Here is a 72089-nt window from a genome sequence, read left to right as displayed (position 1 = left end):
AGCTTGGTGCCGGGTGTGGAGTGGTGACGTAGTTTCTAGGCACGGAGGGGGTGGGCGTGTCCGAGCTCCCGGAGAGGGAGGAGGGGGGTGTCCGAGCTCCCGGCGAGGGAGGGGGTGTGTCTGAGCTCCCAGCGAGGGTAGGGGTGTGTCCGAGCTCCCAGCGAGGCAACCAGCCTTACATTCCAGGCTTTTTGATGATATAGGATGCCACTCTTTCTGGCTACTTCCTGCTGAGTAGGGACAGAATGAGGGGGACAGGTCAGTTGGCTGGTGCCTTGGTTGGGAGCTGGACATAGGGGCAAAGCAGCATTTGGTTAACAGCCACTCATCCAATTTCTCGCATAGGAGCTTGCAGGAACCTGAGAAGAAAAGGGGCTATTAGTAGTAGTAAGCAGATTATGATGATGGGAGTGATGATAGGGGTTAGCCAGGTAAGCATGGGAGATTACCACCAGCTTAGAGGTGAGACTGCTGTATTCTGCTTTTTACGGAGGTTTTCCTGGAGGCAGTGGAGAGTGTTGATGTTCTCTTCTACCAGGCCTGATTCATTGATATAGTAGCACTGTTCCTGGAGAAACAGACAGATACCTCCTTTTTCAGCCATTAGTAGGTCAAGGGCCCATCGGTTTTGGAGAGTTACCTGGGCCAGTGACGTAATTTGTCGCTGGAGGGAGGCCAGGGAGGTGGCTGACGCTTCAATGGCTACACGGAGCTTGTCTTTCAGTTGAGCGGCTGAAGTGACACTGTAGCCCATCACTCCGCCTCCTATTCCAGCAGCCGCCATTAGGGTGGCGTCAGGCCCTGTAGATGATCATGACAGGTTGAACCTGGTCCAGAGGGGAACTGTGGCTAAGGGGGGTTTGTTAAGGGAGGCACATAAAAAGGAATTAGTGAAGTTTATGGCTTTGACTAGCATTAACCAAGAGAAAGGTTGGGGGTTGTTGCACCTTCATTATCACCCTTATTATCATCATTGTCATCATCACAACCTTTATCATCACCACCTTCAGCATCATCACCTTCACCATTATCACTATTACCATAACCTTCATTATGATCATCACCACTTTTACCATCACCACCATCGCCTCCATTATCACCTACAACATAATCATCACTACCATCACCTTCATTATCAACTTCATCATCACCTTCATCATTACCTTCATCACCACCTTCATCACCTTCATCATCACCTTCATCACCTTCATCATCACTTTCATCATCACCTTCATCATTACCTTCATCATCACCTTCATCATCATTACCATCAGCATCATCATCTTAATTACTTTCATTACCACCACCATTATCAACAGTCACCTTCATCTCGAGGGATAGGGGGTTGAGACCGGGCATAGGGTCGGTTAGGAGGGGCAGTAGGAGGTGAGTGGGTGATGGGTTTGAGCATGGGGGGCCAGTAAGTTGGAGAGTGGCCCCCACAGTCTGGAGAATATCTCATCCTAACAGGGGAACTGGGCATGAGGGTATGATTAGAAAAGAGTGAGAAAAGGGGTGTCCTTCGAGGATACAGGCTAAGGGGTGGGTTTGATTAGGACAGGAAGGCTTTCCATTAATTCCCATAACTGAGACCTGGGAAGGTATGCTAGGCCCTGAGTAGGAAGGCAATACAGAATAGGCAGCCCCCATGTCCACTAAGAAGGAAATGGACTTACCCGCTACTTGCAGTGTTACCCTGGGCTCGGCAAGGGTGATGGGGGTCCTCGAGTCCAGGCTGTGTCAGTCGTCCAGAAGGCCGAGGAGTTCAAGCACTTCCTGCAGACTGGCCTGCCTCTCACATAGAGGTGTGGGGGGGTGAGTCCATAGTCCGGGATGGGCACTCATTGCGCCAATGTCCCAGCCGCTTGCAGTCCAGGCAGGGCTTGGTCGGGGACATGGAGAAAGACCCTAGGGACTTTTTAATAGCTGATGGATCAGACAGAGAAAATGGAACATGCACTTGTACAACTCCCTCAGCCCCGGCTACCTCACACAAAGGGCAGAGGAGTGGGGGGTCATGAGAGCGAGTACGAGCACTGATGGGGGAAGTCATATTAGGGCTTTGGGGAGGAGAAGGAGAAGAGGGAAGAGGGAGTTGAGCCCTCGCATAAGGAGGAGGTTTGGTAAAGCAGGTGGGGCAGGGCAGGTCTTCCAGGTTTACGGAGAGTGCAGAGTTGGGCAGGGCTGAGGACAAAGGTGGGGTTTTGGCTAACAGAACTTGGGCGGAGGAAAAAGAAGAGCAGAGGGCGGGTTGGGATTGCAGATACCAGAAATCCTGGACATAGGGGACTTCCGACCACTTGCCATTTCTCTGGCCACAATTATCTAGATCTGTTAGAACTTTGAAGTCGAGTGTGCCCTCTGGAGGCCACTTAGACTGGTTGTCCAGAGAGTACTGTGGCCAGGCTACGGTGGAAAGGAAAAGCAGCCTTTTCTTTTTTATGGAGAGGCCCAGTTTGGGTAGCTTTTGGACCAGACATCCCAATGGTTACTTGGGATCTAGGCAGGACTCCTGATTCCCCATAGTTGGCTTTTGTGGGGCAGTTGGGGGCGAGGAAGGGATAGGAACAGATATTACACCCAACGCTGGCAGAAGTGTTCCTTTCCCAGAGGAGGTGGCTGAGAGAACTTACAGGCTGCAATGATTATAATAAGGAAGTAAATAAAAAGAGACAGGACTAGGGCTGTCTCCACATGGGAGAATTTGAGGAAGAGAGAATAAGACAGGGCTAGGGAGTGAGACCTCAGTGGTAGAAGAAGAGTAGAAGGAAAAAAGAGAACAGAGTTATCTCTAGGGGCCTGAATTCCGCAAAGGTTCCCTGCAGCCAGTGGTCTGTTACCCACTGTAGAATATCTGCTGCTTTAAGGGAAGCAGGTCTAAACCACTGTACATCGGCTAACAGGAGTTTAACAAAACCGGTGAATCTACAATAAAGACAGAACCACATATAGGATTGATGGACAAAGGGTGGGTGCCCCCCAGATGGGAGACCAGTCTGATGCCTTCCTGGCCACATCCCTGAAGGGATGTTTCAGGGCATCTTGGCTAAGGTGTACCTGTATAACCCCTGGGCCTGGTCACCTCAGAACTTTGAGTCCAGAGGTGAATCACCGTTATGCCTTATGACGTCCCTGTGGAACCGTGGGTTGAGGCCCACACAAGCCCCGTAGCTGTTAGGCCGTGGGACTACACATAAACTCACTCACTTACTCGCGTCAGGGTTAGGAAGAGAAACTGAAGGTGCAGTTACTCCATAAAGCAGGAAATGGCCGTTATCTAGAGAGAGAGAGAGAGAGAGAGGGAGATAGAGAGTTAGAAGCAGGAAACAGCTGCCATCTTAGAGAGAGAGAGAGAGAGAGAGAGAGAGAGAGAGAGAGAGAGAGAGAGAGAGAGTTAGTTAAGAGATAGGAGCAGAAACAGGAGCCGAGAATACAGCCAAATCTGAATTTACTGTTTAATTATCCACTTACTTGTGCCGAGGTTAGGAAGAGAAACTGAAAGTGCAGTTACTCAATTAATGGGAGTTTATATTCCAAAGGGCAAGTTTGAGATAGATGTTTTGGTGGTGTAAGCTGGGGGTTTGGTTCCGCTGTGGGGTAGGGCTTGGGTTTACAAACGGGGCTTCTATTTACCCACACCTCAGTCGCTGCTGCAGAGGTGGTCGGAAGAGCGGCTCAGCATCCCAGGCTGCGCTACCGAACACTGGAGTATATCGGAGGGTTCAGGAAGGCGGAGACATCTCCCTCAGAATCCTGACCCTGACGAGGCTGGGGTCCTGGACCCACGGCAAGAAACAAGACAAGGCCGGGGTCCCGGTCCCATGGCGAAAAATGAGATGAGACCGGGGTCCCGGACCCACGGCGAGTGAGAGGGTTCAGGAAAGTGGGGATGTCTCCCTCAAAATCCTGACCCTGAGAAACCCCTCACGGGGAGAAGACAAGAATGTAGGGACATCTCCTCTACACTCAGGTCCTCGAGACGAGGCCAGGGCCCTGGGCCCTCGGTGGGAAGCTGGAGTCCCAGACTCACGGCAGGAAGCCGGGATCCCGGACCCATGGTGAGAGATGAGAAGGTGTCCCTGATGTGGCTGCGATTGCAAGCAGGGAGTCCACGAGGCAAGCAGCGGGAGAGGTTATGGGCAACAGAAGTCGTACCTTGCAGCAGAGCAGCTTCCTGGTCCGGTTTTGGATGGAGGAGTCAGTTTCCCCCAGGAGGGGTCTTACAACTCCTCCTGGGTTTTGGCACCACTTGTAAGGTTTAAATGAGAGGCAACAGAGGCCAGTTATTGAAACGAAGAAATTTAATCGTCTCCTGGGCAAGGTTCTGCAGTCCGACAGGAGGGGCCAGAGAAGTTGCGTGGACTCCTCTCAGACGTGGGGTTTTATAGGGAGTGGAGGCGTTCCAATTGGCTGTGGGGAAACTGGACGTGGATGGGGCCAGCTGCCACTGGCAGGTAGGTGAGATTTCCGGTGAGCGGGCCGCCCAGGGGGAGTGGGGCCTGGATGGGACAAAATGCTATTGGGCAGGTCCTGGTGGGGCTTCTTTTGAATTTTGGCAGGATTCTTTAATGGCGAGCTAGGTGCTGAGTGCAGAGCTTGGTGCCGGGTGTGGAGTGGTGACGTAGTTTCTAGGCGTGGAGGGGGTGGGTGTGTCCGAGCTCCCGGCGAGGGAGGGGGGGTGTGTCTGAGCTGCCGGCGAGGCGACCGGCCTTACAGGTAGTGTGCCAGGTGCAGGGCCAGCTTTCTAGGCCACACTGGACAGAACGCATACCTCTTCTGCCCCTGGTCCTTGGTACAGAACTCATCACAGGGCAGCTCCTAACTGCAAGCAAGGCTGGGAAATGGAGGCCAGTAGTGTGCTCAGAAAGACAAAGGAAATGGCTGGTGAACAACTAGTTACTGCCAAAGCAAGAAAGTTAGGTCAACCAATTTTTATATTATGAAACATTTCTCAGATACAATACATGCACATATGTGGAAGATAGAAGAATGGTAACATGACTACTCAGTTTGATAGATAATATATTACCAGTGCAGTTGATGTCTTCTATTACACATGCCTCTATGCCTCTGCTTGCATTTCTTTCTGTGTTGCTCAGCAGCAAGCACTATTTTATTAGCTTTTCTGTTATCATCTCCTGACAGATATATATATGCCCATAGGTTAACACTTCTTGTTATTTTGGGTCTTTATACAAATGGTATCTATTGTATGTATTCTTTGGTGAGTTTTTCACTCATTTTTACAATTCTGAAATTCATTCATGTTGATGTGTGTAGCTGTAATTGATCCATTTTTACTGCTGTATGGTATTCCATTTGTTGGAATCACCACAATAGAGTTATTCTGTTTCCTGGACATTTGGGTTTTTTTCTTTCTGCAAGCAATGCTGCTATGAATCTTCCTGTACCTATCTCTTCATATACATTTGTAAATTGCTCTAAGGTATGCATCTTGCTCCTATACCAGAATACCACTCTATTAAAATTGTATGCAGTAATATGTCTGTTTTAAGGAAAAGTTAAATAATTTAGATTTCCATTTACTCTTCCTAGGCTGGTGTGAGTGTGTTGTTATTGAGTGCTGGCTTCATGGAGTGTGAACTAAGTTAGATTAGAATATTTTAACCCATAGATCCATTATACTCCTTTGTTTTTTGAAGAAAATTTAAAAAATAAATCCCTGAAGTCGTAGTTGTACTTCTATTAGCTATCTCACTTTGTGCAGTGTGGCTAAGTTATTTTGAGGGGTTCTATATTATGTTCATGGCATATAACTTTTCTGACATATGGAGTTCTGTGTGACAGCTAGGTTTATTTCTAAGATAAGAGCGTCCCCCAAATTATTTTTTCTCCCCTTTGACTAATTAAGTGAATTTCCAACTTCCTAGCCTCATTCTTGTGACTTAAGGCTTTACTTTCTTTTAGAAAGCAAATTGTCCTTCTGACAATACATAAATTACAAGCAGACTAATCATTTGAGAAAAGCAGGAATCATCTGAATTCCAGAATCAGAAAAAATTGTGTCCAAGACTCAGAAATGGAGACAATTTGATGGGAAAAATAATGTTTTTAGTGGCATCATCATAGCAAAATGACAGGGTGACTTTCACAGGCCTGTTTGTGATAGTGCTGTCTACCCAGGCAGATGGCACCACCCGATGTGACATTGAGTCACAGCTGTCTCTCAGTGGGATAATCTATGAGTTTCACATTAGAATAACCTTGCTATAGCCCAGAAGAAGGGCAGTGTTTTTCATAATAAGAAAAAGAAACATTGAAAAATTAGACTCCTAAATAAGAGTCATGGAGGAAAAATACCTATTATTGTAACGCAGCCTGATGAAGTTTTGGCACACGGCTCATTCTTCCATCACTGATCTTGTCATTCAATATAGATTTCTGGTTGCTTGCTCACATGACTCAGAGTTGCATATACCTAGAATTTGCCTTTGTGGGGAAATCTTTTCAAGCCTTACAGCCTTAACATATCTGGAGTGGGTGGAGGGGAAGACTGACATTTTAAACCTCATGTTTATTAGATTATATGTTTGAAAAAAACTCCTGCAATTTTAAACCACATGATAGTGGAGCAATTTATTTTTCATTTATGAAATTGTGTTATTGTAACAGTTTTTCTTTGAAAGCAGATGAGACAGAGTGAATAGAGAATTTCTCAACTCCTTTTTTGCAATTTGCTCCCTAGCTGTGAATAGTTACTCAGTCCTCTGGGTCTTCAGAATGTATTTGTAGCTTGATATCCTAGTGGCCTAAAAGGCGAAGTGCCAGCACCCAGCAGTCAATAGCTAAGGCTTTAAGGCGCAAATGCCTAATTTGAGTCCTAACTGTGTCAACTCCAGCGTGGTCCCAAATCTGTCTGTGCCTTCAGTTTTCTAATTTGTAAAATAGGGATGTTCATACTAATATTTAATTTTTAGTGTTTCAGTAAGGCATAAATATAGTTCAACAAACTAATAAACCCTATTAAATTATTTTCCTCCTCAACAAATAATAGCAAGCTTTCTCTCTGACAGACACCATACTAAGTGCTGGTAATATAAAGATCACATTATTGCCTTGCGAAGGAGCATCTTAGTTCAGTGGAGAGGTAGGCATTTTCTGTAGAGTAAAAAAAATGCATTCGTATTTCAGGAGGTGCCATTCTTGTGTCGGTACACTATTTACTTTCTTCACATCACCCTAAATCCTCCATAATTGTTTTTTGTCTTACTCTGTCTAGGCTGCTCTAACAAAATACCAAAGACTGAGTGACTTACAAACAACAGAAATTTATTTCTCACAGTTCTGGAGGCTGAGAAGTCCAAAAATCAATGCACTGGCAGATTCTATGTGTGGTGAGAGCTGCTTTCTGATTCATGCATGGTGCCTTCCAGCTGTGCCGTCACATGTTAGACGGGGCAAGGAGTCTCTCTGGGGGCTCTTTGATAAGGGCACTAATCCCATTTATGAGTGCTCCACCTTCATGACCTACTCACCTCCCAAAGACCTTACCTCCTAATACCATCACGTTGAGGATTAGGATTTTGGTGGAAGGGACACAACCATTCAGACAATAGCAATTTTAAACAGTGTTACATATTTTTTGTTACTACAAACATCCTTTCTGTAAATTAAGGTAAAGAGAAATAAATTCATCTTCGTCATCAGATTCTTTCACTTCATTTAGGCTCTCTGAGGCCCAGCTGAATTGTGACAGAGGCAGGTGAAGACTGAAAGCCCAGAAGGGACGCGAGTCAGATGTGTAGAGGGCCCTTGGTCTCCTTGGCAAGTTCTTGCGGCCAATAAAAGAGGAATTTTCCAACATTCCTGCCGCTTCGTTCAAGCAATGGGGAAGAACATACTTCTGCCTCATGTGTTCCCCCTGGGGGAAATGACTTATGTTTCCCATTTGAGTGACATTAATATGTTGAGGTGTGGCCTGTGACCATTTACCCCCTGGGAGCTCCTGCTTAGAGACCATAGGCATTTGCCTCTCCTCTGAGCCTCCCTGGGAAAGCTCTGTTCTGCAAAGAGGACAGACAGAGGGGATGTACCTGGAGTTATTAAGCTGCTGTGTTGGTGACCAACTCAGGGAAGTAGGATGAAGACACCAAATTCGACCTCAAGTCCAATCTATCCTCTGTAATACAGCTTTTCAACTTGGATGCCTAACCAAATTGGATGTCTATTTCTCCATTGACACAAAATCTGGTGGTGAATTGGCCCCTCCAATCCCTAGGCTGTACTCTCTATTTTGCCATTTACCAGCTCTGTTATCGTAGGTCACTTATTTACTCTCTAGATTGTGAGAATGACAGAGTATTCATTTCCTGCTGCTGCCATCACAGATTGCCGTGGACTTAGTGGCTTACAACAGCACATATTTATTGCCTTACAGTTCTGGGGATCAGAAGTTCAACACGCATCTTATTGGGATAAAAGCAAAGTTTGGCAGGACTGTATTCTTTTTCTGGGAGGCTCTAGGGGAGGATCTGTTTCTTTGCCTTCTCTAGCTTCTTCTAGAGGTCACCTGCATTCCTTGGTTTGTGGTCCCTTCCCCTATCTTTGAAGCCAGCAGCATAGCTTCTCCAAACCTCGTTCCTACTCTGACACTTTTGCCTCCCTCTTAGAAGGACCCATTTGGTTATACTGAGATCACCTCAGTAATCTAGGATAATCTTTCTATCTCAAGACTCTTAACTTAATCATACCTACAAAGTATAGTCTCTTTTACCACATAAAGTAACATTTTTACAAGTTCAGGGATTAGGACAGGGACATCTTTGGTGGGGAGAGCATTATTCTGTCTTCTACAGATAGTTTGACTAGATAATGTCTAAATTATTTTCTACTCACATATATTTTGACTATAAATTAGGTTTGCAGATCTAATAATTTTTCACACTCTCGTATCCTCATAAAAATATAGGTTACTTCAGACCGAAATCCTTACATTACCCTCTCCATCTTAGCCCTTATTTTACGTTCTCTTTAATCCTGCAGAATCCATTAATAATTACTTTCCTCTATACAGATCTTTGATTCACTATTTAAACTCAATAGTAGAAACAAACTCATCTTCTAATTTCCTCACATTCCTTCTGTTGTTTAAATGATACTTATTTAGTCTGATATGCTCTTCGCAGTTCAAATATTATTCTTTGCTGATATTTTATCTCATCAAAACTGCTTGTTCATAATTGATGGAAAAAATGACATAGCCACCCTGCCCATCCACCTTTCTCTGTACAGTAAGGGTAGTTTGATTTGGGGAATCTTAAGGATTAAAGAAATATGCATTTTGTTTAGAATACTCAACTGGGTTTTAGGACCAGAAATATGAAGTAGCATGTACCCTGCTATCTAGCTAAATACTTGCAAAATATTATAGTAGAGCCTCGCTGTTCTGAAGACATTTGCAGAGTGCTTCTGGAATTGGCGAATTAGCAAGAGCTTGTTTCCTTCTTACTACTCCTCATTGCATTGTTTGTCTTACCATAAAATCGTCGAATGGTATTTCAAAAACATCAACATATGTTTTATTTTTTTCTGACTCTTCTCATCAGGAGAGAACCTCATTTTTAAACAGCTGTTTTCCTTATTTTATCTTGGTTGATGCAATGCTCTTTTAACTGTGGATGAAATAAGGGGATGGAAAGTGTCAGGAATGCTGATATTTTATCAGACTCTTATTTAGGCATTTATGAAGAAGACAGTGATTACTTATTCATTCCCAAATTCTCTACCTCCCATTTAAATAAGCGTCTGCCTGCTTCTGCTAATTGTTAAATAATGAAAAGACCTACCCCTCCAAAGATTCTTTGAAAATGTAGCAGCTATGGTGATGACTTAGTTTCTTCAAGTGACACCTGGAAAAAGAAAGTATTCTGTTTCTCTTTGCTGTGAGAACACAATTTTCAGACCTTCTCAATAGGGCTTGAATTTCACTACAGCTCTTCAAAGAGCTGCTATTATTTTGGGCTACTTCTGGCAATTGTCATGAAAATGATAAAGTGCTAAGGCCTGAAGACTTGACACAAACTGTCACTAGCTGTGTGCGTGTATGGCTATCAGCTTTGATGTGCTAATTACATGTTACTCCTTGCTCCTTAGTCCTTTTCCTTAAAATTTATATAAAATTAAGATAAAAAGCATGCCTTATTGGGATCTTCGCATCTTTGCAAGAAATCATCTTGAAAGAAAGAAGGATTCTTCCAACTGTTTTTTTCTTAATCAGGGCCACCCCTTAGGTGTGCAAAGCCCAAGGCAAATATTTTTTTTTTTTTGCAGGACCTGTGTCTATATCAACACTATTAAAAATTATTACAACATTCATGAGGTCATGCATAGTGCCTTATATGAAGACTTGGAATAAAAAGTAGAGAATAGGTACTTATGCATTTGTTTATTATCCAACCAGAGCCTGTGAGGATTCTTTGCAGTGGTCGGGTACCATCTCTTCATGTTCTTAATTGCTAAATGTAATAAGGTACATTTATTACCTTATACTAAGATAGCAATAGAGCCATTGTTCACAATTCCATGGCACTCTGGACCCTATTTGTACTAAAATAATGTTGGCCTTTTTGCCTTTGAAACTTCTCGGTACCACTTATTACATTTACTTCATGTTGGTTGCATCATCACTCATGACCTGTATTATTCATCCCACTGTCCACAAATCCTGGCTTCCAGATGTTCTCTTAAAGGTAGTTAAGTGGCTTCATTGAGAGACACAAATACAAATCTTGTTCAGAGTACAGAGAAAATAATGAGAACAATAGTCCACGTTCCAGTCATCTTCAATTTATTGTGTGGAATTCTGTAGCGTAAACATAGCACAAATACATCTTCCAACCATGTCTCCTCTTGAACTCTTTAGGCCATAATACCGCATTCCTAGATTGTAAAACTTTTTAATGTTGATCAGCAATGTGGTCTCACACATGGCTACCATAAAGGGCCGTAAGTGGAGAGCAAGGTGGAATAGGTAGAGAGAGAAAAGTGATTTTTGAAAGCAAAGTGTATTCCTTATCCAACATGGCTTGAGATTAAACCAGAGAGCACCTTGTTACCATATGGGTGGGAAGAGCCCATTGGCACTGGGAGCAATGAATGTCCCAGGAAGAGACAGGCACAGCCACCTGGAGGAATACTTGCCACATGGTGCAGAGCTGGAAAAGGGTGGGGTGACTCTCCTGAGTGCAAGTATGGGGATGGAGAAGGGTCTACCTATTAAAGGATGCCTACCCCACCCTGCCAACCTAAGGTGCTCTAGACCCACATGCAAAGGCCCACAACACGCACTGCTCAAGCATCAGGGTTGTCCCAAAGCATGACTTGTCCTCTAGTTGTTGAGAATGAAAGTCTGTCCAGGCTGGGCACGGTGGCTCATGCCTGTAATCCCAGCACTTTGGGAGGCTGAGGTGAGTGGATCATGACGTCAGGAGATCGAGATCATCTTGGCTAACATGGGGAAACCCTGTCTCTACTAAAAATACAAAAAATTAGGCAGGCGTGATGGCACGCGCCTGTAGTCTCAGCTACTTGGGAGGCTGAGACAGGAGAATCTCTTGAATCTGGGAGGCGGGGGTTGCAGTGAGTTGAAATCACGCCACTGCACTCCAGCCTGGGTGACAGAGCCCGTCTCAAAAAAAAAAAAAATGTCTGTCTAAATCAGCACATCAGCAGTACTCTTCTGGTAGTTCAGTTACTATACGGGATGATGAAAATGGTCCACTTGCTTACAAGTGTCCCAACCATGGAACTGCAAGAACACTGCACAGGTACAACTCAGGGCATCTGGTCAACTTCACTTTTAGGAGTGCTGGATTATTGGGTTTAGAAGTTTGGAGAGCAACTCAAAGGAAAGGAACAGAAATGGGGCCCTGACCAAGACTCTTGGTTCTTGACCCAGGCTTGGGGCATGTGGCTCCTGCTGGTTCCAGGTAGAAGATGGGGACTGGGATGAAAATATTGATGATGGTAATTTAAAGGACAGGACCCATTTTGAAATGCAGCAGCAGTCCTAATTCCTTGAATCTAATGGCTTTAAGTGATAACGGAAGTGTGTAGTTGGAGGTTAGACTGATTATATGGGAGTGAATTTTTATTTATTTTAGTACTAGCTGGCTGGTTGCATTCTCCTTCCCTCTGTCACCTGTCATCCACTCATCAAGTAGTAACTGACCGCCTTTGATGTGCCCAGCAGGCTCAACTTATCCACTAAGAACTAAGGCCAACAATACTCTTAGGGGCCCAGAAAAATGTTCTAATTGCTTTTATGAACAAAAGAAGAAAATGAACTTTTAAGTCCAAGAACATGTTTAAATATATAATAAACTATTCATCTTTATGCCAACAGCCACAAGGTATATATATATATATTTTTTTTATTGCATTTTAGGTTTTGGGGTACATGTGAAAAACATGCAAGGTTGTTGCATAGGTGCATACGTGGCAGTGTGATTTGTTGCCTTCCTCCCCTTCACCTATATCTGGCATTTCTCCCCATGCTATCTCTCCCTAACTCCCCACTCCCCGCTGTCCCCCCTCCCCCCAACAGACCCCAGTGTATAGTGCTCCCCTCCCTGTGTCCATGTGTTCCCATTGTTCAATACCCATCTATAAGTGAGAACATGCGATGTTTGATTTTGTGTTCTTGTGTCAGTTTGCTGAGAATGATGGTTTCCAGATTCATCCATGACCCTACAAAGGACGCGAACTCATCGTTTTTGATGGCTGCATAATATTCCATGGTGTATATGTGCCACGTTTTTCCTGTCCAGTCTATCATTGATTGGGCATTTGGGTTGGTTCCAGGTCTTTGCTATTGTAAACTGTGCTGCAATGAACATTCGTGTGCAGGTGTCCTTATAGTAGAATGATTTATAATCCTTTGGATATATACCCAGTAATGGGATTGCTGGGTCAAATGGAATTTCTATTTCTAGGTCCTTGAGGAATCGCCACACTGTCTTCCACAATTGTTGAACTAATTTACACTCCCACCAACAGTGTAAAAGTGTTCCTATTTCTCCACATCCTCTCCAGCATCTGTTGTCTCCAGATTTTTTAATGATCGCCATTCTAACTGACGTGAGATGGTATCTCAATGTAGTTTTGATTTGCATTTCTCTAATGACCAGTGATGATGAGCATTTTTTCATATGCTTGTTGGCTTCATGTATATCTTCTTTTGTAAAGTATCTGTTCATATCCTTCGACCATTTTTGAATGGGCTTGTTTGTTTTTTCTTGTAAATCTGTTTTAGTTCGTTATAAATTCTGGATATCAGCCCTTTGTCAGACGGGTAGGCTGCAAAAATTTTTTCCCATTCTGTTGGTTGCCGATTCACTCTATTGACTGTTTCTTTCGCTGTGCAGAAGCTGTGGAGTTTGATCAGGTCCCATTTGTCTATTTTGGCTTTTGTTGCCAATGCTTTTGGTGTTTTGGTCATAAAGTCCTTGCCTATGCCTATGTCCTGAATGGTTTTGCCTAGGTTTCCTTCTAGTGTTTTTATGGTGTTAGGTCTTATGTTTAAGTCTTTAATCCATCTGGAGTCAATTTTAGTGTAAGGTGTCAGGAAGGGGTCGAGTTTCTGCTTTCTGCACAAGGTATATTTTAAAATATTTTTTATGGAGATAGAGACCCACCAAGGCTAAAATGCCCAAAGCCTAGGGAGATCATAATGCAGCCTTGGTGATCAGCCCCATCCTAGAGGCTGGGGCTGCAGCAGTGAGCAGAAAGCAGTCCACGAGAGCTGCAGGAAGATGGAAAAGAACACAGGAGGCTACAAAGAAGGGAGCACCAGGTTTTCTTATCAGCTTGTCCAGATATTTGGCACCAGGAAATGAGAAAGAGTGAGGCTTAAGGGCTTTCAGCGTCAAACACCAAAAATACAGAGTCAGTCTCCTCTTTACAAATGCAATGTGATCAGAAGTTCTGTAAGGGAAGTTTGCAAAGGTGCTTACCTCACATGGGCATTTAGCTCAGTCTTAGAGGGTTCAAATACTGTCCCTGAGATAAATGCTTGAGCTGCATCACAAAGGGTGATAGGAAGAATGAGAGGACGTTCATCATGAAAATTAACTCAAGACAGGACATTCGAGGTGGAAGTGTGCTGTATTTGAAGCATCAAAGGGTGAAAGTGTAGAGTACCTGAGGTTGGAGTGAATTTATAGGATAGGTAACATGTAGAGTTACAGCAGTAGATGCACCTAAATGGTTTGACGTTTGAGCTTCATTCTGAGGATGAAGGAGAATCATTGTAGAGTATTCATCAGATTTGCATTTTGGAAGGTGACTATTCTATTTAGAAGGCTACCTGAGGTTAAATGAGAAGGGAAGACATAAAATCTATGAACTGAGAAATATACGACTTGATTAGTTAACCTTCTCTTGGTAATTGCAGTCTTAGTTTAAGCAGTTATCCTCAACAAAGTCTTATTGTCTTTCTAGTAAAGGTGCATAGTGAGGGAGAAGGAAGGAGATGGGGTAAAAATGTTTTTGGTCAATCTTTTCAAGCTACAGATATCTCTGTGCTCTCTCAAATCATCCTATACAACCCATAGGGGAAGGAATTCTCTGTGTTTTGAAAAAACAAAAACCTGCTGGGGTGATTTGGGTATATGTCAACCTCGTCCTAGCAAAGAATTACTGAGTTTATAAAGTAAAGCTCTGAGAGTGAATTTCAGGCTTGGGTCTGGTGGGGACAGGGTGTTGAGCTAGAGGATGGAAGGGGACAATGAATAACTGTAATACTGTAATGCTTTCCTGGAGTATTGCAGCCACAGAAAAGCAGGGTCTAGAGTGGTTATAAAAAATAAGAGACTTAGCCCCACTTCTTTAGAAATGTTCAATTTAGTGGAGGAGGACAGAAAAAAACACCACAGAAAATAGAAGTAGAAAGAAAATGAGAACGGAAATTGTCAAGAGGGGCTGGAACCTGAAGAGAAACTAAGGAAGGCAAAGTTCTGATATGTTCTTGTCACTAGACTCCCTTCCTCCTATTTTTGACATGAAAAGTAAAAAAGGCTTCAAGATGTTTGAGAATGGGAGAGAAATACTAATCAGATAAACATCCAATGTAGCCACAGTTTCCTAACCAGATTCCCCTGAAACGTTCTCAGCCAGTGGTCTTTGTTTTCTGCGCACATTTCAGGTAGTTCTGGAAATCTTCGTGCAGTGCTGGTATTAGCTGCCATTGAACCATAGGCTCTGTAGTGTTGGAGCCAAGAGAAAAAAGTAATAAGAGTTGGAACTGGTCTGCTGAGCAAAGACTCCTTTTTTCAAAGCAGGAGGTTGTGGAGTTGGGGGAGGGGAGTTTCATTAAAGGAAGAAAACCTTCTGTGACCAAGGCAACCAGAAGGCCCCCAAAAGCCTGTGGGAGCTTGGGAGGAAGAGGCATGAAGAAGTCCTGTAGATTTGTTACATCAAGATGTTAATGTTTTTAATCAAGGTTCCTAGGTGACCCTTAGGCAATTAACTCACGGTCCAGTTGTCCTATTATGTATCTTCAGCTGATTTTTCTCTTTGTACCTTCTCTTCTCTTTTCCTGGCCAGCACCACTAAATTTGAGAAGTGGTTATGAGCTGCTACATCAGCACTAATTTAATCCTAGTACTTAATTCATTTCTTTGTCTTTTGTAGCTGATTGTAAAAAGGAGGAATTTATTTCAATCAAGGTTTTGTCTTTTTGAGAGAAGGATAATTTAAATATGTGAAACATGGTATTTCTAAAACCAGGGAAAGTAGCCTCATGAAATAATTCTGACCATATGAATGCGTCCACATTTCATTGTCATTGCCAGGTGCACACAACAAGAGCTGAGCTAACTTTCTAGATCAGTGTTCATTCAAGTGATTATAGGAAAATGCTTATAAAAGTACTGATTTAAAAAATTAAAATTTTGAGAGCATAATTGCAAATATATGCCTTAGTAATAGTAGACATTAATTTTTGGGATTACATGAATTTAAGAACAAGGCAAATTGACAGCTTGTATTTAACCATACAGGCTGATATCAAAGTTTGAATTGAAAATAAAAGTACAGAAAAACATAGGTAAGAAAGTATTTGACAAAATGGTATATAAACAGAAGAAACATATTTTTTTAACTCAACTTGCTGTTTAATATTATTTTTGAAATATTTTACATTGCATTCTCTCACCCTCATCCAGTACTATTTAAATTTTGCTCATCAATTGGTTTGTGGGATATTAGTTCATTAGGAGACATGTGCATATGATTAATTGGATATTATTAATGATTCATCGGGCAAATGTGTTTTATTAATAGAAGACAGTATTATGAAGATGGCCAGTACAAAAAGTACTCAAATGTTCACAGAAAATTAAAAATATTTATTTTAAATAGGACTGCCAAGAGAACAGCCTTGACCCACTAGGGAGGATTTACAGTGTCAAGTCTAACATTTACAGTGTTAGACTTTCGTCTAAATTTCTAGGAGTTAAGTTTTCAAGAGGAGATGATACCCAGGCACTGTGGCAATATGCTTAAAATTAGAAAGAAGGAATAGGAGGCCACTCATTGCTGCTGCCTCCAGCATTTCTACGGAACATGGTGGCTCACCTGCTGCCTTCCAGGTGAATTTCAGAAGATAGTTCACTTTATTGCTCTGATTTTGTCAACTACTAGTAATAGTAGACATTATTTTTAGGATTACATGAATTTAAGAACAAGGCAAATTGACAGCTTGTATTTAGCCATACAGGTTTATATCAAAGTTTGAACTAAAAATAAAAGTACAGAAAAATATAGGTAAGAAAGTATTTAATAAAATGATATTTAAACAGAAGAAACATATTTTATAACTCAACTTGCTGAGTTGAACAAAATGGGAAGGAGAAGTGAATAACAGGTTCTTCTTGGTGATAAGCGTTCTTTTTTTTTCATGACATTACTCACTGTTTTGGATACTTTTCTAGGAACAGTGATAGATTTGCACAGGTGTAGCTATATTCCTTCAACTTTCTGGCTTATTGCTAATTGGGATTTATGAATTAGCTTTTCTGAGTTTTGAGAAGGCATCTGTGCCACATCTTAGAGTGGGCCTAAGGATCCAGGCCTATTTATTATCTGACTGTGATCTATTCCTCTATGTGCTCTTTTCCTTGATGGAAAAAAAAAAGCTGGTATAAAGTATCCACCATTTTTTCACTGTTAGATATATATATATATATATATATATATATATCAGATTTAAAATTTCTTTGTCCAACAAAGAAATTTTGTTGTAATCCCAGAGTTGGGTCTGATGAAAAGCCAGGTCTATGAAAACAATAAGACGTGGACTCTAAAAGAAATAAGATCTGACAAATTGTGACCATCCACTGAATTATTTCAAACACATTAATGCCAGGTAATCGTAAATAGATTATTGAAATAATCAGATTGGTCTGATCATGCCAAATCAAAAAACTGGGAATCTCAACTATCTGAAACTCAGGTGTCTGAAATATAGTTATAAAACATAAAAATAATGAAGTCAATGAGATTTATTGAAAATATTAAACTTCAGTCATAAAAATTACCTTTAATTATAATAAAATATATTGCATTTTGGCCTGTAGCCTGAATAGGGTTTTTTGTTTTAGTTTATTAAGTTTGAAATATGCTATATAAATTGGAGCTCAATTAATATTCAATGAAATAGACAGTGCACACCTAGTAATAAATGTAATGTACTTTGGATGCATTTACAGAATAGTTGAATCAGTACTATCTTTAGTAAGTTGTCTTATTTTATTAGCCTTGCTATGCCTTTTTCTTGCTTTTAACCCTTTCTTTATTCTCACTCTAAACACTATTCCTTCAATATTTGAAAAGTGTGACTATTCTGAGAATCTCTAGCCTATGTCTTCAGGTAAAAAATATTTTTTGACCTAGCTGGCATTATCCTATGCTAATATAACAGTGTTGCTAACATTCTTGCTATTTCATTAACAAACATTTCACCACTTCTCTCTATTAATCAGGTGTTCATGGAAAGGGATTGTGACATCTGATCTCTTGAGATGGTCTGTAAGCCAGAGTTGGTGCTTGTTTCATTCCACTTCAGGTCATGTCAGTTGTGAGTGAGGAGGCTAGTATTTTTTTCAGTTTCCTCAGCATAGGACCTTTCTCTATCTTCCTGTTCTGATAAAGAAGAAACAAGGAGTACAAGCTTGACCACTGGACACAATTTTGTATGTCTGTAGTTTAGCAAAATTCACGGGCTACCTATCATAAACCATATCCTAGGTGTTTATTCTTCTGATGATGGATGTAATTTAATATTTGTCATTGAATCACAAAAATGGGATAATTTGATAGATAATGAAATAAAATAGTCTTAATGGCTCTGTCTTCTCAATCTTCCACAAAAACAGAAGGAGAAAGGAGGAGTCAAGCAACATTTTATTTTGTTTATGTATTTTGTGGGTTAGGAATTCAGAAAGAACACAGCAGAGATAGCTTGTTACTGCTTCACCTGTCAGAAACTTAATTTAGGGAAGATTTGAATTACAGGACATAAATTAAAGAAGCCTCCAGAGGCTACATTCATCTGGAGGCTTCTTCACTTATATGTCTAATACCTGGGCTGACATGACCTAAAGGCTGGACTCAGATAGTTTTATCAGCCAGAGCTCTGACACATGTACTATCCATGTAGCTTAAGCTTACTCTCAGCATGGTAGCCTGTGGGTAGCTGATGTTATGAATGTGCATTCCTGCAAAAAAAGATGGCAGCTATGTGGCCTTTTGTGATCTGACCTTGGAAATCAATTCTGCTATATTGGTCAACCCTGCCACAAGGCCACTCAGATGCAAGGGGAGAAGAATGAACTTCATTTCTTGATGGGAGGAATGTCATGGAATTCTGGTCTTGCCTTGAAAGCATCAGAAGGCATAGCTTTCCTCTGAATCAGCTTCATTCAAGTACTGTGGCTAGCACTCAGATTGTTTTCTCCTTGATTCCTTGGTGTCTCTATTTCAATGTGCATAGACTCTTTTCATTCTATGTGAGATGAACACTTTACTGATGCAAGAGAGATAGTGAAAGACTAAATTTTACTGAGTGCTGACTGATTATGTGTGTCATACTTATTCTCACTAAACTCATATTAGCATTACATACACCTTATCTATTCTGGGACTAATGGCTTCTTTGAACCCCTTGGACATATATTTCATTTCAGGGTCACTGAGCTTTTGAAGAATGCATTAGTCTGTTCTCACATTACTATAAAGGAATACCTGTGACAGCATAATTTATAAAGAAGAGGTTTAATCAGCTTATGGTTCTGTGGCTGCACAGGTAGCATGATGCTGGCATCTGCTCAGCTCCTAGGGAGGCCTCAGGAAACTTACAATCATCGTGGAAGACAAAGAGGGAGCAGTCACGGCACAGGGCCAGAGCAGGAGACAGTGAGAGGGGAGGGTCTACACACTTTTAAACAACTGAATCTCATGAGAACTCATTCACTATCACAAGGACAGCAACAAGGGGATGGTACTAAACCATTCATGAGAAGTCTGCCCCCATGATCCAGACACTTCCCACCAGGTCCCATCTTCAACACTGGGGATTACATTTCAATATGAGATTTGAGCAGGGACACACATCGAAACTATATCATAGAGGATCTGACTTGATTGGCTCAGTTTCCTCAAAGACTATTTATCTCCAACCAGGTAATTGTGTCAGACCACCATCCATGAGGAAAGATTCTCAGAGATTCTCTCACAGAGCCCTTGTCCATTATTGAGAACAAAAAAATTAGGATCCAGAGGATGAAAAAGAACTCAGATTTCTGCTTCTGTAATAAATGCGTATTAACATAAGAATAGCAGATTTATGAATGCCTGAAGTGTCAAATGCTTTATGAGATAATGTGGTACCTTCTAAGGAAGAGGATAGAGTTATTGTCCTTAAAGGAATTTACCATCTCTTGCAAAAGGTGGGCAAGAACACGCATCTTCTCAAAACTGTACAGCCACTGCAGAAATATGTAAAATCATACTATGTAAACATAACTAGATATAACCATTCTTAGTAGGCAGCTGAGCTGGAATGCATGAATGATTAACATGAGGTGGTATTAACAAAAGGAGTGCTCAGCAGTGAGGGTGATCTTAGGACCACCCTGTGGTTATCTTATTATTATTAACATTATTGTAGTTTTTTAGACAGGGTCTCACTTTGTCACCCAGGCTAGAGTGCAGTGTTGCGATCTCAGCTCACTGCAACCTCCACCTCTTGAGTTCAAGCAATTCTTGTGCCTCAGCCTCCCAAGTATCTGGAACTACAGGCATGCACCACCATGCCCACGAATTTTGTATTTTTAGTAGGGATGAGTTTTCACCATGTTGGCCAGGCTAGTCTCAAATTCCTAAACTCAAGTGAGCTGCCCACCTCGGCCTCCCAAAATGCTTGGATTACAGGCATGAACCACTGTGCCTTGTTGCTCAGGGATTATTCTTACATCTGCTTTATAATGTGAACTCTTTCCATAAAATGATGCTATTCCTTTGGCACCCTACACAGCTGATTTTATTGAGCAGTCATATTATGCTAGTTATGCTCTATTATTCTTTTGGACATACCAGCTTTTGTTGAATAAGTTCAGAGCCTAAGCCAAATGTGAACTGTGTGTGTGTATATATATATTTGCATGCATGTATGTGTGTATAAATATGTAGATATCTACTTTCAAATACTTCTTGAAATAGAAAGGCCCCATCTGGATTTCATAATTATTTCTCCCTCTCCATACTTAACACATTTTTGTTTTTAGCATTTCCTTTTCTCATTTCCTGTGGACATAGTTCTAGATTTCCAGGCTTATTTATTCTCCTTGTGAATGTACATTTCATACATTTCTAATCTGAAAGCTTCTGTCATTCTCAAGAAGGCAAAGCTAATGAAAACTCACATCATCATGGTGCACAGGCAGAACTAGCCCACAGAAGCCCCACTGGTTGGTCAAGGCTGGTCCAAGACTCTTTTTGCCAAGATATTGCTGCTACTCATCCCCTCCTAGCTCCTTGGAGTACAGCCCAGAAAGGACAGGTTAGTTTGGGCCCTGACAAGGTTATCAGAAAAGCCCCAACACCAAAGACTGAAAATCTGACACTCACAATCCTCACAATGGAGTCAACACAAAACAGAAAGTGATCCGGTTCTTGTAATCTTAGCTCTGCCCAGGTCACCATCGTGCCTGGCTGGTTTTGTTGATGCCAGCATAATGTGACACAGATTCCAAAGGCACAGCCATTTCTAGGACCAGAGGGTGGTAGATTATATAACCAAGCTGGGTAGTGTCAGGTTTATCAAAGGCTGATAACCAGCAACTTGTAGCTACTTGCCTTGGCCAAAAACAGAGGTGGAGTGAAACAGCTCAAAATTCTGCAGTCAAATTGGACACATAGTTTATTGTGACTTATTTTCTATGCAAAATCAATAGTTTATTTAAAATTCATTCCTTAATACTCTTTATCAGCTGTGCCTCTCATATATATATCCTATATATGAATAGTATAGGAAACAAATGTGTAATAAGACCCCTAAAATGATGTGAATGTTTGAGTAGATAAAAGGGCCAGCAGTTGGTGAATTAGCCACCTGAATTCGAATTTTAAATTATGTAACCTCAGTATATATAGGTGATAGAAGACAAAGCACCAAATATTTGAACAGGAAAAAGTAATTGTTACATTTCGATCAGTAATGCAATCATTTATTTAAGATGCAGAGAGTCATCAACTCAGCCCCCAATACTTAGAACTGAGAGTGCTGAGTTCTATGACTCACCATGGGAAGAATCTGGGTTTCAAGTTGTGTCTAAAAGGGAACATTTATTTAAAAAATTTCCCATTCTTTACCCCATATTGGCCTGATTATCTGTATTGTGGCTTACAGAATCTTACAAAGTTGAAGTGAGGGAGAAGGAAAAGAATGGATACATAAAAGGGAATTTTCCCAGATCTAGTCCTGAAAGACCTAGCAGATCCTGCATATTTTCAGGTTTTTTACTAATTTGAAAGACTCTGAGAAGTCTTAATCTAGATCCAGGCTCAAGTAAAAATCTAAAATGATCAAAGTCTGAGCATGTGCCCTTGGTCTCAATTTCCACATACTCTCCTCTTGGCACTGGCCAGAGCTAGCCTATCTTTTTCAGAAGGTACTGGCAGAAGATGATTGGGTTATAAACTATGGGAATTATTTTGACCTTAAACAAAAACTTGTATCATATTAACTATTATTAAGAATAATGATATATTACATATATAGAAAGTCTCATCACTTTTTAAGTTATTGTCATGTCTATTGAACAACTTTGCTAAGCAGATCAAGAAAACATTAACCTCATTCCATAGAGCAATTTACTGTTGCTCTAAAAGGAAAATAGTTTACTCAAGAAAATTAGAAAGTGCACTTTCTAGTTTTTCCAATGCACTTTCCATCAAAAGACTTTTCTGAGTCTCTCCAAAGTGTGTTCCTTGAAACACTAGTTGTATCAGACAGAATAATGGCTGCTTCGAAGTAGCCCACCTCCTAATCCCTGGATCCCGTGACTCTATTACTTGACATTGCAAAGGGTAGTTATGATTGCAGGTGGAATTAAGGTTGCTAATCAACTGACCTGAAAATAAAGAGTTTATCCTGGATTATTTGGGTAAGCCCATCACAGGATCCTTAAAAGTTGAAGAGGGATGTAGAAGAGGTACTGCCCTGTGAGAAGGGACCGGTTTGCTGTTGTTGGCTTTAAAGATAAAGAAAGGGGACCCCGAGCCAAGGAATACAGATGGCTCTGAAAGTGGGAAAAGGTAAGGAAATGAACTCTCCTCTAGAACCTTCAGAAAGGAATGCAGACACCTTGACTGCAGCCCAGTGAGACCTGTGTCAGACTTCTACCTAAGAATGGTAACATAATATATTTGTGTTGCTATAAGTTATTCAATTTGTGGTAATTTTTACAACAGCAGTAGAATACTAACGCACTAGTCTTGTGATATGTTTTATTAACAAGTGTTTTCTAAGACGATGATACGGAGGTAAAGAAACCCTGTTAGTAACTGTCAATTTCTATGGCGTAGCTACTCCTACCATGGCCAATTTCAAACTACCACAGTGATATCACTGAACTCAGAGTTGGGAAGAGATGCCCACAACCTCTCTTGAGCTGGTATGGGCCAGCTGCAGCATACCACTGGAATAAGTTCGGGAAACTGCATACTTAGTGCTGTTGGAATTTCACTACACATATTAGGTTTATTAGAGGTAGCCCTTCAAATAAGACATCTGCTTAACTTGACTCAGCATTCCAAACTTATTTGGCATTTTTCCCCTAAATAATACACATTGTGTGGAAACTTGGAAAGTCAGTGACAAAATTGTTACCAGCTGCTCTGTCTACTGTCTCCCAACTCAGATTTTTTTCCCAGTCTGCCAAGACATGCCCCCAGTTTGTGAACAGATTTTACTTTTCATTGTTATCTACCTCATAATACTTGGGGATGATGGGTCTAGGGTCCATAACATAGGAGGAGCAGAACTAGGGAGAAGTAGCTGTGACTAGCCCTTGTCCCTGACCGCCCACTTTGCAGAGCAAAGCAAGTAGCAGCAAGCAGCTGATTAAAAAGTGATCTCTATTGACATCAAGATCTACTGACTGAGGAGCACTTCTTTTCCAACACAATGAGTCCAAATTGTCAACTGAATGAAGGCCACCTTGCTTCAAAGGAACCAGCTTTTGACTGCTAGGTGTAATAGGATAAATGTAATAGGATAAATGACATTTGCCCTGTGAATACTACTCCATGTAATTCCCTCTCTAGGCTTTTCAGAGGCTTGAGGGAATCTTTTGATAATGATTTAATTTTTCTCCTGAGCTTGTTAACTCTGCTTGTTAAGGGCATAGGGTTGGGGGTTAGGGTGTTTTAATCTTGCTAATTAACTGCATTTCTGTCTCTTCCTGTTTAGATAATTTCTTTTGGATGACTCATCCTCTTTAGGGTAAATGTTCAGTCTGTCAGATTTTCCAACCGTTTCCCTCTTCTTCCCCGAGATGGTGCCATGGGGGTTTGAGGCCAGGGGGTGATCTTACAATCCTGAGGCAGCAGGGTCAACCTTCTATGAACACAGGTTCCTTGTTTGGTGCATTGTTCTTGGGCTCTGTGGTGAGGAAGTCAGTCTGTGCCAACCCATGGAGGTCTGCTGATACGTGGCTGTCTCCTCATGGCCATGTGGCTGAGACATGTGTGGCTTCGGCCATTGCCTGAAGGCTCCAGTCTCCACATTGTGCTGCCCTTGCTTCTGGCCAGACTTCTACCAGCTCTCCCAACACTTCTGTCTTGCTGTCATTAGAGTTTACAGGATCCAAGTGTGTCCCACATGGGGGAGTACTACCTTAGGCTATCGAGGGTCATCTCTCTTGATGCTGCATTGTATACTGGTGGCATGTTGAATGAGACACAGAGAAAAATGTAGAGCTTCTCCATCCCCTAGATTACACCAGGGACAGTGGGCCATTAGCTCCAGTGTTCTTGGATTTCCCAATAGGTTAGCGAGCAGCAGGGATTGGACACTTAATAATCGGGCTCTATCACCACTTTACTTTTCTTCACATTGTACTGTGTTCGAAGAGGTGGCTTCCTGTTGTATCTTCTTACCTTCTTTGTGGTTGAAACACTTCTTAAGTCACATCTGTTTCAATAAACTTCATGGCTTAGCTTTCACTGGTGGCAGAGATAATTTCTAGATACAAAGGAATCTAAAATATGAGGTATCCAGGTTTGGGTTTTGTATAAAGAATAATTGAAAAACTAGAAGGTAAGAATTACCTAGGATGAAAATACATTGATTTCATATCCTGGCTATTCCCATTATACCTACTGATAGAATTGTGCTAATGGGGATGTAAAGCCCCCTTTTCCCCATTACAGAATTGCTAAAGAATATAAATAAATCTCATTGCATCATTTCTCGGCTTTGTGGCCAAGGTCAAGTGTAATAAATCTCATTGCACTTCGTGCAATATTAAACTGATTAATCCACAGGAGATAAGGTATTATAATCCTAGTGGACAATGGTATTCATAATGTGCTTTTAGTGGACTCAGAGGAATGTTTTTATTTTCCAGATGAAAGACTTTCCCCCCCTCTCTATTTCTCTAGTAATTTGTATTTTGTTCTAGTAGCATATATTATACCATATTATAATTACTTGTTTCCATATATTCTTCCTGTCTCCCAACATTTCTCCACGTGTACACTAAGCATACATGACCTTAAGAGCCAGAATCCTGTGATATTTATGTCTGTACATCTTCACATGTATGTCTCAAGCTCTGTGCCTGGCACACAGTTGCTGTTTAATTCATGAATGAGTCAAGTGACTTGCTAAGTAGCCATTCAGCAAACAGGCAGCAGAGAAAACAAAATCTTGTTTCACCATCCATACCAGCTCTCTGGTAGGGGTATGGTAACTTAGCAGTGGGACTGACTCATGAGAAGTGAATCACAGCAGATTGAAAACTTTACTTTCAGAAATGGGATATTTTCATTGACTTTGACAATGCAAGTTGACTGCGTATGAACCATTCAACAATTGTGAATGTTGAATGAGGCTCCAGAGCAATAATTTTTTTATAGCAAAATAAGAATAGTATGGACAGAGAGTATTTTTTTCTACCAGCTGAACACAAATTATTGGCATGTTCAATCCAAAAGCCTGATAATTGGCATGCTACTTCTACTGCCACCAGTGCAAGTATTCTGAATTCTGAATTCTCTTTCTCTTGAAATAAATAGACCTCTTTGTTATTCTTCTACCTGGAATGAGGCAATCATGGTCCAGTTATAGCAGCCATCTTGTAACCATGAGATTATGGGTAACCTGCTAGTGATGCTGGTGCACAAAGCTGGAAGGAGAAAACATGTTTCCCCTGATGGTAATGGGGCTGTCATAGGCCTGTATTGTCTGTCTCCAAAATTCTCCTAAGATGTCAAGGGAGGGCCTCGGTGGCTAAAGTAAACTCACTTTTCTACTGGTCCAGAGATCTTCAACAGCAGAAATCAAGAGAGATTCTAAATAAGCATTATATGAATCAATATATAAAAAGAGCATAGAACAGTGCTTGGTATGTATTAAACATGATGTGTTTGCTCTCATCATTATTGTTACTGCTGTTGCTGATATTGCTACAGAGTAAACTGCTACCAGCTCCAGTCAGTAGGTATTCTTTGAAAAATTTAAACAATTATTTCCCCCTAACTTCTGCTACCCCAGCCCATGGTAAATACCATTCTACTCTCTACTTCTATGAGTTCAACATTTTTAGATTCCACATATGCGTGAGATAATGTGGTATGACATTTGCCTTTCTGTGTGACTGGTTTATTTCACTTAATATAATGTCCTGCTGGGTTGTTCTTGTCATTGCAAATGACAGGATTTCCTTCCTTTTTAAAGCTGTATAGTATTCTGTTGTGTATACATGCCACATTTTCTTTATCCATTCATCTATTGATGGGCACTTAAGTTGATTCCGTGATGATTATTTTATTTTGTGTAGAAGGCGGTTTATGAGCACATTAGTAGCGAAAACCAAGGTAGGTGAATGAATGTAAGGAAATTTTAAAGGTGGAACTATTTAATAACCTCTTCATTAGGATACTCCCTGCATAAAATATTTTAACTTTGTATACTTTCTTCTTATCTATACTATAAAGTGCTACATAACTTCTAACTGACAAAATATTCTGGTAGCATCTTTCAGCTTAGTTAGGTACTATGAGAATTCAAAGATAACAACATTGCATTCATTTAAGTGTGCTATATTATTAATCTTGCCATCTGGAATGCCTCTTTACAGTCTATTATGTTTAGACCTAGAGAAATTGTCAGTTGACAGTGAATACATTTTAGTATCACTATCTTAAAAGGATGTTTGTATTCCTTTTGATGCTGAAATTGTAGATTTGCAGTAGAACAATACAATCATTGTGTAGTATAACAGGTCCTATAATTCAGCATAATTGGAAGTCAGAAATTGTATGAGAATGGAAAGCAATATCTAAAATGATTAGTTGCCTAGGAGCGTTTTCTAATTTTTCTACAGAGTAGTTATTGGTTAACACAAACTTCAGAAAAATAGATCTTCTGTGACTTATGTTGTACTATAAAATATTTAATTACATTTGACTCTCAATTCTCAGTGTGTGTGTGCATGTGTGTGTGGGCATGTGCACATGTGCTAAGTCAAATGTGATGCAATTCTAAATGCCTTCTAAGAAACAGAAGCTAATGAAGAATATGACCAAATTGTGGGGTGAACTATTCATAGAAAGTAACATCTGCCTAGCCCAGTGTCAGGACAAATAAGTAAATGTTTCTTTTTCTTACAGACATTAAACTTTTTGTAGGAGACAGATGTTATTACATTACCTAATTCCAAATGACTGCTAGAGAGTGAAGAGTAAAAACAGCATTTTACGTTTTATGCTTACGAAGTTCAGTGATCTAATTCAATTTGCTTATTGTAAATAAAATCAATTTTAATAGTTCTATAAACTAAGAGTCTATTAATGGAGAGTTCTACAAAGATAGGATAAACTTCTGTTTATCTCTGCTGTAGTCAAACATTTACTAATAGTTTTATTGAAATAATTTTAAATGACCACAATTATATTTGTTAAGTGTAAAATGAGTGTGATGGACTCACTAATGTCTAAGGTCCATGTCGCTTTAAAAGTATATTCTAAGTTATTTCTCAATGAAGTTAGCATTTTTCAAGTTATTTGAGAAAAAGAATTTTCTAGTTTTTCTTCAACATTACTGAAACAGAGTGTTTACATTATTTTAGACTCCTTAAGTTGCAAACGAACTGTTCTGCCATCTGTGCAAGTGAATGCACAATAATACATAAGATTATTTGGTATAAATTAAACTATTTTATATTTTTTAACCAGGATTAACCATGTTTCATCTATGAGAAACTGAAATTTAGACTTTTCTGTATTGAAACAGCACGACAAAAATGACCCAAAGTGGTAGGACAATTTCTAGAATGTCTGTAGACTTTAAAACACCCAATTGGCCGGGCGTGGTGGCTCCCAGCACTTTGGGAGGCCAAGGTGGGCAGATCACTTGAGGTTGAGAGTTCAAGACCAGCCTGACCAACATGGAGAAATCCCATCCCTACTAAAAATACAAAATATGCCAGGTGTGGTGGCACATGCTTGTAATCCCAGCTAATAGGGAGGCTGAGGCAGGAGAAGTGCTTGAACCCAGGAGGTGGAGGTTGTGGTGAGCCTAGACTGCACCATTGTACTTCAGCCTGGGCAACAAGAGCAAAACTCCATCTCAAATGAACAAACAAAAACAAAACACACAGACTTTAGCACATTGGCCCTGAGGAGTGGAGATGAGCCTGTCAAAACAAATAGCTTCCTCTCAAAAGCTCCAATCTTGAAATGCTCGGGGCTCACCTTATAGAGTCTTAGTGGGCTGAAAGCAGACTGTGTTCTTGTGAACATTTAAATCCATCCCGTGGCTATTGTAAACAAGATTACCCAAAAGAATTTTGGGAGATTAGAAAGATCCAAGAGGACATGGTGGCAGAATGTAGAAAAGGGTGATTAGAAACTAGGAATGAGCTATAAGGCAGTTTGGGTTATGTTGTGATTTATAAGGGAATTTCATTGATTCCTTCCACAAATAATTGTCAAGCAGCTCCAGAGTAAAAGACACTGTGCTATGGTCATGGAAGGTCTGGGTATGCTGTCCAGTATGTAAGCTACTAGTCCTCTGTGAATGTTTAAATTTTATTGAATTAAAATGAATAAAAATAAAGCTGAATTCCCCATTTGCACTGGCCATATGTCAAGTACTCAATAGCCACAATGTAGCTAATGGCTATCATATTGGACATAGGGTATATAAAATATTTATATCATAACAAAATTTATTGGAGAATAGTGGCAGAATAGTCAAAGGTATCCTGCTGCTTTTCATGCTGGTAACCCACTTGAGCAGATTATGTAAACAAATTGCTGCAACAGCAAACAGTGTACTAGATGCGTAACTTAAGAGTTATACATAAGACATCTGAGTGAATTCAGAGAAAAAAAAATCAGATAGGACTGTCAGAATAGAGTCACAGAAAAAGTACACTTTAAAGTCAGGACTAAAGACAGTATGAGTTTAGTCACTGTCTTAGCTTGGGCTACAGTAGCAAAATACCATAAACTGAGTGGCCTAAATAACAAATTCTTATTTCTTACAGTTGGAGACTGGGAAGTTCAAGATTAAGGTGCTAAAAAATATTTAGTGTCTGGTGAGGGTTTGCTTCTTGGTTTGCTGATGGCTACCTTCTCATAGTTTCCTCATATGGAAGCAGGTTGCGGCGAGGAAGAGAGAGAGAGAGAAAGGAAGCATGCTCATTTGTATCATGTCTCATCTTATAAGGGCACTAATTCCATTCATGAATCCTCCACCCTCATGACCTCATTTAATCCTATTTACCTCCCACAGACCTCCATGCCTAACACCTACTCATCCCATTAGATGATAGGGTTTCAGGTTTCAACATATGCGTTTGGGGGGGACAAGCATTCCACCCAAAACAGCAGTTGAAGACAAAGTGAAAACGTTCTCTCTATAAAGGAAGACGTGAGTTCAGAGAAAGGAACAGATGGCAATTAGGCTTGGGTAAAGAGATCAGGAGAGGAGTGGGTGAAAAGGCACCTGAAGCCATGGGTATTCTAACTGTGAAAAGCCTTGAGGGCAAAGAATTTGAGCTTTTTTCTGAAGGGATTGAGAAACCACTAGAATTTCTGAGTAAGAAATGTGATCCAAGTGTTATTTCAGAAAGATATATCTAGCAGCACTGTGCAGACTGGATAGGGTAGAGAGAGAGGAAGTTGATAGACCATATTAAAGTGTGTGGAAAATAGACCATATGTGCAGTTGTAAGGACCTGCACTTGAATATCCACAAATTACTCTGGACACACAATATAGAGAATCTTGAATAAAATAAGCTTTTAAAAAATAACAGCATTGTTAGGAATGCAGGTCCCCATATTTCCATAAATGACTGCTTTTTTTACATCTCTCTTTTGTTATCTTAAGTCAGAAAGATGCAGATTGCCCATACTTCATAGCAGAGCAACAGGAGGGACTTAGGGACAAAAAGGTAAGATCCGTGGGAAAAATATGTAAGGAAATGGGAATAATTCAGGCTGAAGACAGAAATAGGATCAGACCATTTTACCGTGGAAGTCACTTGAGATGTGTAGTGTGCTGAAATCTTCATCTTAACAGCATCCACCTTCAGGGCCACCTTATGCAGTGGTGGGTGGAGCCTCTTAGCACTGTCTTGTGAGATGCCATTGTGTGCATCTCTTCTCAATTTTGTTTTCAGTGAAGTCTCATGGTGAGAGTGTTTACACAATGAAACTAGCAAATGCTATAAATCAGGGCTGCTTCCATCCCCAGCTGTGTCCACAGGAACCACTCGGACAAGCCTGATCTCTTCTTTAAAAGACAAGACTAGAAACTAAAGACACCAGGCTGGACACGGTGGCTCACACCTGTAATCCTAGCACTTTGAGAGGCCGAGGCAAGTGGATCACCTGAGGTCAGGAGTTCAAGACCAGCCTGGCAAACATGGTGAAACCCTGTCTCTACTAAAAGTACAAAAATAAAAATTAGCCAGGTGTGGTGGTGTGTGCCTATAATCCCAGCTACTCGGGAGGAAGAGGAAGGAAGATTGCTTGAACCTGTGAAGTGGAGGTTGCCGTGAACCAAGATTGTGCCATTACACTCCAGCCTGGGTGACAGAGTGAGACTTTGTCTCAAAAAAAAAAGCGGGGGGCGGGGGGACTTCAGCCAAGATGGTTGAATAGGAACAGCTCCAGGGCACAGTTCCCAGCAAGAGCAACGCAGAGGTAGCAGGTTCACGTCAGTGGGACTGGTTGGACAGTAGGCGTAGCCCAAGGAGGGCAAACCAAGACAGAGTAGGGCGCTGCCTCACCTGGGAAGTGCAACAGTTCAGAGGGCCCTCCGTCCTAACCAACAAAGGCCACTGGGGACTATTTTGGCCACTCCAGAGCTCCAGTTCGGATGCTATGCTTCTGTGCAGCCCACAGACAGCAAGATTCCCCCTTGCTGACAAGTGCCGCCAGTTTCCAGTGCAAATCTGAGTGGCCGATTCAGCTGGCATCATGTGTTCCCAGGACAAATCTGAGCAGCCGTTTTAACTGGCACCTGGAGTGCCTGTGAGACACAGCTGCACATACTCCTGAGAAAAAGGGGGCTGAAGGCGGGGATTCAGGTGATCTGGCTCCGCAGGTCCCACCCCGACAGAGACCAGCAAAATGAATCCCACTGGCTTGAGATTTTTGCAGCCAGCAAAGCAGTTTGAGCTCCACCTGGGACAGTTGAGCTCTGTGGGGAGAGGGGTGCCATTACCGAGGCAGCTCTAACCTACCTGTGTAAACAAAAGGACAAAAAAGTTTACACAGCAGCTGGAGGGAGCCCATGGCAGCTCAACAATGCCTCTGCAGGCAGACTGACTAGACTCTCTCCTTGCTGGGCAGGGCATCTCTGAAAAAAGGCAGCAGCTTGTCAGGGACTTATAAATAAAGCCACACTGGGACAGAGTACCCGGGAAAAGGGGCTGTTGTGAGTTCTGCTGCAGGAGACTTAAATGTCCCTGCCCAGCAGCTCTGAAAGGAGCAAAGGAGTTCCCAGCACAGCACTTGAGCTCTGACATAGGACAGACTGCCTCCTCAAGCGGCTCCCTGACCCCTGAGTATCGAAAGAATCACCTCATACAGGAGAGTTCTGGCTGATGTCTGGTGGTATCCTTCTAGGACAAAGCTACCAGCGGAAGGAACAGGCAGCAATCCCTGCTGTTCTGCAGCCTGTGTGGGTGATTCCCAGGCAAGCAGGGTCTGGAGTGGACCTCCAGTGGTCCTGCAGCAGAGGAGCCTATTAGAAAGAAAACCAAAAAACAGAAAGAAATAGCCTCAACATCAACAAAAAGGACATCCACTCAGAGACGCCATCCAAATGTCACCAACTTCAAAAACCAAAGGTGGATAAATCCACAAAGATGGGAAACCAGAAAAAAAAGGATGAAAACACCAAAAACCAGAATGCCTCTCCTCCTCCAAGGGATCACAACTCCTCACTAGCAAGGGAACAAAACTGGATGGAGAATGAGTTTGGCAAATTGACAGAAGCAGGCTTCAAAAGGTGGGTACTAACAAGCTTCTCTGAGCTAAAGGAACATGTGCTAACCCAATGCAAAGAAACTAAAAACCTTGAAAAAAGATTAGACAAAATGCTAACTGGAAAAACCAGCTTAGAGAAGACCATAAACAATTTGATGGAGCTGAAAAACACAGCACAAGAACTTCATGAAGCATACACAAGTTTCAGTAGCTGAATTGACCAAGCAGAAGAAAGGATATCAGAGATTGAAGATCAACTCAATGAAATAAAATGAGAAGGCAAGATTAGAGAAAAAAGAGTAAAAAGAACAAAGCTTCCAAGAAATATGAGATTATGTGAAAAGACCTAATCTACATTTGGTCAATGTACCTGAATGTGACAGGGAGAATGAATCCAAACTAGAAAACACTCTTCAGAATGTTATCCAGGAGAACTTCCCCAACCTAGCAAGGCAGGCCAACATTCAAATCCAGGAAATACAGAGAACACCAAAAAGATATTTCTCAAGAAGAGCAACCCCAAGGCACATAATCGTCAGACTCACCAGGGTTGAAATGAAGGTAAGAATGCTAAGGGCAGCCAGAGAGAAAAGTCAGGTTACCCACAAAGGGAAGCCCATCTGATTCACAGTGGATCTCTTGGCAGAAACCCTACAAGCCAGAAGAGAGTGGGAGCCAATATTCAACATCCTTAAAGAAAAAAACTTTCAACTCAGAATTTTATATCCAGCCAAACTAAGCTTCATAAGTGACGGAGAAATAAAATTCTTTATGGACAAGGAGTTTCTGAGAGATTTCATCACCATCAGCTCTGCCTTACAAGGGCTCCTGAAAGAAGCACTAAACAAGGAAAGGAACAACCAGTACCAGCTACTTCAAACACCTACCAAATGGTAAAGACCAAGCAGACATAATAGACATCTACAGAACTCTCCACCTGCTCCTGAATGACCACTGGATAAATAATGAAATGAGGCAGAAATAAAGATGTTCTTCAAAACCAATGAGAACAAAGACACAAGATAACAGAATCTCTGGGACACATTTAAAGCAGTGTCTAGAGGGAAATTTATAGCAATAAATGCCCATATGAGAAGCGAGGAAATATCTAAAATCCATACCCTATCTTCGAAATTAAAAGAACTAGAGGAACAAGATCAAACAAATTCAAAAGCTAACAGAAGACAAGAAAAAACTAAGATCAGAGCAGAAATGAAGGCGACAGAGATTCAAAAAACTCTTCAAAATATCAATAAATCAAGGAGCTGGTTTTTTGAAAAGATCAACAAAATAGACTGCTAGCCAGACTAATAAAAAGGAAAAGAGAGAATTGAATAGATGCAATAAAAAATGATAAAGGGGATATCACCACTGATTCCACAGAAATATATGCTACCATCAGAGATTACTACAAACAACTCTATGCACATAAACCAGTAAATCTAGAAGAAATGGATAAATTCCTGGACACTTACACCCTCCCAAGACTAAACCAGGAAGAAGTTGAATCCCTGAATAGACCAATAACAAGATCTGAAGTTGAGGCAGCAATTAATAGCCTACCAATCAAAAAAAGTCCAGGTCTAGATAGGTTCACAGTCTAATTCTACCAGACATACAAAGAGGAGTTGGTATCATTCCTTCTCAAACTATTCCAAACAATACAAAGGAGGGAATCCTTCTTATCTCATTTTATGAGACTGACATCATCCTGATACCAAAACTGGGCAGAGACACAACTTAAAAAGAAAATTTCAGGCCAATATCCATGATGAACATCCATGCAATAATCTTCAATAAAATACTGGCAAACTGAATGCAACAGCACATCAAAAAGCATATCCATCATGATCAAGTAGGCTTCATTGTGGGGTTGCAAGGCTGGTTCAACATATGCAAATCTATAATCCATCACATAAACGTTCAACCAAAGACAAAAATCACATGATTATCTCAATAGATGCAGAGAAGACCTTCAACAAAATTCAACAACCCTTTATGCTAAAAACTCTCAATAACCTAGGTATCAAAGGAACATATCTCAAAATAATAAAAGCTATCTACAACAAACCCACAGCCAATATCTAACTGAATGGGCAAAAACTGGAAGCATTCCCTTTGAAATCTGGCACTAGGGTTCCCTCTCTTACCATTCCTATTCAACATACTATTGGAAGTTCTAGACAGAACAATCAGGCAAGAAAAAGAAATAAGAGGTATTCAGTTAGGAAAGGAGAAAGTCAAATTGTCTCTATTTGCAGATGACATGATTGTATATTTAGAAGGCCCCATACTCTCAGCCCAAAATCTCCTTAAGATGATAAGCAACTTCAGCAAAGTCTCAAGATACAAAATCAATGTGCAAAAATCACAAGCATTCCTATACACCAATAACAGACAGAGAGCCAAATCATGAGTGAACTCCCATTTACAATTGCTACAGAGAATAAAATACCTAGGAATATAACTAACAAAGGATGTGAAGGACCTCTTCAAGGAGAACTACAAACCACTGCTCAAGGAAATAAGAGAGGACCCAAACAGTTGGAAAAACACTCCATGCTCATGGTTAGGAAGAATCAGTATCATGAAAATGGCCATACTACCCAAAGTAATTTAAAGATTCAATGCTATCCCCATCAAGCTACCATTGACCTTCTTCACAGAACTGGAAAAAACCAACTTAAACTTCATATGGAACCAAAAAAGAGCATGCATAGCCAAGACAATCCTAAGCAAAAAGAACAAAGCCGGAGGCATCACACTACCTGACTTTAAACTATATTGTAAGTCTACAGTAATCAAAACAACATGGTACTGGTACCAAAACAGATATATAGACCAATGGAACAGAACAGAGGACTCTGAAGTAACACCACACACCTATGACCATCTGATCTTTGACAAACCTGACAAAAACAAGCAATGGGGAAAGGATTCCCTGTTTAATAAATGGTGTTGGGAAAACTGGCTAGCCATGTGCAGAAAGCTGAAACTGGATGCCTTACAACCTTATACAAAAGTTAACTTCAGATGGATTAAAGGTTTAAACATAAGACCTAACACCATAAAAACCCTAGAAGAAAACCTAGGCAATACCATTCAGGACATAGGCATAGGCAAGGACTTCATGACTAAAACATCAAAAGCAATGGCAACAAAAGCCAAAATAGACAAATGGGATCTAATTAAACTTAAGAGCTTCTGCACAGCAAAAGAAACAATCATTAGAGTGAACCAGCAACCAACAGAATGGAAAAAAAGTTTTTGCAAGCCATCCATCTGACAAAGGGCTAATATCCAGAATCTACAAAGAACTAAAAGAAATTTACAAGGCAAAAACAACCCTATCAAAAAGTGGGCAAATGATATGAGGTCACTTTTCAAAAGAAGACTTTTATGCAGCCAATAAACAAATGAAAAAATGCTCATTATCACTGGTCATTAGAGAAATGCAGATCAAAACCACATCGAGATATCATCTCATGCCAGTTAGAATGGCGATCATTAAAAAATCTGGAGACAACTGATGCTGGAGAGGATGTGGGGAAATAGGAATGCTTTTACACTGTTGGTGAGAGTATAAATTAGTGCAACCATTGTGGAAGACACTGTGGCAATTTCTCAAGGATCTAGAAATGGAAATTCCATTTGACCCAGCAATCCCATTACTAGGTATATACCCAAAGGATTATCAATTGTTCTATTAGAAAGACACATGCACATGTATGCTCATTGTGGCCCTGTTTTTTTAAAAAAGTATAAAAAATTACAGTCCAAGCCTGTGATTTATGGAGAGGAAACTGTCTGCATAGTTACACTCTTACCAACTGATGTGTATAGCACATCTCCCTTCAAGTTTAAAGAATAAATTTTTTTCTGTCTTTTAATAGACTTAGTCTCCTTCATAACTGTGTGCTTTTTCCTACTGCAGCAGTAGAGAGTCATACCTCCTATAGCTTTTGTTTTACTGCAGCTAGTACTTGCCATTGATTGAGTGCACCTGGCACTTTCCATGCACCCATCTCATTTAATCCTCATCGCCAGCCTTTTAGTTAGAAACTATGATGTCCATTTGTCAGATGAAGAGAGAGGACCTGAGAAGTTAAGAAACTTTAGTCATATACCCGATTGATCCGGGATATCAGTTCAAATCTCTGAGCATATCGTGATGATCCTTAATTCAAATGCTTAATCATTAAGCCACATTGCAGGAAGAAAAACTCTTTTGTGATAGTGAGGGCTTCCAGAAGCCATGGCAGCCCCAAGGGCTTTGGTGACCAGGAATGAGGCATTTTTACTGTGTGACTAGGGGAGTGTATTGCCATTACCCTGAAGAGATTATGGGAGAATAAAGGCCAAGGTGCTTCTGGACACACAGGGGACGTTCTAGAGATCTTACATCCTCTGAAACCTCAAAGGTGATGAAAGTACTTGGTAGTTCTAGTAGAATGCCACTGAGAATTCCCAGATTGAGTCAGGGTCCTCGGATTGAGAAAAGTTGTAACCAGTTTTTTCTAAGTTATGCCTTGTCCGAAAGCCCTAATGTTTTAAAAACAACAGTAACAAAATATTTAGGCGTTTCTAAGATTTGTAAGTAGGAAAAGAATTGTTTTCTGAGATGCAACCTACACATACAATTGTTGGGGGGTGGGGAAATGCACTTCATGAATACCTCGAATATTGCAGTGTGGATAAATGACTTGAAAATCAAAAATGCATGAAACATGCTTGCAAAAGGACCCAATTACAATAGCAAATAAGGCTTGAGGAACTGATGCCATTTTGTGAATTGGGTGTGTAATGTGGCAAAGCTATCTCCTTTTATAATGTCATGTTTGTGTATATTCACACTTAAGCATGGACATGGATGTATTTTAGTAACTTGGTAAAATAACCAGAGGGTATAGAAATTCCTGCCTAGACTTGGGTTTTTAGACATGCTTTCTTTATTCTCAACACCCGTGCACATGAGAAACTGCAGCTCAAGCACAGACTTGGCAGGCAGAGCCTGTTCACTGTTTTCTTAAATACTCTTCCTTTCTCTACAGTGGTACCTATTTTGGGGGCACTAAGCAGCCTCACACTCGCCTCTCAGGCTTCTGAAGGGTATTGAAGATTTGTTTGGAGCACATAATTTATGCTGTGCTGAAAAATAGCTGAGACTGTAATGGTGCCCAGAGAATCCGAGTTCTCTGAAGACCAAGATCACATTAATATGCAGTATTTCATTTACAACCCCCTTTTAAGTAGGTTTGAGAGGATAATGCCTTGTTTGAATAATAATATAGCACATTTTACTATTCAAAGTGCTTTCACATAAATCATCCATCTCATTTTATTTTTGAAACAATGAGGGAGATAAGGTCAGGATTATTACCTATAGGGAATCAAAAGCTCAGAAAGGTCAAGTGATTTACTCAAAGTCACATTGCAAGTTCTCAGTAAGTCTAAGATTAGAAGCTGTGATTCTCCCCTTCCCAGCTCAGCTGGGTCTTTTTAAAAGCATATTAGGACTCACAGCTTCAAGGGAGGAATACTGAAATTCTCAGGCCTGGCCTCTTGCCTCTAAGTGTTCCATTTTTGTACTTTGCTTTTAGTATCATGTAGATTTTGTGGCCTTATAAAATGGCAAGAAATTTTGAATTAAAGTTTACATTTTAACCTTTTCTTTTAGGAAATGACTTTAAAAATTGAACCTGAAAGCGTTATCAATTTCTGAAGTTAAATTTACAAACTTGGATGCAAGTTGCATAAGACAGTGATTCTTGGTATTTGTTTTTCATCCTTATGTTTGATCACAGGCATGGGTTTGAGTTTTATGTGAGATAATTGATAGGAAAGCACTTTGTAATTTCTAAAACATTGTAATAGTAACAGCTGACATGATAGTGTCAGAAATTAATTTGGTTTAACAGTTTCAACTTGTTCGAAATGGCATTTTGCCTTGTTCACATAGTATCTATGCTTAGTCCCTTTTAATAAGTTTCATTTTATAATTCCTTTAAATACATTGTTATTTTACATAATATATGTGATTAAATATATGTGTATGCATGTATATAAATTCCTATTTTGTCTTTATTAAATTCCCATACATACTAGGATTCTCTCACTTAATTTTCTGGTTTTTAAAATATTCTTAAAGTTTATGGGAAATGTACCAATTAATTCACTCTGGTACCATGATCTGTCTATAACTTCAAAGGGCTATGCTTAAAATCCAAAAGCCATAAACTAAATGTATTTTATGGAATTTATTTGACATTTCAGAGGAAAACAAAGGCATTACAGAACAAGCATTTTAAGTATAGGATTCATATCCCAACAGCTCAAAGGCAAGGAAGCCAAGTTACTGGCTATATGTTTCATAAATATAAGCTTAATGGCAGTGAATGTATTAATGTCAGTGAAGACAAGACTATGAAGGTATGCAGTCCAGTGTGAACAGTATCTGACATGCACTGATCCTTCTGTTCATAAGAATCTTCACCATGCCAATCTTCATGATTGTTTCAGCTCGATTATGCAATAGATAAGTGTCAGCTTTGGGACAGATACCATAGTAACAGTAGATTTACAATTACGGGAGAATCAAAATATATCTTTGTCAGCCAAGTATTTGACAAGATCTTCGTATATCCTTGTTTATATTAAATAAAGCTAGGCTGAATGAGAACATAGCCGAAGACTAAAAACCCACATTCTAAGACTGTTGATTAGTTAAATGAATTTCTGAATTTTTACACCACAGAATTCTTTCACTGGCCGTGAATGTAATACTTTATCAAAGTTTTGGATGAGAACATTGAGGGTGAGGTTATTCCCAGTCATTCCAGATGACCCGGAGCACTGAGGATTACTTTCATGACAGAAGAATCAAGAATACAAAACCACCTCAACAGATTATAACCAAGTAGTGACATTTACCCAGGATATTAGTAAAGTTCCCCATAGTGATTCAAAAAATAAATTATGTAGATAAACATTGCATTTGAACAATACATATGTTATAAGATATTTATACTTTTTCAGCCACAAAGGAGCTGTATATTCTGGCCAGAAATGCCTAGGTAAAAATGGTATGTTTCTCTATTTTCCTTTGAATGTAAGACTCAACTTCAGTATCTAAGTGTTAGTGAATTTATTTTTATAAATACCCTTGTTCCAAATCAGTTGTTGTCAGTTTAATTCAATAAATGTATGACAAGTGCCTAATCTGATTTAGGCATCATAGAACATTCCAGGAAAAAGGAAATGAATAAGATGTCATCTCTGACCTCTAAGGTTTGATGGGGAAGGCAGGCCCCTAAAGCACTCAGTGCAAAGACACTTACAAGGAGGATGCTGTGGCTACCTGGCTAACAGCTGTGGCAGTTGTTAGTGAATTTTCATTTTTATATATACCTCTTTTCCTGAAAGATATCCCTTGCCCCTTTTTTACTTTGCCATTTAGGAGTGAGGCAGCGAGCTATTCTCACTCCACTGCAAAGTCATCAGTCCATCTCTCTCTGACTAATGGCTGTAAAGCAGCAAGAGTTTCCTAATTGGCATTTCAAAGAACACTAAGGATCAATTACACATAACATGTCTATTTATAAAACTGTCATAAACTACAGGTTCAATTTGTTTTACCCTCTGATAATTAGCAGAGACTTACAATAGAGAAAATTGGGTTACACCAAATACTTTTATTCTTCTTATTCCTACAGGAAAGAATCAAAGCACACGAACAAAACAAAAAAAGTAATAACAGCATATTTTTCCTGGTGGGAGCAAGAGAAGAAAAGAGTACCTATCCCTTTGCCTTCATCTTCTCTCTAAAGGCAAATATGCATTCTCTATCAAGCACATTTGCATTTGGAAATAATCTCCTTGTTGTTTAAAAGACCTCACTTTTACTCACCTTGCTCAAATAACTTAAGTGTATCAAAACTTTTTAGGTTATTCCCAAATTGCTTTTCCCATATTGTTTTCTTCAGAGCACTAGGCCTGAGGGAATTCAGTGGTAAAGGGATACAAAAACGTGAGGCAAGTTTTCCCCTTCTTAGAAATTCATAAGACACTTTACCATATTAGAATCTTATCCCTTGGTTTAACCAACTATGTCCTGACAGTATGTGTTTCCTTGTGGCATTAATTATTTAGTTTTATTGCTTTCAGAAGCTTAGCGTTATTACTCTTGACAATATCTACCTTACTAAGGGAAAAATTACGGAGAGGGAAAACACCTCAAAATTTAGAATGGGAAGAGGAAATGAAGAAAAAGTGTGTGTGTGTGTGTGTGTGTGTGTGTTTGTGTGTGTGTGTGCATGTGAGTGTGTCTTGGAAAAAAACTGAGACACTGTGAGAAAATATTATAATTGAGGTTTTCTTAAATTAGCATTTAGAACTACTAAATAAATTTCACTGTTCACAGAAATTTTAAGAACACATGATACAATTAAAACCAACTTAAACTAAATTATTCCTTTGGCAGATAACGTCATGTGGTTACCAATTTTCTGGACTTATGAAATGTATAATGGGTAGTATTATTTTAAACAGGCCAACATCGCTGTAGAAGGATGTTAACCTTAGAAGTCTGTGAAGTGGGAAACACTAATATCCCAATTTTATAGTTAATCCGGCACAGAGAGGCTAAGAGTCTTGCCCAAGGCCACAGAGGAAGGAAGAGACTACATCTGGAACAAACTTTCTATTCTCCATTTCCAGAAAAAAACCACTAACCCATGCTTCCTCTTGTTATGGAAGCTTAAAATATTTGATATGGTCGTCTTGCCTTTTTTTCTTTTTCTTTCTGATGACTGTGTAAAGGCTTTCGAGATGGTAGTGGTTAAGCTGTCCCTTTCTTTTGCAGCCTTCTCTGTGCCTGTCTCCTTGGTGTGCAGCAGCAGCTTAAATTTTCTTTGCTTGGCTTACAAGCTTCCTTTGAGGGTTTCTGAATTGCTGGCCTTTTGATGACGTTTGATGCAACAATCCTCTTTACCTGCAACCCACATCACTGACCTTGGAGCTCAATGAACTTTTCATTTACATGCACAGTCAAATTAAATTTGCCTGGCCTTTGAAAACTTACAGCTGTTGAGTATATAATTTGTATTGCCATTTGTTCCACAGATGTGTAACAAGACAAATACCTGTCCAGGCTTATAAGGGATTCAGAAATGCTTATGTTAATCATGCTGGTGGAAAGAGGTTAAGGGCAATACAATAAATCAGTCTCCAAATGGTTTCACTTGGAAGGGCCTGGGAGAACAGGGTTATTTTTATCCTAGGATGCTTTTAATTTGAATCAAAAATGCTTTACCACATGTTCTGCCACAAGTTCAAAAGGATTGGTAACAAACATTTAATCTTTTTCTTTTCGGATTGGCGCTAAGCCCTCATCAAAAAGCATATGCAGTCAGGCAGCTTATCTCCACTGAGCTGCTTCCCTTAATGTGTTCCTAATTATAATCGTATATATGGCTCACTGTGGCCGATTGAACAATATGGCAGTAATTTCTTTACAGGCCTCCCTGCTCTTTGAACTGTGAGTACAGAGGGCTAGAACAGAACCAGATCAATGGGATTTGAGTGCTGGCAAATCAAGCCAGATGCGATCTTTAGAGAATGAGTTTCCAGCTGTTTCCCAGAAAGGAACTTCAACAGACAGCTGGGGACCTTATCATTATCATCATGATGATCATCATCATTCCCACTAAATACACTCACAACTCTTTACAAAACGTGCAGCTATTCTCATCTCTTCCTAAGTCATTACCCACCATAAAGTCTCCCAAATGCTTTGAAATGGTGACTGTGTAAAACAGATAAGCCTGTGACTGATGATGTGGGAATGGAAACAGAATAGTATTATATTGACACTATATATTTGTCAGTGCTGCAGGCTGTGCAGCTGAAAGCAATGTCCAAAATTTATTTTTAAGACACCGAATGCTCACATTTCCATGTGTTTGTAAGAGGGAGATACCATAATCCTCATTTTCTTGTTCAGAATGGCATGTTATTGCTTGTGCATACATCTTTGTGTCCTCCACATCACTATCGCCATGCCTTGTTTGAGGCAGTATCCAATAAATGTTTCTAGGAAGAATAAGTGCTTGCTTTGTATACAGCCTTGTGCTGTGGGGGAAAACAGCAAGCTCAATACATCCAAAGGAAGTTGCTGTGGCCCTCTAAAAGGCTCCCAATCGAAGAGACCCTAATATATGGATTTAAAATGATAATTACTTTAAACGATTTAAGAATTATTAAAATGAAAGAAAATGTCCAATAGCAGAAGGACTCACAAGCTTTCCCAAATGCAACTGTCAGAGCTAGCTGGTCTATGTGAAATAATTTATGCCACCTTTAAAAGCCTATCTCATAAAAATTCTTCCCCTCTAGCCTGCTCTGGGACTCCTAAGTCCTGCTCTTTTTCAGGACTTTCTTTGGATCCAGGGCGGAACTTCAGAAGAGCCAGGATTAGTCAATCAAATTAAACTCAGTATCACCCAAATAACGTTGGTCGGGTAAAATGAAGAGGAAGCTGAAATGGGAGGTGAAGGTCAGGAGAATGAGAATATTAAGCGATCCCAAGATATGGGCAAATGAAGAGCAAATCTAGGGGGATCTATTTGTTTGGTTTTTATCTTTTCTTTTTTTTTAAGCAGTGTTCATAGAAGAGGCAATTAGATTGAAGGAGGAGAGTAGGGTGAACCCAGAAGAAACACAGTCTACATGACTTAGTTCGTACTTTGCTTTTAAGACTTTCTCTAACTTATTTCAACTTTTATATTCCTTAGTAAATTCCATGAATATAGGAAACACCAATGGTCTTTTGCTTATTACTTATTCTTCGATGGCTAGTGCTTGAAAAAAAGCAAACACAAAATATTTGTTAACCTTCGTATCATTACTCTATCATAGTAGATGCTTAATAAATATTGGAGTAATAAGTATAATTTTAATTTTAATTATCCTCAACTGAAAAACCCTTCTAGACATTTTAAACTCTGGTTCTCAAACAAAATAAAACAAAAACCTTTTAGAACTGAAAGTGTATCTAAAATAAAAATTTCTTTCAGAATAGACCTAGAATGTGCAGCTGATAAATCATGAATATTTAGTTATATTTTTTCAGCTGAACTAAAAGTTCTAGGGACTATACCATTTTCTACGGGAACAGAGGTAAATAATTTATTTTAATCTGATATGTATATGTATACATAAGTACATGAATATTACCTGAATGTGATTAAAATCACAAAACATGTTTTGAAACTATTTTTCCTCAGGTAACACAGATAGTAAACATGAATTGTTTGGATCTGTGCTCTCCAAGTATATTTGATTATCAGTTAAAAAATATAAGAAAAACTTTTGCTCATGCACCCTCAATATATATATATTTATTCATAAATTGTATATATACTACTACTATTTGTATTCATATTTAATTCTTTGCTTTAGATCAAAATATATTTAAATAGAAATTAAATGGCACTTGTCCGTCGCCTAATGGCTCAATTTGTTTCTGCCTTAGATGTGCACACCCTACTCTGGAACAGACCAGAGCTCTAGAGAAATGACTGGGAAGCTGTGGATGTCATTATTATGAAGCTTCAAATTTTCTCTCCTCTTTAGGACACAGGCATGGCATTAGAGAAGGGCAGAATGCACTCTATGCACTTGGCTGTGCATAGAGAACACTAGAGACCCGCCTATGCAAGAGAGGGGATGAGGTGGCCTAGTGCAGTGAGGGAAGCATGGGTTTTAAGCCCTCTACAGTGTTTCTTTTTGGCCAACATTTTAGTAAGTGTAGTAAGTATATCTCTATAATAGGGTTAAGAGAACCAGTGTCTTCTGAAAAACACATGAAATCATCACAACCTTGCTAAGTCTGTGCTTTGCAAAAATTAAAAGTGAAACTAATTTTCACTATGACTGTATTATTCTTCCTTGTTCCTAAGCCACAGGTATGTGAGCAAATTTCAGTTAAGAGTCGGATAGATCTGGGTAAGTTGTTACTTCTGAGGATCAAGGGCAAGTAATTGGATCAGGGATGGGTAAACAGAGGGTTTCAATTCTGTGTATTTTAATGGATAGGTACAGAGATGATTGTTTTATATCCTTTCCTTCTTATTGAATCTCTGTTTTTAAAGTGGATAATGAAAAATAGTAGATATTATACTGGAAATATTTTTAAGAAATTTAGAAAAGTCCTAGGATTGGGTTTATTAGAATAACTTAAATAATAAGGTTAATACGGGATTGCAGATGCATGTATTACCTAAAGAGACTTGTTGTAATAAGACCCAACTTGGTAGAGTAAGTTGTTGGAGAATTTGGTCTTCTTCCTTTTAAGGCTGATTTTGGAAGGGTGAACACTGTGGCATTAAAAAAAAAAAGTTTAACTTCCTTTCCGGAGTGCATATCAGTTCTTATGGCTTGTATAAGCTCTCTATTTCATACCATTGGGTCATCACGGGTTCTGTAAAATCCTCTATTATCATCTTCATGAAAACAAATCCATTGTAATTCAATTCAGCAATTACACATTGATCGTCTAAAATGTGCCAAACATAATACAGAACATGCATTTTATAGGAAAATTGGACCGCTCTAAGATATGCAATAAATCATCTTCAATTTTATGAAAAGGGAAGCCGGGCATGTTAATGGAGTTTGTTTTTATAAACATGAAGTGTTTGGGCATGTTTGATTTTTCAGTTGGGCTGCTCAGCCAAGCTTAGTTAGCACCTTGTAAAAATGAGTTGCTTCTCATTTCCTTAATGGAAAGCAGCGAGAGTCATAGCTAAGATCCCCATATCAGCTGGAGGCCTTCTGTAGCATGCCTTAAGCCTCTGAGGTTAGATCCAGGATGCAAATCCGTCTGGATACTTGAGACCAGAAGGTGTGTTTCTCCAGAAAATTTAAACTCTCTTCCCATCAGTCATAGACAAGAAACTACCTAAAAGCGGATCTCTGTTTTCAAATCTCTAACTTGGAAGAAAGGCTTTATTGATAAGCATTTACATCTTAATAACTTCTTGAAATATGTAGCTGGATCATTTTTACAATTCATTTGGCCTTCAGAACATGCCACAATTCTGCATCTGTGTGGATATCAATTTTCTTAGTAATATAATGTTAACTTAAGAATGTGATAAAACAGGGAGCATGCTGGAACTGTTCCTTGTCCTGTGGCCTTAACAAGCCACAGCTGTATCAGCAGCTGGTCATTGAAGGAGCCTGGTCCTAGCCTCTCCCAGCATCCTTTTTCAACAGATCAAAAGGAAATAGACCAGGCAGAAGGTTTTATCATCAAAGCCTATAGAAATCTGTGGGAACCAATATTTCCATTTAGATTGCTTCAGCCTCATCAGACTGAAAAGATTTTTCTCTAGTGGGACAGAGGTTGTTAAATCGGCCAATTTGAAAAGCTTTTTCATCCTTACTGAGTTTATCAAAGAAAAGAAATATGGTGTCAAAAAGTTTGTTCACCCCCCAACATGCTTTACTAAGCTGTCAGCTTATTCTCTTACCCATTATTTTAAAAGTTGTGTTAATTACCACTAGTGATTATTTAATGGTGATTTTACTGAAAGTAGTTGCCGTAGATTTAATTAATGAACCCCAAACTTTTGCTATTTCAAATACAGGTAAAGCTAAGAAACAACTATTGTGAGGGAATGAATATATTATTTACTTCTGGAAAGGAGTAAAATGAATTTTTTTCATTTAAAGGCATTAAAATAAATATTTATCTTTATTCTCTCAGATGACACTGTACAATTGCTTGCCCAGGGTAAGTTCAACCTTTCATTCAAACAATTCCCTGATGCCACAGATAAGTGTTGAGAAATATTCTGTTTATTTTTAAGCTAGGTTGTACCCATGCCCGTCTCAGTTTATTTTTATTCTAAATTCATTTTAGCATTTTCTTAATATGTAAAGTATTCTTATAGAGAATACTTAAATATATTAATGGGCATTCTTATCATATACTGCCTGGATTTTTACAGTAGCTTTCACTGTAACTGGTATTTTCATCTCTGTTCTTTGCTTCCTGAGAAAAAAAAAAATCTGCACACAAATTTCAGATTTATCTTCTTGAAACACTGATTTTAAAAAAAATTTTAAGATCCAGGGTATATGTGCAGAGTGTGCAGGTTTGTTACATAGGTAAACATGTGCCATGGTGATTTGCTGCACCTGCCAACCCACCACCGAGATATGAAGCCCAGAATGCATTAGCTATATTTCCTGATGCTCTCCCTCACCCCGCCCCACTGACAGGACCTGGTGTGTGTTGTTCTCCTCCCCATGTCCATATGTTCACATTGTTCAGCTCCCACTTATAAGTAAGAACATGCAATGTTTGGTCTTCTATTTCTGCCTTAGATTGCTGAGGATAATGGCTTCCAGCTCCATCCATGTCCTGGCAAAGGATATGACTTCATTTTCTTTTATGGCTGCATAGTATTCCATAGTGAATATATACCACGTATTCTTTATCCAGTCTACCATTGATGGGCATTTTGTAAATTTCATCTTTTTGCTATTGTGAATAGTGTTGCAATGAACATACACGGGCATGTGTCTTTATAATAGAATAATTGGTATTCCGTTGGGTATGTGACCAGTAATGGGATTGCTGGGTCAAATGATATTTCTGGTTCTAGGTCTTTGAGGAATTGCCACATTGTCTTCCACAATGGTTGAACTAATTTACATTCCCACCAATGTGTAAAAGCATTCCTATTTCTCTGCAGCCTCACCAGCATGTGTTGTTTCTTGACTTTTTAATAATCATCATTCTGACTGGCATGAGATAGTATCTCATTGTGGTTTTGATGGCATTTCTCTAATGATCAGCAATATTGAGTTTTTTCATGTTTGTTGGCTGCATAAATGTCTTCTTTTGAGAAGCGTCTGTTCATATCCTTTGCCTATTTGTTAATGGGGTTGTTTTTTTTTCATGTAAATTTGTTTAAGTTCCTTGTATAATAGATTCTGGATATTAGACCTTTGTCAGATGGGTAGATTGAAAAATTTTTCTTCCATTCTGTAAGTTGTCTGTTCACTCTGATGACAGTTTCATTTGCTATGCAGAAGCTCTAATTAGATCCCATTTGTGAACTCTAGCTTTTGGTATAATTGCTTTTGGCAATTTCATCACGAAATATTTTCCCATGCCTATGTCATCAATGGTATTGCCTAGATTTTCATCTAGGGTTTTCATAGTTTGAGATTTTACATTTAAGTTTTTAATCCATCTCGAGTTAATTTTTGTATAAGGTGTAAAACAAGGGATTCAGTTTTAATTTTCTGCATGTGGATAGCCAGTTCTTCCAGCACCATTTATTAAATAGGGAACCCTTTCCCCATTGCTTGTTTTTGTCAGGTTTGTCAAAGATCAGATGGTTGTAGTTGTGTGGCATTATTTCTGAGTTCTCTATTCTGTTCCATTGGTCTATGTGTCTATTTTTATACCAGTACCATGCTGTTTTGGTTACTCCAGCCTTGTAGTATAGTTTGAGGTTGGATAGAGTGATGCCTCCAGCTTTGGTCTTTATGCTTAGGATTGTCTTAGCTATATAAGCTCTTTTTTGGGTTCCTGTAAATTTTAAAGTAATTTTTTCTAATTCTGTGAAGAATGACAATGGCAGTTTAATGGGAATAGCATTGAATCTATAAATTATTTTGGGCAGTATGGTCATTTTTATGATATTTATTCTTCCTACCCACAAGCATGGAATGTTTCTCCATTTGTTTGTATCCTCTCTCACTTCCTTGAGGAGTGGTTTGTAGTCCTCCTTGAAGAGGTCCTTTACTTCCCTTGTTAGCTGTATTCCTAGGTATTTTATTTTCTTTGTGGCAATTCTGAGTGGGAGTTCATTCATGATTTGGTGCTCTGCTTGCCTGTTGTTGGTGTACAGGAATGCTTGTAATTTTTGCACACTGATTTTGTATCTTGAGATTTTGCTGAAGTTGTTTATCAGCTTAAGAAACTTTGGGGCTAAGAAAAAGGGGTTTTCTAAATATAGGGTTATATCATCTACAAAGAGACTATTTGATTACCTTTGTCCTTATTTGATTATGCTTTATTTCTTTCTTTTGCCTGATTGCCCTGGCCAGAACTTCCAATAATATATTGAATAGGAGTAGTGAGAGAGGGCATCCTTGCCTTGTGCCAGTTTTCAAGGGGAATGCTTCTAGCTTTTGCCCATTCAATATAATATTGGTTGTGGTTTATCATAAATGGCTATTATTTTGACATATGTTCCTTCAGTCCATAGTTTATAGAGAGTTTTTAACATGAAGGGATGTTGAATTTTATCAAAAGCCTTTTCTGCATCTATTGAGATAATCATGTGGTTTTTGTCTTTAATTCTGTTTATTTCATGGATTATGTTTACTTATTTGCATATGTTAAGCCAGCCTTGCATCCCATGCATGAAGCTGACTTGATCATGGTAGATAAGCTTTTTGATGTGCTGCTGGATTCAGTTTGCCAATATTTTATTGAGGATTTTTGCATTAATGTTTATTTACCAGGGATATTGGCCTGAAGTTTTCTTTTTTTATTGTTGTATCTCTGCCAGGTTTTGGTATTAGGATGATGCTGTCCTCATAAAATGAGTTATGGAAAAGTCTCTCCTTTTCCATTGTTTGGAATCGCTTCAGAAGAAATGGTACCAGCACCTCTTTGTACAACTGGTAGAATTCAATGGTGAATCATCTGGTCCTGGGCTTTTTTTGTTGGGAGGCTATTACTGCCTCAATTTCAGAACTCACAGTTGGTCTATTCAGGGATTCAACTTTCTTGTTCACTCTTGGGATGGTGTATGTTTCCAGAAATTTATCTATTTCTTCTAGATTTTCTAGTATTTCTTTTCTTTTCTTCTTCTTTTTTTTTTTTTTTTGTGAGGCACACTCCAGCTCTGTCACCCAGGCTGGAGTGCAGTGGCACGATCTTGGCTCACTGTAACCTCCGCCTCCCAGGATAAAGTGATTCTTCTGACTCAGCCTCCTGAATAGCTGAGATTACAGGCAACTGCCACCATGTCCAGCTAATTTTTGTATTTTTAGTAGAGACGGGGTTTTACCATCTTAGCCAGGCTTGTCTTGAACTCCTGATCTCATGATCCATCCACCTTGGCCTCCCAAAGTTCTGGGATTACAGGCATGAGCCACCGTGCCCAGCCAATTTTCTAGATGTGTGTGTGTGTGTGTGTGTGTGTGTGTGTGTGTGTGTAGAGATGTTTATAGTGTTTTCTGGTGGTGGTTTGTATTCCTGTGAGGTCACTGATAATATCCCCTTTATCATTTTTTATTGTGTCTGTTTGATTCTTCTCTCTTTTGTCTTTCTTAGTCTAGCTAAAGGCCTATTTTATTAATTTTTCAAAAAATCAGCTCCTAGATCCACTGATTTTTTGAAAGTTTTTTTTGGTCTCTATCTCCTTCAGTTCCACTCTGATTTTGGTTATTTCATATCTTTTGCTAGCTTCTGAATTTGTTTGCTCTTGCTTCTCTAGTTCTTTTAATTGTGATGTTAGAATGTCAATATGACATCTTTCTTCCTTTTTGATGTGGGGATTTCGAGCTATAAATTTCCCTCTTAACACTGTTTTATCTTTGTCTCAGAAATTCTGGTACTTTGTCTCTTTATTTAGTTTCAGAGAACTTCTTGATTTCTGCCTTAATTTCATTGTTTATATAGGAGTCATTCAGGAACACGTTGTTCAATTTCCTTGTGTGGTTTTGAGTGAGTTTCTTACTCTTGAGTTCCAATTTGATTGTGCTGGGGTCTGAGAGACTGTTTTTTATTATTTCAGTTTCCTTGCATTTGCTAAGGAGTGTTTCATTTCAAATTAGGTGATTGACTTTAGAGTAAGTGCCATGTGGTGCTGAAAAGAATGCATATTCTGTTGCTTTTGGGTGGAAAGTTCTGTAGATATCTATCAGGTCCTCTTAATCCAGAGCTGAGTTCAAGACCTAAATATCTTTGTGAATTTTCTGTCTTAACAATCTATCTAGTATTGTCCATGGGGTGTTAAAGTCTCCCACTATTATTTTGTGGGTAACTCTCTTTGTAGGTCTCTAAGAACTCATTTTATGAATCTTGGTGCTCCTGTATTGGGTGCATATATATTTAGGATAGTTAGCTTTCCTTGATGAATTGAACCCTTTACCATTATGTAATGCCCTTCTTTTTCCTTTTAGACCTTTTTTGGCTTAAAGTCTGTTTTGTCAGAAACTAGGATAGCAATCCCTGCTTTTTGATGTTTTTGATTTGCTTGGTAAATTTTCCTCTGTCCCTTTATTTTGAGCCTATGTATGTCTTTGCATGGGAGATAAGTCTCTTGAATATAGCATACGAATGGATCTTGACTCTTTATCCAGCTTGATATTCTGTGTCTTTTAATTGGGGCATTTAGCCCATTTACATTTAAGGTTAATGTTGTTATAGGTAAATTTGATCCTGTCATCATCATGCTGCTGGTTGTTTTATAGACTTGTTAATGCAGTTGCTTCGTAGTGTCATTGGTCTGTGTACTTCACTGTGTTTTTGTAGTGTCTGGTAACAGTTTTTCCTTTTCATATATGGTGCTTCCTTCAGGAGATCTTGCGAGGCAGGTCCAGGAGTGATGAATTGCCTCATTGTTTACTTGTCTGAAAAGGACCGTATTTCTCCCTTGCTTATGAAGCTTAGTTTGGCCAGTTGTGAAATTCTGGGTTGGAAATTCTTTTCTTTAAGAATGTTGAATATTGACCCCCCAATCTCTACTGGCTCGTAGGACTTCTGTTGAGAAGTCTGCTGTTAGTCTGATAGGCTTCCCTCTGTAGGTAACCTGGCCTTTCTCTCTGGCTGCCCTTAACATTTTTTCTTCATTTTGACCTTGAAGAATCCAACAATTATGTGTACTGGGGCTGATCTTCTCATGAAGTATCTTCAAGTTCAAGTTCAGGGTTCTCTCAATTACCTGAACTTGAACTTGAATGGTAACCTACCTTGCTAGGTTGGAGAAGTTCTCCTGGATGATATCCTGAAGTATATTTTCCAACCTGGTTCCATTCTCCTCATCTCAGGTACTCCAACCAGTTGTAGATTTGGTCATTTTTATGTAATCCCATGGTTCTTGGAAGTTTTGTTCATGCCTTTTCATTCTTTTTTCTCTAATCTGGCCTGCCTGTCTTCTTTCAGCAAGCTAGTCTTCAGACCCTAAGATTCTTCTGCCCAGTCTCTTTACCTATTGATACTTGCGTTTGCATTGTAAAGTTCTCGTGTTGGTGTTTTTTAGATTCATCTGGTTATTTATGTTCCTCTATAAACTGGTAATTCTGGTTAACATCTCCTGTGATGTTTTATCATGGTTCTTAGCTTCTTTGCATTGAGTTAGAACATACTCCTTTATCTCAGTGAAGTTTGTTATTACCCACCTTCTGAAGCCTACTTCTGTCAGTTCATTCATCTCATCTTAGCTCAGTTCTGTGCCCTTGCTGAAGAGGTGTTGCAATCATTTGGAGGAGAAGAGGCACTCTGGCTTTTTGAGTTTTCAGCATTTTTGCGTTGATTTTTTCTCATCTTCTTGAGCTTATTTACCTTTGATCTTTGAGGCTGCTGACCCTAGGATGTGGTTTTTGTGGGGTCTTCTTTGTTGATGTTGTTGTTGCTTTCTGATGGTTTGATTGTTCATTTGTTTTTAACAGTCAGACCCCTCTCCCATAGGGCTACTGCAGTGTTCTGGGGGTCCACTCCAGACCCCATTCACTTGGGTACCTCTTACACCTAAAAGTGTCACCAGCGGAGGCTGAAGAACAGAAAAGATGGCTTTCTGTTCCTCCCTCTGAGAGCTCTGTCTCAGAGGGGTACCAACCTGATGCTGGCTGGAACTGTCCTGTATAAAATATCTGGTGACCCGTGTTGGGAGGTCTCACCCAGTCGGGAGGCATAGGATCAGGGAACCGCTTAAGTACTCTGGCTGCCTCTTTGTGAAGTGGATGTGCTATACTGGGGGATATTTCCCTTGTCCAGTCTGCCTGGACCCCTCAGAGCCAAAAGGCAGGAAAGATTAAGTCTTCTAAAGCGTGGATACTGCAGCCACTCCTCCCAACCCAGGAGCTTCCTCCCAGGGAGATCAGAGTTCTCTTCATAAACCCCTGGTTGGAGTTGCTGCAATTCCCACAGGGAGGTCCTGGGTGAGGAGGAATGGATCCAGGTCCCACCTAAAGAAGCAGTCTGGCCACAATCTGCCACAGCTACTATGCTGTGCTGTTGGGAATTCCTCCCAGTCCAAACCACTCAGTCTCCCCAACACTGGCAGAAAGTGGAAGACTGGAGCTGCAGTGTGGCAGCTGCCCCTCCCCCTGGAAACTTGGTTGTCTTAGGCAGTCTCCAGCCTACTATCGCTGGCTGAAACCTGAATGGCCACCAAGCATCTGCACAACTCTGTGCTTGGAACCCAAGGCCCTGGTGGCATGGGCTCACGAGGGGATCTCCTGATCTGTGGGTTGCACAGATCTATGGAAAAAGCATGGTTTCCCAGGCAGGGTAGCACACTCACTCACCACCTCCCTTGGCTGGGGGTGGGAGCTCCCATGCCCTGAGAGGCTCCTAGGTGGGCTGTCAGTCCACCCTGCTTCTCCTTGCTCTCTGTGGGTTGTGCCAACTGCCTAGTCAGTCCCAGTTAGAAAACCTGGATACCTCAGCTGAAGGTACAGGATTCACTCACTGTTTTTTGTTCTTCTCAAAACATGGATTTTAGTCAGTTGCTTACCTACTCAAAAACCTTCATTGACTTTTCCATGCATATTTGATCAACTTCAAAAGTTTTCATCTTACAATTAAGGGCTTCTTACATAGTGGTCTTAACCCGTCTTGACTCCACCATTATCATCCATTATTTCCCAGTAAAATCTCCTGTTTTCTATCTAGGTCTCATGAAATAGAAAAACATTCATTAAAAGTAAAACACACTTTATGACATTGGCTATGTAAATAATTTCTTGGATATGGTACCAAAAACATAGGCAACCAAAGAAAAAATAGATAAACTGGATGATACCAAAATTAAAATTTTCTGTGCATCAAAGAGCATAATCAGCAACATGAAAAGGCAACCCATGGAATGGGAGAAAATATCTGTGAATCATATATCTGATAAGGAATTAATTTGGATTATATAAAGAACTAGTACAATTCAACAACAAGACAACTCAATGAAAAAATGGGCAAAGAGCTTAAATAGACATTTCTCCAAGGAAGATATACAAACGGCCAATAAGCACATGAAAAGATGTGCCATATCACTAATCGTTAAGAAAATGCAAATGAAAGCCACAAGGAAATACCACCTCATATGCTTTAGGATAGCTACTATAAAAGCAAAAACAAAACGAAACCAGAAAATAGCAAGTGTTAGTGAGGGTCTGGAGAAAATGGAAACTTTGGGCCCTGTTCACGTGAAATGATAGAGCCACTGTGGAAAACAGTTTGAAAGTTTCTCCAAAAGTTAAAGGAACTTACTGTATGATCCAGCAATTTTATTAATAGGTATATACCCCAAAGAATTGAAAGCGGAAACTTGAAAGAATATTTGTACACCTATGTTAATAACAGCATTCATAATAGCCAAGGGCTGAAAACAACCTGCACATGAATGTGCAACAGATGAATGGACAAACAAACTGTAGCATGTAGCATATACATACAATGAAAAATTATTCAGCCTTCAAAAGGAAGGGAATTCTGGTACATGCTACAACACAGAGGAATCTTGAGGATATTATGCTAAGTAAAATAAGCCAGTCAGAAAAGGACAAATACTGCATGATTCCATTAATATGAAGTACCTAGTCAAATTTGTTGAGATAGAAAGTAAAATGGTGGTTGCCAGGGGTTGAGGGAGTGGGTAATATGGAGTTATAGTTTAATGAGTACACTGTTTCATTTTGCAAGATAAAAAGCATTCTGGAGATGGATAATAGAGGTAGTTGCACAAGAATGTGAATATATGCCCCTGAGTTGCACACTTAAAAATGGTTAAGATGACACATTTTATGTTTAGTGAGTATTATCACAATTATTTTTAAAAAGTAAAACAAAGCACAAATAGTGACAACATGCAAAAAGGAATACAACACCCAGTGACCAAATTTTGATTTCTACATACTATTCTCCAATAAAAGAAACCAAGGCTGCTTGGAGAAGTGGCTGTTTCTAGGACTGCAGCAGATAAAGGACCCAGTGAGCCTGGAGCTTCTGACAGTGCCAAAAAGAAGTGAAGTGCAAAAAGAAACAAATGGAGCAAAACAAACAATGGGGCATGTCAAAGGGAGTCAACTGAGAGGGCCAAAGCAGAAATCATTTGAGCCACAAAGTAAATAACGTAGCATTGGACCCAAAGTATAAAACAAGTATCTATGAGCCCATACTAATGTAAATCAATGTATGAATAAATCAATCAATGGAGAAGATGGGGCAAATCTTCCTTACAGAAGAATTCTAAATATAATATGTAGACACTCTCTCTTCCTGGGAGTGGAGCTTAATTCCCCTCTCCCCCTGGAGAATAAAGTGTAACTGGCATAATGAAAGGGGAAAAACAGTAATTTCGCAGTGGGGAAGCCTGGCACACACTACCTTAATCAAAGTTAACACCACTGACAATTAGGGTTGCTATCATACTCACTTACATGATGTGATGAGAAGGGCACTTCTCTGTAACACTCTTCTCCCAATCCCATAACCCCAATCTAACCATGAGGAAATTAAATAATCTCAAATTGAGAGGTATTTTACAAAATACCTGACTAGTACTCTTCAAAAGTTGTCAAGTTCATTAAAAACAAGGAAAGACTGAGAAACTATCATAGGAAACTACTAGGACATAATGACTAAGTATAATATAGTAACCTGGAGGGGATTCTGGTGCAGAAAAAGGAAATTATTAGTTAAAAAAGAAAAACTGTAGAAAGCTGAAATAAATCTGGAGCTTATTTGATAATATATGCTAATGTCTGTTTCTTAGTTTTGGTGAGTGAACCATGACTATTTAAGTTGTCAAATTAGGGGAAACTAGGGAAGGTCATACAGGAACTCTGTGAACTATCCTTAGAACACTTCTATAAATGTAAAAACTGTTTTAAAATAAAACTTCATTTGAAAAACAGAAATACAAAATTCTTGCTTTTGCATCATAAACTGTCATCTCAAACCAATAGCCAATCAGATGTTTATGGATTTTGAAAACATTTTTTTCAAAAAATTAGCAAAAAATCTAGGAAATAATGAAATAATAAATGAAATAATAGAAAATGTATAATTTTATGAAGCTATTGTGATGAACTATTATATAATAAGTTCAATAAGTAAAAAATGTTATTTAATATTGTTTTGGAAGTACTAATACTTGTATGTGAAACAAAATTATATTTGGGGAAGAAAATTTATTATTGTTGTACATTATTTCTGTTATACAGTATTCATCCCTGCAAACAATAAAGAAACAGCTGAATAACAATTAGTAGTAGAAATTAACTATAATTCTTAGAAAAATTTAATAATGTGGCTTGGCACAAGATAAACATATGCCTTTAATTAATAACTTTCATATGCACCAGCAGTAACCATCTGCATATGTACACTGGAAAAATAATAATAGATTCAAACAGTGTAAACTAGGAATAATATGTGCTATAAAATAGAGAAATGAAAAAAATTATGGTTTATGTTATGTCTATGAAGGCATTTATAGTTGTGTTTTCAGGAGAATTTGAAATAACAAGTTGGATGTCTGACACTATAAAGTTAAGTGAAAATTTAAGATATTGAAACATATAGTAAGTAGTTTCATAACCGGGAGAAAATTATGCAAATAAAAAGCCCCCAAAATTTATCCACTTGATAAGCAGATAAAAATGGTTCAAGAGTGTAACCTCTCAGAAGAGTTGGGGCAGTAAGTGAACAGTTTTTCTAAAAGGCGAGGCATTGAGTCTTCATATATTCAATTAGGAGTTTTTATTTGAATAGATATGAACCAATCTGGCCATTCATAGTTATTGGCTTTTGTGTGTGTGTGTGTGTGTGTGTGTGTGTGTGTGTGTGTGTGTATGTGTATGTCTAGTGGTCCCATTAGAGAGAGACAGGGAGGTTAAGTTTGAGATATACATTAAACTCATGAAAGGAGATAATGAATGAACAATTGAGTAAACAGCAGGAAGAGGTCTGACCTAATAATATAAATTTGGAGGTCACTAAATGCTGGTTCAAATCACGGGACTAAATGAGATCAACTATGAATGTGAGAATAGAGAAGAAAAGTGACCTGATTTTGAGCCCAGACCAATTCAACAGTTTTCTCTTTGACTTTACTTCAACAATTTAATTGAGAAAAGAAAATAGTTACCGTATTAGCATATTTCAAGGGTTTTGCATGTTTAGAATTATGAATTACTTGTGTCCTATACTGGAAAGAATGTAGAACAATGGGAACACGTACACATTGCTGATAGAAGCCTAAGTCGGTACAACCACTTTGGAAAGCAATTTGGCATTACCTAATGAAATCCAGCCTGGATTTTGTTTTTATTCACTTTGCATCTAAAGACAAAACAATCATATATTTTTATCTGTATACATTGGACTAGTTTGAATATTCCTGCCTGTTTGAAAATTTCTCATTTTTCCTAACTCTCTTTTCAGTGGATAAATAACAGGAGGGGGAGGGGGGAGGGGGAAGGGGAGGAAAAGTAGCAGTAGTAGTCGTCATCTTTATCACCATACAGTGACATAAAATGAGGTCACATGATATATTTCAAAGGCTCCACAACTCAGGTTAACTCATAACTCAACTACTAGTCTTTACGATGTATGTAGTATAAAAGCTGACTGATTGCTTTCTGTATAGTGGGCATGGTTGATACAGACAATCTAGGATGGATGTGGAATTAGTTACCTGACTAGAACAGGTGTGGCTAGAGTATGTATCAGGAGTTGCATGGAAAACTGAAGAGTGACAGAAGTATCTTGACCAACTTTGGTATTGTCCTTTGAGTTTTACACTTTAAAGATTGTAACACACCCATCATATTCAGTCAAAATTACTTTTAATAAATTTCTACTTAAAGACATATGACAAGAGTTGCAGGAAGAACAAACAAACAAACATTTGTACATTAATAGCCTTCCAAAGAATAAGTCTTTGTGCCAGAAGGTGAAATTGATTGAAAGGTTTTGTCCAGTCCAGGCACAACTTTGGCTCTTTGCAATTTCTATAAATGCCAAACATAAGTGGAAATCTGCTGTGACATGTATTCAATAATAAAATTGTCCCTCACATGGACATTGCACCTGAGGCTTTGACAAAATATCCTTCTAACAGTGTAGCGCAACTTGACACCCATCCCCAAAGGCTGGGCTGAGTCTTAAGTCATTACTTCACCCCAAATAAAATGCTCTTATTTCTTCCCCTTTCCCCTGTGCTCTTTATTTCTATTAAACTTCTTTGTAAATGTATGCTTTGTAAAGTTAAGAGTGAAAGAATGCAAGTGCTGCCGGAAAGAATGAAGAGTTCACAAGCTTAGAACAGAAAGGGAGTTACTAAACTATTAAGCTCAATTAACAAGTGAAAAATGAACTAAGTTGTTCCAGAGTGATTTTTAATTCTGTCAAATAAAGAGGAACCAGACTGCAGGGTAAACTCTTATTTATTAGTTTTGGGTAATGAGGTTTTCCATAAGTAGAATTTCTTAAATTTTATTGAATCAATAAAATCACCATTTGGAAATCTGGTTTTTCCCACCAGAGTAGGATTTTAATTGAGCATACAGAAAACACCCAAGTGCTGTAAAGTAAATCTATGGAGGTGAAAGGGTCTATGAGTTATATTATTGTCCTGGCTGACAGAGTTTCAGAAGTCCTTCATTTGAATTTAATCTATACTATGTACCTCTTGTGCATTAATTTTTATCTTGAAGATGATGGTCCTGTAGTTTCCTTATGCTTATTACCAAAAAACGATGACAAAAATAGTAATGTCAGGACCTCCTTGTTCTAGCCTCTGGCTGAACAGAGCACTGCTTTGTGGAATATATGCTGACGGGTCCTAAACCTCTGCTAAGGAAGGATCAAGGCACAGGTGCGACAACCCCTTTATAGCATAGATAGCTTTGCTGTATTCCATGGCCAAAGGGCACATCTTACCCTAGTCAACTGCCTTGTGAACACCTGCCTTCTTTTATAAGAGAGTCAAGGGAAAAAGCATGTTGGAGGAGCATAAATCTGTCCCCAAACTCAAAAATGGCATCAAGAACCTGCTTTGAAGATAGTAAATACTTCCTTCCTTATTTCTGAAGTTATTGGTAATAAAGGAAATTCCTTTAGTGTGACACCAGTCTTCACATTTCTGTTTGCATTATGTGTTCTTTTTTCCATTTATTTATTTATTTATTTATTTATTTATTTATTTATTTATTTATTTATTTGATGGCGTTTCGCTCTTGTTACCCAGGCTGGAGTGCAATGGATCGATCTCGGCTCACTGCAACCTCTGCCTCCTGGGTTCAAGCAATTTTCCTGCCTCAGCCTCCCAAGTAGCTGGGACTACAGGCGTGCGCCACCATGCCCAGCTACTTTTTTTTTTGTATTTTCAGTAGAGACGGTGTTTCACCATGTTGACCAGGATGGCCTCGATCTCTTGACCTCATGATCCACCCGCCTTGGCCTCCCAAAGTGCTGGGATTTAGGCAAAGCTGTCCATTTGATAGCTAAATGCTTGCATGGTCTCAAGAACACGACTGAAATTCAATTCTTCTGATCAGTTCTGTACACTGGGTACACAACTTTTGTCCTACATCATATGTCTTTCATTTAACAAAGACAAGCGTAGAAACATTACACTTGATCTAGGCATTCTTGTAAAAGTTGACAACTTCCAAGCTATCATTATTTCATTTTTTGTGTGTGTCCACCATGCCCAGCCTGCATTATGTGTTTTTAAAGACACACACAAAAAATGAAATAATGATGGCTTGGAAGTTGTCAACTTTTACAAGAATGCCTAGATCAAGTGTAATGTTTCTACGCTTGTCTTTGTTAAATGAAAGACATATGATGTAGGACAAAAGTTGTGTACCCAGTGTACAGAACTGATCAGAAGAATTGAATTTCAGTCGTGTTCTTGAGACCATGCAAGCATTTAGCTATCAAATGGACAGCTTTGCCTAAATCCTGCAGCACTTCAACCCAGGCATATCAAGAAACCAATTGTATACTTCCCTTTGCTCTCCAAAAACTCTTTCTCTACTTCCACCTCATAAACGGTAATCCCAAGGGTAAATTAGAGTTTTGTGGGGTCTGGAGCATATAAAATATAAAGCTCTTTTTAAGAGTTTTTTTTTTCTCCTAATTGTTGTCTACTGTACCATGGTAATTGCAGAGTAACTCTAGGAATGGTATTGATGTTAGATTCATTCCACTGCTCCAGAGAGCTTTGCTTTTCTAGTGTTTTCTCCTACCTGATAAACCTAAGAGCCACATCCCTCGAAAGGTGTCCCCTGTGTGAATGGACAGTCAGGCGTGGCTGCAGGTAGATTGTACCAGCTGATGGTGGCAATGGCCTCACCCTTACTACCCACCTTTCCAACTTGAGAGTGTTTATCATGAAAGCTTCTGTATCCTGGATTAGGCTTATACCTTAGACTTAGATGTTTGGCTGGCTGTTTCTAGCCTCAGGACGTTTTCCATCCAATAGTAATACTTGGTTTCTGGCCAGGTGGCCCAGGTATCCGCAAAGGCGCATAAGAGATCTCTGTTACTCACTCCCCTTTCTATCACCATCAGGGTCTAGCTCCAGAAGGTACATTGAGAACTCTATGGTAGCCCCAATGCCCTGTCACGCACTCACCTGACATCCCATTGGAAGTGTGTTCTAGATGAAACAGCAGTCTCCTGGGAACCTTATCCTGTTACATATTTTTTTTTTCTGAAAAAAATCTCCAATTTTATGATACAACACATAGTCATTTAAGCATCATCAAAAGTCTAGGAATTTAAGGCCAGCCTGGGCAACATAGTGAGATCTCCATTTCTAAACCACGCCCCCCACACACAAACTTCCACCTTCTGATTCTTCCGTGAACTTCCCCACTGCCATTTTTTTAATTATTATTTTTAGCAAAGAGAGAAAAGACTGAAAAAACAGCATTCATTTTATTGGAAAGGAAACAGCAAATACCCCAAACTGGGTGTTAGTTTCTTATAAGTCTATGCAGTTCTTTCAATAAATAAGTTTTATGTTTTTCCTCAGCTTAAGGTATAAATTTCTCTATAGTCTTTTTTTCTCTCAAACTCTATTTTCTTTCTTTTCTTTTCTTTTTTTGAGACAGAGTTTCACTTTTGTTGTTGAGGCTGGAGGGCAGTGGTGCGATTTCGGCTCACTGCAACCTCTGCCTCCTAGGTTCAAGTGATTGTCCTGCCTCATCCTCCAGAGTAGCTAGGATTACAGGTGCTCACCATCATGCCTGGCTAAGTTTTTTATTTTTAGTAGAAATGGTGTTTCACCAAGTTGGCCAGGCTGATCTTAAACTCCTGACCTCAGATGATCCGCCCACCTCAGCCTCCCAAAGTGCTGGGATTACAAGCCTGGCCCTCAAACCCTTAATATTGATGCTTGTATCATGGCGGTTTCTCAAATTTGCTTTAATAATTGGTCATTTCTGGATAAGGAAAATGTGGCACATATACACCATGGAATACTATGCAGCTATAAAAAAGAATGAGTTCATGTCCTTTGCAGGAACATGAAGCTGGAAACCAGCTTCCAGATTCATTCATGAGGATCCATGAGGAGAACATCATGCACTGGGGCCTGTTTGTTGGTTGGGGGCAAGTGGAGGGAGAGCATTAGGACAAATACCAAATGCATGTGGGGCTTAAAGATGATGGGTTGATAGGTGCAGCAAACCACCATGGCACATGTATACCTATGTAACCTGCATGCTCTGCACAGATATCCCAGAACTTAAAGTAAAATAAAATAAAAAAATTTAAAAAAGAATTGATCATTTATTCCTGGAGCCCCTTCTCAAGACTCAGAGCATTAGTATAATAAAAGTTTTGGAGGGGAGGAGATCAGGAGAAAAGATAAAATATTTAAATTACAAGTAATACAGTAGTAAAATTAACAACAGTGAAAATTCCCAGCCTTTGAAAGATAGGCTGCATCAAGACTTTCTATACTGATCATTTGAAATGATCTCCCTGTAGTCTCTGGAGTTGCAATGCACCAATTGATAAACAGACACTCTTAATACTTGAAGCATGAGCATCCCTGATGATTACAGACAACCACTGTCTCCAGTTTTTGCCTGTGGGATATTCCGGTAAAGGTCAAGTCCATAAAATGGAAACATGGCTGGCATGAAAATAAGCTTCTAAAAATAATTTCTGTCATATTAAAAAAAGTAATAATAAACCATTAATTCTAAGCTTTAGTACTTTTAAATTTTGTTGGCAATTGCAACTTCAGCTCTCCTTTACATAACACTTTCTGCCCTTAACATTCTATTAGTTTTGTGCCTTCAAATAAACACAATTCATCCAACCTGTCCTATATTTACCTAATGCTGAATAATCACGCTTTTATACACTTTGGGATTTCATGATTTTTCTAACACACCTAAAACACAAAATGGACAGATCCATTATGACTATCAGCATTTTCTGTTTTTTAGTTATCTAACAGTTTTGATCATTTTCTAACATCCTCAAAAAGTCATTTTCACTATCTTTCCCTTGAAACCAAGAATACATTGGAGTTCACTTTTTTTTGTTGTCATTATTGGGCATGACAGGCTTCTGCTGAGTTCTCTCAAGTTGAGCTACTCTGATTTGTGAGCAAAGGTTTAAAAGGCTAAAAAGGGGGAAATTGGTTCAATATTTCAAGCACAATGAAACATTTCTTTTGTCACTTTATTTCCCTGCTGTATTAATTTGTGGTTACTCACCTTCTCCTCAGAGATCCCCAAGGGAACCCCAAATCTGACTCTCTATGATCTGACATATGAACCCAAACATTTCTCTCAATAAATTACATCTCCTGTGTAATAAAACAAAATTGGCTGCTTTGGGGTATAGCAGAATATTTCAGGCACCAATTGGCCACATTTTGGTTCATTGCTCACATACATTCTGATGATGGGGATCTCTGTGGCCTAGGTTGGTCTGGGAAGAGGAATGTTGAGTTCACTCACTGGACCAAACAATGCAGGAATGTTTTTTCCCTGTCCATTCACTTAAACAATGTGCCATTCTGTACCTCATAAGCACTTAATTTATTCCAACTCTTTGGCCTGACCTGTAATCCCCCTCTCCTTACCCATCTGACCCATCTGTGTTTCATTTCCCACTCATCAGCATCCAAAGAGCTAGGCTCAGGGCCTGTTTGGAACCATTAGACAGAGATTGGCACTCTTCCCTCTTCCTGCGCCACATCCTCCACTGGAAAAAAAATGACCATCAGATCAGAGAACAGAGCCTGCTTTGTCCCCTGCAACAGGGATCTGGAAGCGTTTTCAATCATTTGCACTCTATACCCACTCAAACGCATTAATGTGATCAACATTAGGCCTGTTGTGGGCATTTTTTCCAGCAAATAGCTTGCTAACATTCCAGGCATGTACTTCCCTGAAAACAAGACTGAGACAGGGCCCTGAATATTCAATTGGAAAATCACCAAGAGCAAAAGCTTAGCTTGGCACGGCTGGTGTTGATTCTTAATAAGTGACTTCCTAAAGTTGAGGCATGGGGCTTACAGCGTCAATGACTTGTTTGAAAAATATTTTGTAGGTGCCTCATACCACTCTATTTCCTGTGGTATGCGTCATATTGTGAGCTATTCCAAGCCGGCCTGGTTAAGCACGCTAACTTTTTCCCCCCCAAGATTGTGGTGTTTAACTAAAAATGTCTTTATACAAGATGAGCTCATAGCTATTAGTGCTGATGTAGTTTTAACTGCTTGGATACCAACTGCAGTCGCTTGAAAATGTACTGCAAAAGGGTAAACCCGAGCAAAAACATATCTCACCCCGTCTAAAATGGCGGGATGCCGTCCCAGTGGCAGCGTTTCTTCAGGGGAAAAAGCTCCAGATTTAAGTATAATGCATACCTTTCACTTTCATTAAAAAGACTTACTGTTCTTAGTATATTACTAAAGTCAAGGTGCTGAAGACATCTGGTACACTGGAATAAAATTAACCCTTTTTATGGCTTCGGTTATTTTGTAAAACTTGCCAAGGAGCAAGGCTAAGGAAATTGGAGAAAACAAGTGTATCTTTTCAATCAAATTTCCAAAGAGGAAACAAAAAGAGATCCAATGACCTTTTAAAATTCTGTCTCTGAGATTAAAGTACATACAAGTAGATTTGCATAAGGATCAAATAAGATATGAAATACAAAGTGTCTTGACAATTATTTAGAAACCAAAAGATGGGTAAGGGAAAACTGTTGTGTCCTCTGTGTACCTCACATAGCTTTTGGCCCTTCTGCCTCCTAAATTGTTCTTCACAGCACTTGTGATGTAGAGATTATTATTCCCCTTTTTGCAAGCAAGGCAAGAGAATCCCAGAGGGATTCAGTAAACTCCCCAAGACCACACAGTTGATTAATTATAGAAGCAGGATTCAAAATTAGGTCAGTGTGAATAGCAAGCTTGTGTTCTATCCCCTACCTTGCTACTCACAGATAAAAATATTCTCATCTCTATTATGGCTGTAATTGTCTACTTGTTCAAAGGCTGTGTGTTGGCCGTGGTGTAACCGGCTAGAACAGGAGATGAATATAAGTCTGTGTCATATTCCTTCCTGTCTTCCTCTAGTGAATAGGTTACAGACAGTATCTAGTTTGGGGCCCATACCCAGTAGGTGCCCAGTGGCTATTAAGTGATTAGACATTGTACATGCCATCTCTGAATGATTTGTGTTTCTACAATAGGGCCTTTTATAACAGAGAAGAGAGGGATTGATACTCTGGACACTACTGGGGCTGTGTTTGCCTCTCGGGGCAAATAATTTTCCTTGGTGCCAGGAGCAGCTCTGACGTGGCTGCTCTGCCCTTATGTGGCCTGGGCCTTTGAGATCCAGAGCAGGGGTGTGGGCTGGTCTGGGATAAGGCAAGAAGAATGCATCAAGGTGGAGCCAGAGAAGACAGAAAAGGTGACCGTGAATGTCAATCTCCAGTAATGTGTCACTGAGGAGACAGGAGAATGTGTATAGGAAATGACAAAAGACAATTTCTGAGGCAATGAGTTATTGGACAAATGCACTGAACAGCATTATAAAGGGAAGTAGGAATCTCTCTTTTCCTCCATATTTAGGAAGGCGCATAATGAGACCCTACCCATGAAGTGGAAAAGGGGGCTTTTGTGTTGGCTATTATCTGTAAGAAAGGGCTTTGGCTGTCTGGCTTAGGGCATGCAGCACCAGGACTATACATTCTGAATTGACCCCTAGTGACCTGATACATAGTGCATTATCTAAAGGAAATAACTCGCTTCTTGAATGAGGTTTGCAAACTGGGCAAGTTTTCTTTTCACAGTATTAAAGAAATTTACAATTTTTATAAAAATTCTGTGACTTTCACACCTTACAATTTAGTAAGTAGTAAATTACAATTTAGTAATTTAGTAAGAACGGAGATTGGTTTCTGTTCTCAAGTTATAAGTAGTTCCTATTTTCTACCTGAGACATTAGGAAAAAGCTTCCTTCAAGTGAGTAAAAGATACTCATATTTTGAAGCAATTTTGACTTCAGAAGTTTTATCACCACCGGATTGAGACATCTGGGGATAAGCCATACAAATATGTTGCTAAACTAATAAAATCTGGAAGTTTTTAGAAATAGATAGATTTATTTAATTCCTGTAGTTTAAGGTTTACATGTGGAACTATTTAATAAAAAAGCAACATTAGGAAAAATTTTTCTAATGAAAGCAGATAAAGTGGAGCTGGTCAGAAATCTGTTCAATTAAGGCCTTTTGCAACCTCATCAAAAGTCAAATTATTTTACACTGAGTACTGTTGAATGATTATGTTTCCTGCAAGCTGATTTGCTCTCGCTTGTTATTTGTCATTTTGTTTGTCATTCTTACCAAAGTGATGGGAAAAGAAGAGGTGGGAAAATGTCAAAAGGCTAAAATTGTACAAGCCATCATGGTGTTTCAGCGTAAATTTGGAAATATGGGCTGGGAGCAGCTGAAGTCCCAAACTCATGATGATCACATCTCCATAGCAGGCTTCCATGTTTACCATAGACATAAATTCACTGTGGTTCTTAAATAAGGACTATGTCTGAAAGAAGTGACTAGAATGCCAGGATTTTCTCTCAAGATTACCCCTTCAAGTAAAGCTCCCCGCAACTTTCCTTCCCAGGGCTGCGCACACGACATTTCAGGAAACAGAAGGTCTTAATTAGGCCTCCGGTTTATAGTTTCACCTGAAAAAATACATTTAAAAAAATCATATATATTCGGCTGTCTAGATTTTTCACGTCAATAAATTCTTGCTAATTAATCACATTAACGGTGCTCCTTAAAAGTTGAAACAGAATCAGAAAACAAACCAAATTCCCCATAAATATGCAACATAAAGACCTATTCACTGATGCATTTTCAGTTTCGAAGAATTTTACAAGTGTTTTTTTTCTCCCTGACGGGACACGGACACACACACACACACACACACACACACACACACACCATGTCACTATCTGGAGCCCTCATTCTCTGCAGAGGAAAACAATTCTGGTGGCAAATTTTAATACTCCAGAATGATGTCACTGTGAGTACTCTTCTGCTTGGTGCCCATCCATGTGACTGTTTTAAGGGATTAGAGCCTAGAAATCCTGAGCAGTGACATGTCACATCATCTCAGACCCCCCAACTCCCCACAAAAGGGGAAAACTAACAATGTGGGGGTGAAAAAAAGAAGGTAAACTGGGAAGGCAGGAGCCAAAGGGACAAATGGACTTCCTCCTGTTTGTGCACCATTGCATTCTTCAAAAGAGCCGTCATTCTTGATATGAATTCACTGCACTCATATTCTGTTAGAAGCTTTGGTCTGCTGTGGCACCTGCTGTATAAAAGCAGGATTGCTTAAATCCTCTCCAGAAACATAAACAAATAGATTTAAAATCTCACCTCCCTCTGTGGTATGTTTCCTGAGAATAGTGCTACTGCTGTTCATTAAGAAAATAAAGTCTCAAACTCGTAAACCTTAGCTTCCCAAATTTCTTGGGTGTGTGTTTATCAAGATGTACTTGAGTGTGTTTGCTGCAATTTAAGCCCTTATTTGTTACTACTCTGTGAGTAGCAGCTAGCCATTTCTTCAATAGGATTTCTGAATGGGATGGATCTTTTAGGAGAGAAAAGATCAGTTACTAATTTTGATACATAACTTTAAGTCAATGAAATGGGAGAATTCCATTTTCAGGTAAATAGACTTTAATTTCTGTTAAAACTTTCACATATTATTATCTATATCTATTTTTAGGGGAAGATGTCTGTAAGAATTTTTCCTTCACCCCAACCACAAATACTTGATCACAGCAGAATTACGGCATTTTATAAGATCTCTATCAGAGATTTTTAGGAATATAGATTTGACTTGGCTTTTTGCTGTGTGGACAAAGAGAAAATTAACAAAATATTAATTATAAATACTTGCCTTTGGATTTCTTTTAGGAAGCTTTGTTTTTCTTTGGTGGGAACTTTTTTATTTATTATTTTTTCCTCCTTCCCCTCCTAGCATTTTGGTCTTATATTCTAGGCCCTATATTGCCAGTCATTTAAGGAAGAATGGTAAAAAGCAGTGTATTATGCTGAACGAGTACTTGACCTTGTCCCAGCTAAGCCTCTAGTTGATTGTTTAATTGGGACAAAACCTCTCACCTCCATTTCTTCACCTATAGATTAGAGAGTCAATCATTTATTCACTCAACAAACTTTTAGTGAGTGTCAATTATTGGCAAAGCACTAGGTTGTGTGCTGTTGATATATTTGTAGCCGAGTCACTGCTCTTGAGAGTCTTGTAGCATTGTACAAGCAGACATGTCAAAGATTAGAATGAAGGAAATACAGAGTGGTAAACAATCATGCATGATTTAACAAAGGGGATACATTCTGAGAAATGTGTTGTTAGGCAGTTTTATTATTGTGCAAATATGACAGAGTATACTTAAACACGAACCTAGATGGTAGAGCCTACTACACACCTAGGTTATATGGTTTAGGCCTATTGCTCCTAGGCTACAAACCTGTATAGCATGTTACTTTGCTGAGTCTGTAAGCAACTGTAACAAAATGGCAAGTATTTGTGTATCTAAACATATCTAGACAGAAAAAAAGCTAAGAGTAAAAAATACAGTATTATGACTTATGAGACTACTGTTGTATATGCAGTCTGTCATCAGCCACACATGGTACATGACTGTATTTCCCTTTATTGGTCAGCAGGTGTGCTACTCCATTATTCACCGCATGAAAAGAAGAAGAAAAGAAGGAAAATATTATGTAAAGAAGCTCACAGCGGTTTTAGGAAAAAGGACAAGAGTCAAGAGAAGGAAAGAGAGAGAAAGAGAGAAGCCACAAGGTACCATTGCTTTTCTCCTATCTTTTCTTTGAAACCTAAGGTGAGGAATTGAAGTGAATAAAAGGACAGGTTAGTTGTAAAATTCAGAAACAGAGACAGAATGGACTTGTGTCCTATTTCCAGTTTGAGACTCTGGTTGGAGGCAGCCTGGCGGAGCACCCTTTGCTACAAGGAGCGGCCGCAGCAAGTGTAGAAACCAAACAGCATGAGAGAGGGGCAGGGAAGAGAGGAGCTCCTGTCCCTTTCCTTCAGTTCCCTCACACCCGTTGGTAGCACTGAAGAGATTCAGAATTTCCCACATGTCCCCACTGACACTGAAGGTTGAGAGATAGCAGGCTTGTAATGGGGCTGTAGTAGTGAAGGGAGCAGAGAACCCCCACCAGAAGCTGAAAAGAGGGCAGACTCGGCCAGGTTTCAGACAGATCCCAAGGCTGAGACTTAGATGATCTGAAAGGCCAAGAGAAATGAGATTGCGCTGAGGTATAGAATACGGACTGCTGGACGATGGCTTGACTGAGAGGAGAAATTAGCATGATACCAGCTGTAGAACTTCAAAAGCAGAGGTAGAGAGGATAGAGACCAACATGAGCACAGGTAAAATGGGTTTACCTCAGCCAAGAGCCAATGGGAGCTAGAGAGGAGCATGGGGCTGGTTTAACACCAGGGGTCCTGCCACAATACCATAAGGACATGTAAATGTCTTCTTGTACATACCTGTTTTCTGGGAAACCTTTGACTCAGGTGAGATAGCTTGATGAGTTTCAACTTTACATCAACTTACCCTTTGCCAAAAATGGTAGGAATTAACCTAAAAGGAGATGTTTTAAAATGTAAGAGATTGAGCCACTTTATATTGACAGATTTAGGTCTTCTTTCATCTCAAAGTTCATTACCATGATGGCTTGGAACAAGATGAAGATGTGATATGGATGATATGCACACTTTTTACACATCTGTATTACAATGTTTATGATACAAAAGTGTCCTATATTGTGATAATATAATCCTAGCTTATCTTTCATAATGTATTTATTTCTTCAGGCACTGTCCCACCCACTGTTTTATTTTCTTTTATCTGAATAGGTATGAGATGTGGGCAGGGTAAGCATCATTGCCTGTGTTTTCTAGGTTAGAAATCTGAAGCTCAGTGAGGTTAACTTGTACCTCTTCATCTATAAAAAGGAGACAATATTTACTCAGCCAAAGTCTCATGGTTTTTGTGAGGATCAAATAGGAATGAAAAGCTGCTAAGGAGATCTTATTTACTGTGACCTTAAGAACATTTAAAAGCAGATGAAGCAAGACAATACCTAATCAAAATGACGAGGATGCAAATAATGCTGTCAAATTGCAGATACATGTTTTACCTAGCAAGAGTATTCCTACAAATGTTTCAGTAAATCCAGTTTGTACATGAAATGAACTAGATGAAATAGTGGAACACTGCCAGTAGATTGAAGGAGGAGATCTTTTCTTGCGATATCATAAACAGAGCACTGATGTAGAGCATTCTGTTTAAGTTTTATCTTCAGCACTTAGTAGGGCATTGTTTTATAGAAGATATTAAATACTTTTTATGCAAGTTCAAATTTATATTGTTCAGCTATCTTAAATCTATGAGAGATATGATAGTTATACACTTCTTAAAGATTGCAATTTAATTTATACTCTGTGGAATAATAGGAATCTGGTACTAAATAATCTTCAGATCTGGATCATTGGTAGAAAGTCAAGACCACCTCTGGGCACTTCTGTCTTAGGTTAAGCTTCTCATGGCACAAGGAATGAAGTGGCCTCTGCGTCTTGGCCAACATGGCCCTAAGAGTGCTAATTGCTGCTAACTTCTTCAATTTAATCTCACATCCTTTCCCCTTCACCCACTTCATGCTAGTCACAGGGCCCATCTTTCAGTTCCTCATTTTCCTGAGGTCTTTGCATATATTCTTCTTTCTGCAAGAAAGCTCTTTCCTTCCCAGGACTTTTTGGCTTCTCATGAATTAGAGCCCCATTTTCAGAAAACCTTCTTTAATTATTCCATTCATACACAACCCCATGTTATTCTCTATTTTAGCATACTCTTCTTTTTATTTCGCTTCTTATTTTGTAATTATGTGTTTGGTGATTATTGCCATCCTCTTGCTGAGTTAAATGCAAATGCTTTGTTTTGCTCACCATTGCACAACTGGTCACTCCCTGGGTCTGAGTTAACAACTATTAATTGAATAGATAAATTAATGAATAAACCAGATATGCAAAGTCCTTAGTCAATTGTATGACACATGACAAAAGCTTAATAAAAACTATGATTATGATATATATATATATATATTATTTTTTCCTTTGGCTGATTCAAATTATTCACAATTTAAAGTAAATCTCCAAATTCTCATGCAAAAGAATAACAAATATATGGAGAGGTATTAAAACCAAGCAAATAATAAATAAATATGGAAACAACCATGAGACTATCATTTTTCAACTATAAGATTGACAAAGATAGTAAAAGTTGATACTATTTTGTGTTGGCAAGTATATAAAAAAATAGACTCTCATGGATATTTCTGAAAGGCAATGAGAAATATATAATGAAGTTTAAAATATGCATGCTTACCTGCTATCCCAGAATTTCAGTCCCAGGGAATTATACAATAAAAAAGGACAAGATTAAAAAATTGTTATATAAGAATACTTAATCCAGGATTTTTATAATATAAAATATTTATAACTTTATAATAAATATTATAATGCATACAATTTGGGAATAACTATGTTATAAATAATGCTGTATTTATAACTGCTAAGTATAAACTGGTACAACAAGCTAGAAAACAAGTTGACATTCTCTTAAAAGTTTAACATGACCATGTCCTGTAGCCAAGAAATTCCAATCTTTAGGTATAGATTTTAAAGAAACTTGTACATGACCCACAAGAGACATGCAAGAATGTAATACCTAAACTGTTTGACATACACCACTTTCAATATTGTTTAAGGCATTTTAAAATTTCAATTTTATTTTTTTCTTGGATCCATATGTTGTGATTAGAGAACATAATTTGTATGATATTTATTCTTATATGATATTGACATTTGCTTTAAGGCCTGACACATGGTTGATTTCATAAATGTTCTGTGCATTCCAGATAATGTTTATTCTTAATTTGCTAGGTACAGAGTTCTACTTACATATCAAATTTATTATATTCACATATTTTAAATATGGATCATGTAGAAATTTATTTAGCTATGTGTATTTCCTTCTCTGCAAGAATAAACTCTCTCTTACCTCTTTCTTTCTGTTTCTCTCTTTTTCTCTTCTCTGTACCTAATAGCTTCCATATTTAATGTCCCAATTAGAGAGTATCTAATTCCATTTTGACAGCTTCTGTCAGCTCTATCGAATTAGTTTTATTGAGCTTGTGTTTTGTAATTGTGAGCTGTGAGCTCATCTTCCTCTGAACCCTTTGTCTGGCAATTTCATAAGACCTGGGTATCTCTCTCTAAAGAGTTCCTTTTGGTTTTTTATTAGGCACCCTTAAATTTGGGTACAATTTTAAATTTATTTCTTAGGCTGGTATTTCTCAGACCATGTACACTGTATAAATTTGAGGCCAGGTGCAGTGGCTCACACCTGTAATCCCAGCAATTTGGGAGGCCGAGGTGGGTGGATCATTTGAAGTCAGGAGTTTGAGACCAGCCTGGCCAACATGGTGAAGCCCCGCCTCTACTAAAAATACAGAAATTATCAGGTCATGGTGATGGGCACCTGTAATCCCAGCTACTCAGGAGGCTGAGACAGGAGAATTGCTTGAACCTGAGAGGTGGAGATTGCAGTGAGCTGAGATTGTGCCCTTGCACTCCAGCCTGGGTGGAGACTCTGTCTCAAAAAAGAAAAATTGAATTTAAGTAAATTGAATTTGAATTATATAAATTGAAATTTAAACCCCACACCAGTGTACAAACTGACTTTAGTTGCAAATTCTCAGAGATTTTTTTCCTACCTGGTTTTCAGGTGGAACCAAAATGCAACCTTATAGTTCCCTTTGCTTTTCAATAGATTTTTCTAATCCCCTTTTTACTGATGAGGTAGTTATCCAGATCCTGAATATTTCATAGGCCCAAAGCCACGTCTCCAGTCTCTAGTACTTCATTTTATCTTAAAACCTAAACCTCCAAAGATCAGGTATTTACAGAACTCTGA

Source organism: Aotus nancymaae, unplaced genomic scaffold (assembly GCF_030222135.1).
Source record: "Aotus nancymaae isolate 86718 unplaced genomic scaffold, 86718_ANA_hifiasm-v0.15.2.pri h1tg000048l, whole genome shotgun sequence".
Taxonomy (NCBI): Eukaryota; Metazoa; Chordata; class Mammalia; order Primates; family Aotidae; genus Aotus; species Aotus nancymaae.
Note: the sequence above shows the minus strand (reverse complement) of the source record.